At 36.0% G+C, this 72,089-nt stretch overlaps 2 protein-coding genes and 7 non-coding genes across 9 annotated transcripts; all 9 read left to right on the top strand.

Annotated features, from left to right (window-relative positions):
• Positions 1–18,943: 18,943 nt before the first annotated feature.
• Positions 18,944–19,017, top strand: TRNAI-AAU. Its single transcript has one exon. It is a non-coding gene; the product is annotated as a tRNA-Ile (tRNA).
• A 588-nt stretch (positions 19,018–19,605) lies between these two features.
• On the top strand, positions 19,606–19,679 carry TRNAI-AAU. Its single transcript has one exon. It is a non-coding gene; the product is annotated as a tRNA-Ile (tRNA).
• Positions 19,680–27,411: 7,732 nt separating this feature from the next.
• TRNAI-AAU lies at positions 27,412–27,485 on the top strand. The gene has a single exon. It is a non-coding gene; the product is annotated as a tRNA-Ile (tRNA).
• A 1,121-nt stretch (positions 27,486–28,606) lies between these two features.
• Positions 28,607–28,680, top strand: TRNAI-AAU. The gene has a single exon. It is a non-coding gene; the product is annotated as a tRNA-Ile (tRNA).
• A 597-nt stretch (positions 28,681–29,277) lies between these two features.
• Positions 29,278–29,351, top strand: TRNAI-AAU. The gene has a single exon. It is a non-coding gene; the product is annotated as a tRNA-Ile (tRNA).
• Positions 29,352–32,645: 3,294 nt separating this feature from the next.
• On the top strand, positions 32,646–32,719 carry TRNAI-AAU. Its single transcript has one exon. It is a non-coding gene; the product is annotated as a tRNA-Ile (tRNA).
• A 536-nt stretch (positions 32,720–33,255) lies between these two features.
• Positions 33,256–33,329, top strand: TRNAI-AAU. Its single transcript has one exon. It is a non-coding gene; the product is annotated as a tRNA-Ile (tRNA).
• A 17,881-nt stretch (positions 33,330–51,210) lies between these two features.
• On the top strand, positions 51,211–55,592 carry LOC113300372 (phosphate transporter PHO1 homolog 3-like). The gene is made up of 10 exons (XM_026549592.1): positions 51,211–52,562; positions 52,674–52,794; positions 53,145–53,274; positions 53,377–53,497; positions 53,889–54,147; positions 54,234–54,338; positions 54,447–54,641; positions 54,740–55,018; positions 55,099–55,235; positions 55,354–55,592. The coding sequence occupies exons 1-10, from the start codon at positions 51,427–51,429 to the stop codon at positions 55,454–55,456; spliced, it is 2,586 nt and encodes an 861-aa protein (XP_026405377.1). The 5' UTR covers positions 51,211–51,426; the 3' UTR covers positions 55,457–55,592.
• A 3,347-nt stretch (positions 55,593–58,939) lies between these two features.
• On the top strand, positions 58,940–61,030 carry LOC113296573. The gene is made up of 3 exons (XM_026544875.1): positions 58,940–60,003; positions 60,207–60,467; positions 60,589–61,030. The coding sequence occupies exons 1-3, from the start codon at positions 58,940–58,942 to the stop codon at positions 61,028–61,030; spliced, it is 1,767 nt and encodes a 588-aa protein (XP_026400660.1).
• The last annotated feature ends 11,059 nt before the right edge of the window (positions 61,031–72,089 follow it).

Here is a 72,089-nt window from a genome sequence, read left to right as displayed (position 1 = left end):
AAAGCGGACCATTAAAGTGACTGATGGGTCTGGTGAATGTTTTGACATTTTGTACTAGTTATAGTTCCCAAGAAATTTGCGTTTGAAAACTCCTAGCACATATTACACAATTAAAAGTGCAAAGACTAACCACCCTTGTTAATGCTAGAGAATTTACATCAAAAGGACCTGATGAATATTGCATGTTTAATAGGATCAATATAGAGCATCTTATACCCAATGGTCTCGCAGAGGCTACCATCAAAGGTTACAGATGGTGTCTAAGGAATAGGTTATGCGTACCAACCTACCTTTTATTGTTTTGGGAATATGCAATATTACGCACATCTTTACTTAATTCGTTTTATAACCCAATATTAGTCAACCTTTTCTGCGTACCAGTTGGTAACTGAATTTAAGCCTGACATTTGTGTTCTTACGCATTTTAAGTTGCACTATATATGTGCCATTACGAGTCCACATCGTACTATGATGGGTCACAAAATGATTAAGTAATTTTGTTGGATATTTACTCTCAACAATTATCCACGTTTTAAAAACTTTGGCAGGAGATCTCTTACTGCTAGATTTGCAGCTTATCACTTTAATGAGACAGTCTTCCCGTCGTTAGGGGGAGATAAGAAATAAAAAGTATTTTCTAAGGGAACGACATGAACTTTCGTGGTGTGTTCCCACTATTCTCATATTGATTATTGTACTCCACAAATGTAAATGTGAAGTGACAAAGAATAATCAATTTTCATAGTGGAAACTGATGTCGTTAAAGTGACAAGATCACACATACCAGCTGCAGATATTCTTGTAAGGTTAGAAATCCTCAGTATGGGGTACACCATAGACTAAGGTGTTGCAACTACACTTGGTGGAAGTGTAGTTGAGGCCGTGGATCCATAAAGAAAGATGGAGAGACCACTAGATTCGACCAATGCTCACCTAGAAAGGATGTAGATGAGTAAGGCACAACCTAATTTGTATCATTAATGAAATCATCTCATTTGATTGTCTCTGACTATGTCCATGAATCAATACTGGAGGACGCTCCGAAGTTTTAAATGATTCCAGAGAACAATGAAATCCTGGCGGATTATGAGAATACACATGAGTCAATGGAAGGATCATGCGTGCACAGTGATGATATAATCCATAAATAGTTGTTCCAGAAATAGAGCACAATGAGATCGACCCATGTTTTATTTTGATTAATTTCAAATAAATAGCATATTTGGCCTACACAATCCAGGTAGAACTTAGTTCTTTGGCAAATATACGGGTATTTGGTGTGGTAGTGTTAACCAACCAAGTGTAAAGCCTATTGGACATACATACTTAATTTTTCATAAAGTATAATGAGAATAAAGTAGTCTTAAAGTAAAAAGACTCTCCTTGTGGCGCGAGGTTTCTCACAAATCCCTGGAATTGTTCACTTGTAATGAACGTTATAGAGTTCCGCTAATTAGTTAGCTTGGTAATTTCAATAGAACTTGAAATGCAGCATATGTATGTGGTTGTTACGTATCTCTGAAAGAATCAAGAGATAAAAGATATTTACAAAAGTACTTGATAGACTTTTGTTTCCCAAATCAAATGACTCTAAACCACAGAGTAGGTTTACAGTTAGATAGAACACTCACTTATAGATTCAAGCAATCATGCGGATGTGGTATGCCCGTCTAAGTGACTATTTGATTTGGAGGGGATACACAAGTAAGTTATTTTTCCTTGCGTATTTATAAGAAAGTTCCTGATTTGGAATTGTAACTATTCATGTTGATGGTACAGACATGAAGTGTACTCTTGATGTAAAAAGAGACCTTAAAAGCTATTTGAAATCCGAATTTAAGATGAAAAATCTGGGGAAAGCTCGACCGAATACTGAGCTTGTGGTATATTATTCCACCAGTTTGTTTATGTCTAAAGTTCTCAGGAAATTTAACAAAGACATGCATCCTGATAGCACTCCCACGATTAGTCGAGGTTCAAATGTAAGTAAGTGACCATTTCTTCTAAAGGAAGATGACGAAGATTTATTGGGAGATGAAATTCCCATATCTAAGTACAATATACGCATTGTTGTACTTAGTATAATTAATAATATACTCGATTTAATTTTACACCCTCATGGAACTTGTTAGCTAGATATAGCTCAGCGCCAAGGCAATGTCATTGGAATGGTACAGTAAATGTAATCATGTACTTAAAAGTAACCATTGACTTGAGTTTTTTTTTTATCCCTGCAAAGACATAAAAAGGAATTCTAATGAAAGTGCAATCCAAGAGTTGTTGATTATGAAGTAAAAATAATCTCTTCTCCAATGAAAGTAATTATGGAGGAGATACGGTATACTATTTTCTAGGTCATTACCGATATTCAGTTTCGAAAAGTACATGACCGAAGGAACTGTCTGGTACAACTCTGAAAGTAATCAGGGGGAGATGCCGACATCAGGGGGGGATCCAAGGATATGATGTCGACATATTTTACTTCGAAATTGAAGCTGTGTTGTACGCTTTTTTCCTTCGATCGAGAATAGTTTTTCCCAAAGGGTTTTGTTTCTCGACAAGGTTTCTAGCGAGGCAACACTATAAACATCAAGTATGTTGAACGTTGAAGACATAAACATCGTCGTTGATATTATTGAAAATATCTGAATCAAAGAAATGAAACGCGATAGTCTGTTAACAACGTAACTTCCAGAATCAACAACATGGTCTTATAAACATTCAAGTCACAAAAGTTAAGTGTGATAAACTCCTTTTTCCTGCATTAGACTAATGAAAATTGTCTGACATCAGGGGGAGCATCTAATGGTGTGTTGAACTCTTTTCATTCACCGAGGTTACTTTTTCCCACATGATTTTGTTGCTCGGCAAGGTTTTTAATGAGACAACAACAAACACCGGGAAGTAATTTCCAACTAAGGCTATTGTCTTTCCCACAAGGATTTTCTGCCTTGGAAGTTGTGAAGAAACTAGTCAACTTCAACGGAACAAAGTGATCATCTGCAACAGATCACCTTTACTTGTATCCGTCACGTTGTACTTTCTTCCCTTCATCAAGGTTTATCCCACTGGGTTTTCCTTGTCAAGGTTTTAATGAGGCAACATATTCGAGTCCAACTATGTTCTAGGTTTGCTTAATATTGTACTCTTTTTATTTAGTTCAGGTTTTGTCCCTCTGGGTTTCCCTGGCGAAGTTTTAACGAGGCAATTAACTTAGACTCATCGATCTGTGAAGATCGCATTGCATGTGATGAACTACATGTGAAGTACTACATGTGAAGAGTTGTACCAAGGTTTTATCCCACTGGGTTTTTCCTTGTCAAAGTTTTAGTAAGACAATTGATTTCGGCACAAGTCATCAAGGAGTGAACGACATTTGAAGAACTACATTTAAAGCACTATATGTGAAACACTATGTATAAAGCTTTGTTATTGAACCTCACAAGGGAGAGTGTTATAGGGCCTGTGGCCCATGGATGTGCGGTGCATTAGATGAATATGTCTTCGCTTTCCTATATATAAGAGAACATTATATGTATGTAATAATTTTGATGCCTCTTTATCAATACCAAGTTCTTCTCCTTCAATATCTCTTGCTTTAACCTAATTGTTACTCCAAAAAGTATTAAGTAGTATCCACCAATGATCCACTACCACCACGATTTTGATATACACGTGTTCAGGCTTTAGGCTTTAGCAAACAAAACAAAAAAGAAAAAAAAAAGATACATACGGTAGTTGGTACTTGGTACATCACATAAGATTAGTGCTACTTGGACTCTTGGAGGTTACTATGTTTTTAACCCACCAACCCACTGGTTAAATCACTGGTTGAACCAGTGACCCTTGACCCAATAATTCTATTGGTTTGATGTCCGGGCTGGGTTTTAAAACATTGCTTATCATATTCATTTTTCAACACCGTTTGGTTCCATAGGAAGTATTAATGGCGTCTAGGTATCAAACGCTACTTAAATAAGCGTCCACGTGCACACACCATTTATAATAGCGTCCACCCGCACATGTATTTATTAACTGTGTCTCACCATATTTGGAAATTGCCAAATTGTTGATGCAATGCGGGTCTAGACTTTGGCGTGCTTTATGTCTTGCTCTTGCGGATATAATAAAGGGACGCAGAGACTACTTGTACAAACTATGCTTGGACTGTATAATTTAACCGTGTTTATCAAAGAAAAAACCACCCCTAGATGTCTTGAGTTCATTATAATGTGATTAACACCAAATTGTTCAAGTTGGATGCCAAACGGCAAATATGCCATTCCGTTTCCTTTTATATTCATCTTTGCAACAATATCAATCTTTGTAATATCAAAAATAAAAGAAAAAATTAAACAAAAAATGAGTGAAGGTGGTGATCAGTGGGAGAGATGGAGCAGAAGAAGACGCCGATGAGAGATTAATTTGTAACTTAGGGTTTTTTAAAAATTTAGTTATTGGGGTTGCTTTATCATTGGGTATAAATAAAAAGTCTAGAAGTAATATTTAGGATATATGAAGAAATATATGGGTGGAAAATAGGATAAGTGAGCGTAATAATTAATGAGGATGGCAAATATGAAAAGTGTAGGTGGTAAATAGGTGGAACCATTTATTTGGTCCATGAGCAAGATTATTCTAAACATTTGTTGCTCTAAACAGCCTACGTTTTAAGAAAATTGGAAATTTGGCTACTACAAACTTACAAACTAAATTAGATAAAAATTATAGTTCATTAAATACGAAATGATTCTTTGCTATAAATTGATATTTTCCGAATTTTCTTAATCTTAATTGTTGAAATTGTGTATGTCGCTGCAAAATAGGGTCGTCGAATTCCCATGAGTTGTGATAAGTGTGTAATTTATCTTATCTTAATATTGAATCTATATGTTTGCTTATTGGTTTTTTTCCGTGAATTGCATTGTAATACGTTTGTTTTTCTATTTTGTTAGTTTTTGTTCTTGAATTGAATTAGAACAAGGCCTTTGGTTTCAGTGTTGAGAGTTTGTAATTTGATTATCTGTTTGTGTATTCCTGTAGTTTGATTGCATAATATAAATGTAATCCTCGCCTTTAATTTTTTTGAAAGTAGTCATTATCTTGGGATGTTTTATGTTATCAACTTCCAAAACGATAATAACTCGTGACAATGTAAGGGATTTATACATTAAAAATGACACTTACAATTGTCAGCAAGAGTACCTGTGATAGTAATGGTGGTTATATAGGTTTCTTTCAAGTAAGAAGAGGGCTCAGACAAGGAGACTCGCTCTCCCCTATTCTTTTTTTAATTACAAAGAATGTACTAATATTACTAGGTGGTGGATGTTGGTATGTTAATTCCAAGGATAAGTAGATTTGGTATCCAACTTGCACACATTTTCTCAGCAAATGATGTGTTCATAATTTTGCAACGGACACAGGAAAAATTTGGATAATTAGAAACCTTTGTTGATGAATTAACAGTACTTATATTTTGCTCAGGTAGTATATAAACATAAGAGCAATGTTTTTGTTGGTGGGGTAACTTAACTTAGAACAAACTAAATTGTTATCTCTTTTCAAATGTTATTATCTAATTTCCGTGATAAGAACTTGGTGGTGATATTAAAGCCATGTTGGGTTAAGTATTGTCATGTTAGGGGAGTAGTTGAAATATTTCAGGACATGCTTTGATATGACGAGGGTACTGAGTACACCACAGTCTATTCGATATCAACCTACACAGACACAGTAACTGCTAAAAGTCATTTCAACAAGATGTAACTTGGTAAATAGTCAGATATCCAATCCGAACTAAATATGAGATTGTTACCAAGTGGATTAAAGTACAAAAGTAATTACTTTAATAATAAAGATGAAGAATATAATGCGAAACTAAAGTAAATCACACAACACACAATATTTTGTTAACGAGGAAAACTATATATCTACCAGAATAACCTCGAGATCCAGTTTAGTTTTGAATACTCTCTGAATAAAACATTTATACAAATTGACTACCACAATTTTGTATAGTTTAGACCAAGTAAACACCCATTTCTATAATCCTTCAGAATTTGTAAAGACCCTCGAGCTTGTCAACGCATTTTGACTGGTCTGGCAATGATCAAGAAACGTTTTAGCAGCTAATTGACTTGATTAGTTAATATAGACTTTAATTAATATAAATTAATCTAACAACTATTTAGATACGAATCTAGTTTCTCTAGATAGATCTCGAAAAGTTATGCGAAATGGACTACTCGAACATGTCAATCGGATATCGGATGAAGAATATATCATCAGTTTTGTATGGAGGGCAAAATAGTCCTCTTACTTTAGACCGCCTTGGATGCCCTTATCCTTTTGCGTTGGTTCCTTAGAAATTTAGTTGGTATTATCACCAAAACCGATCGAGAAGAATAATTCATTCTTATCTTCTTTCTTCTCTGTTCTTCTTCTTCCTGTTCTTTTTCTTTCTCTTCTCTGTCGATCTCAATCAAGGGGGTTGAGTTTAAATATTGTGAGAAGCTCATAGAAACTCGTTAGTACGTTGAATCGAAGGTGAAGATGTTGATTTCGTGGTTGAATTTGATCGGGAAGAGAAGAACTGGTTGTTGTAATTTGAAGTTAGGGTTTGAGAAGTAAATGAGCTAGGGTTTCATTTGAGGTTCAAAGAAGAATTAGAAGATGAAGATGATGGTTTAGGGGAATGAATTAAGTTGGGTTAATCACGAATTAGAATATAAGGTTTAAGAGTGGTTTGAATTTGATAATTAGGGTTTTCTGTGAGTTGATGAAGGTTTGATTTGAGGTGTCAATTGAGATGGGTTTTAATAAGATGATTTGAAGAAGAAGATTATTATACTAATTGAAGGTTTCGGTTACAGAAAGTAAGATTAATCGAGAAACTGAAGCAGTTAGGGTTTTCGAAGAAGAATCCAAAGCAGAATTGATGATGGTGTTGAAGTTGATGAGCTCAGGGAACCCATAGAAGGTAAACCAATTAGCTTTAATTCAGATTTTATTATTATGAATTTGAATTAGATGATTTGATTTCTGAATTTGAGGTTCGATAGAAATTGCCATGTAAATAGAGATTGGATGTGAATAAATAGAATTGTTATGTTTGTGGTGTTATAAATTATTTATGGTTGAGTTGAATTGTGTTTGCGAAGATGAATTTAAAATTGTAATGAAGAAGTTAATGGATGTTATGTATGTTGGTGGTTTAGATGAGTTGAGGTGCAAGCTGAGATGATGTTGAGTCATGAGATCTTCCTGCAGGTGGTTGTATATGAGTATGTTGGTGTTTGTTATTGATTTGTAGCTGAGTTTTGCTCAGACTTGCAGAGGAGTTAGATGAATGGGTTAGGTATTGTATGTAGTAGATTAGAGTAATGAAGGATAATTGCAGGTTGGTTGAAGTTGTATCATTTCAATTAAAGTTGCAATTGCAGGTAAGCTGTGTTATCTTTGTAAATCAATTTTGAATTATAATTTGAATGAAATGAATTGTTGAAGTTACATGTATAATAACTAAAGTTGTGATGCATTAGAAACCATGGCTGAAGCATGTTAGTCATCCCAGTTAGTTTAGCTGACTCAATTTGTTTAGTTGACTTAGTCAATCTGACTGAGTCGAATCAGTTTGACTCATTGAGTCATTGACCACTTGACCATTGACTAGACCTTTGAATGGACTTAGACGTTGACTGTTAGTTGACCTGTGACCGTTAGTTTGACCTACAGTTGAACCAGATGGACTGGACCTTAGTTTAATGCGCATGTTTAGTGGACTTGGGCTTAGAGCCAGATTTCCTACTGAACATGAATTGGACCTTTGTGGTATGAATTAGACTTTAGTTTCTTCTACAAAGTTGTAGATATTCATGAGACTTAGCTAATGGATTATAAAACTAATCTAATTGAATTAGTAAACCTCAGTTATGCTAAAGATGGTGAATGAAAAGGTGTAAAGTCATAAATGGGCTTAGAACCATTAAATAGACTTGTATGATTCTTGTGTGAGCCATTTTGGATATATTCTTAGAGTTCTTGTGTGATTAAAAGTTAGTCTATATTAACAACGATCGATTCAAAGGATGAACCAGTGGATCGTGGATCTCGGATGAACCAGTGGATCGTGGATCTCGAGGTAGGCGTGGCTTGTCATCAAAAGAGGTGGGAATTTATATTTAACTCTTTGTAACTCTTTGTAACCGTTGATGTTTTCTTTTACAAAGATCTATGTTTTACAAACTCATGCATTGTCTGGTTATGCTTTTCATGCATTGTTTAATTTAAATTTCGATAGTTATGTTGATTCTTATAATCTTTCCATTGCTTGGAAATGAGTGCATTGTTTAGCTTTGAATTACTAAAGTTCTGTTATTTCTTTTAATCTTTCCATTGTTTGAAAAGGAATTGAATGATTGGTTTGTCTTTATGTAATATTGGGAAATAAGAATTTCCATCTGTGGTATATAGGATATGAAAAAGCGGGGGTCTAACAAAACCACCCAATATTTCGATTAGCAATCTGTATGGCCTAACTACGAAACACTTTGCTAGAGAATCAACTAGACAGTCAGAAGCAATCTAGATAGAAAGTATCTCAAGGAGTTATTATCTCAATCTCTCGATTTGATCTTTACTCAAGCAAATAGAAATCTGCGAGTCTTTATTATCAAAGAGATAACTTGGACGGTACCAAAGACCAATGTCCAAGGATCAATCAACTACAATCAACAACCAAAGGTTGGATTAGAGAAGTTGATGATCACGAGCGCACAAACTGTATTATTTCAATTATATAAAATATAATGCGGAAAAGAAATAACACAAACACCAGAAATTTTGTTAACGAGGAAACCGCAAATGCAACAAAACCCCGGGACCTAGTCCAGATTGAATACATACTGTATTAAGCCGCTACAGACACTAGCCTACTGCAAACTAACTTCGGACTGGACTATAGTTGAACCCCAATCAGTCTACCACCGATCCAAGTTACAATTGTACTCCTACGCCTCTGATCCCAGCAGGATACTACGCACTTGATTCCCTTAGCTGATCTTACCCACAACCAAGAGTTGTTGTAACCCAAAATCACAAACTTGATAATAAACAGATCTGTCTCACACAGAAAAGTCTATAAAAGGATAAATATGTCTCCCACAGATAAACCCTAGGTTTTGTTCCGTCTTTAGATATAAAATCAAGGTAACAGGAACCAATTGATAATTCAGTCTTATATTCCCGAAGAATAGCCTAGATTAATCAATCACCTCTCTACAATCCTTCCTGACTACACAAGCGGATTGTCGAGGAATCACAAACAGTGAGACGAAGATGTTTGTGACTTCTTTATCTTGCCTATCGGAGAACTATCACGATCTCAAGCCAATCAATCGATTGTACTCGTACGATAGAAGATGCAAGATCAGATCACACAACTACGATAAAGTAGTATCGGTGTGGCTTCACAATCCCAATGAAGTCTTTAAGTCGTTAACCAGATCTTAGAGAATAAAATCAAAGGTTAACGGAGATCGGCTATAGCGGGCGCACTAGTAGCACACAGACGTGTGGGGATTAGTTTTGCACAATGCTAGATGTCTCCTTTATATAGCCTTCAAATCAGGGTTTTGCGTTAGTTACAAAGCAATCCTTATTCGCCGTCAGATAAAAACCTGATTTAGATTCAAGCTAATATTTCTAAACCGTTAGATCGAAAACTTAGCTTGTCACACACACTTGGGTAGACGTTTACTGGGTTCGTGAAAACCATGCCCAAATGTGTACGTATATGTTGGTTCAACATAGTAACCCAAAAGGTTAACCATATGAGCATTTCATATTAACCTTGTTCTTCTTCACCATAACTAGTTCAATTGACTCAAATGAACTAGTTACATAGTTGTTCAATTGCTATGAGATCTTATGTAACTACACATGACACAATTGAATCAAAGATGATTCGATTCGATTGAATCGTATCATGAAAATTATATCCACTGTTTGCAAAAAGCATTCCTTAGTAATTTAATGTTTCATGTTCAGAGCACATCTTTAGATCATAACCTCTTAAGTTCACAAACAAGTTCGCGGATTTAAATTAGTCGGTAGAGTTTTCCAAACTCAGCAGAAATTCTCGGAAAGAGAACTTCCTCCAGTTCGCGGACTGGGTTTGAGGACTGAGTTCGCGGACTAGCACACAAACGAGTTTTGGAAAATCCCAGCAGAAATTCTCGGTCGAGAACTTCCGACAGTTCGCGGACTTGGCAAGCCAATTCCACAATCCTCCCGATTTCTCATGATCAACAAAGTTTGAAAACTTCGGTTCAAGGAATACATGGTTATGTAATTTAAACTCTCATTTCAATCATTGAGACATTCTCATAGGACGCTATGTAGCCGTTATTCACAGACAGATTCACGTCAGAGCAATTCTCAAGGTGATTGAAACTTTTCATGACTTTCTTCACTAGGTGAAGATAAACTTGATCAAAGCGAAACTCTTTACCAATACACGATTTCGAGATAAAAGATAAGCAATGAATGTTCATCTCGAAATGTCAAGTGTGTATGATCTAGTCTATATAGCATACGACTTTTGTCTCATAAGAAGTAGGAGATAGAAGAGATAGATTTCTGAGTGATAGATAAGTTCAAGTCTCCACATACCTTTTTGTTGATGAAGTTCCACGGTTCCTTGTATAGATCTTCATCGTTGTATGATGAATCGCCATGAAGTCCTTGAGCTCAACTACACTTTTCTATCCTAGTCCGAGACTTCTCTATGTAGGCTAGAAATCAAGACTTATAGTTTTGATCAATAACATTGACAAACATGCTTGAGATAGCACCGCATGCGAGGTTGACCGAGCTATTCTCTAACAATCTCCTCCTTTGTCAATTTTAGTGACAAAACTATTAATACATATGGAATACAAAAAAGATAAACTTTAGTGGCTCCTATTCCATAGTCTAATCTTCAACGTTCCTTGAAATCTTCTTCATTCCAAGTACTCCAATGATCCCAAAGGTTGTAAGTTTAGCACCATCGTTGTTGAAGATCCGTAGCTATAACAATGAGAGAAATCGAGATTCTCGATCATTATTATACAGTGTCATAGAATTATTATATAACATCAAAATCCAATTGTATCACGACTTTAACAATAATACTACGGTGATATGTATCACTCCCCCTTAGTCAATACTCCATCTCGATCATGGAAACCACTTCTCCTTACACAATGATCCGAAAACCATATGTATTTCTAGTGTGAACTACAATATTTCTCCCCCTTTTTGTCAATAAAAATTGGCAAAGGTACAAGAATGGGATCATAATGAAATTTCCACAAGAGACATTCCATGACCAAAAGAAAAATACATACCAACTTAATTTACATGCAATCTAATAGCCGAAGCTAACAACATTCATCAAGGAGTTTTAAGATACAAGATAACCCCTATATAATTCCACAGCCGCACTCCCCGCAAGATATTACCATTAAGCACAAGTTCAAAAGAACTCTCCCCCATTTGATGTCATTCGCGAGAGAACAACAAGAGCGACCTTAATTTCGAAAGAATATAAGGATTTTTTATTGGACACCAAAAACCATAGGAATGATTTTCTATATCCAAAGCTCAACCAAATTAATCACAAGTAAACCCATGATTAATTCAATTGGAATACGCAACTAAATCAAACCACAAAAGTGATCAATTTAATTGAAAGTACTCAACATAAGTAAACTCACGGAGCTACGACTAGGTCAATCACACGGAGATGACTAACTTAACCGTTCAAATACTCAACATAAGGAAAACCTTACGGAATATATGACTACATTAACCAAAGAGCATGATAGTGTAGCCTTTCATATACTCAACACAAGAATTTGTGGAATATATGAAAACTCAACTAGATTAATTACAAGAGAACCTATAATTAATCTAATTGGAATACAAATAACCAAACTAATCACCGAAGTAACCAATTTAATTATTTTGGGCTCAACATAAGAGAACTTATGGAACCCCGACTAAGTTCATCAAAGAATATGACAACCTTAACCGTACATGTACTCCACATAAGAAAGAAAACTTATGGACTACTAACTAAATAACCAAACTAGTTGATTAATTTAGTTCATAATGCTCGACATATAACATCTTATGGAACAACCAACAAAGCCAATCGACTTAGTTGTAAGGTGCTCAACATAATACACACAATGGAGCCTTCATGGTAAAACATAATAAAATGGATCAATGAAGATCAATATCATGGATAGCATACAAGGATCTATTCTATTTTCTACCATATCGACATAATAGACTTATCATTGTTGAACAAAAGATTTTATCCTATTTTACATCAAATTAATGATTACATAGGCTTAACTTTTATATATGTCAAAAGTCCATTCGTCCTTTCATCCATACGAATATCGATTCATGAACGACTTTACTTTTGACTGCAATATGGGTTCCTTCAAGTTCATGGACGTAAACAATACATATCCCATAAAAATATTTCAATATCACAAACCATTAAAATACTGCAATAAACATCATCCTCCAAATATTTTTAGAATTTAATAACCAATAAACCTAAAAAAATAAACATAAGAAGATGAAAACAAAATAGCTATGTGTAGTCACAATCATCGCTATTCAAAGCACTAGTTATTCTTCCAATTAAACTAAAAAGAAGACATCATAGGCATCTAAAAAGACAAGCTAGAGAGAATTGTTTCCCTGACAGCGAATAGGGATAAGGGCAAAACAAGATCCTCACAAGACAAGGAGTCTCCCGGCTTGTGAATGACAGCCTTCTCTGCATTATCAGAGAGATGATTCTCTTTACGAAGATCATTGATTTGAGATTTTATGAGACCAAGGTCAGACACAACCTTTTCCAACTCAGATTTTACCTTATCAAGAACTTTTAGAGTATCAACAAGCTGTTGTTTTGCTTCCCCAAAGTACTTAAGAAAGTCATGAACAACTTCAGCAGAGATCATATCATCCTTCTCAACATCTTCATGAGAATAAGCAAAGAAGCATGAAGCATTGGGATGACCTTCATCTACAAGTGTTATCTTCCTCTTGGAATCAACCTCAACACCTTTGTCAAGAAATCCTTTTGCAAAACCACCATAGCAAGAAGAGGAGGAAGACATTCTTGAAAATCCAAAAACCACCAGGAGTACACGTACGTGACTTGTAACCCTAAGAGGTTGATATTTTATTCTTGGGGACAACAATTTAGGGTTTCAAACAGAAACTGTTGACTCGGGCCAGAACGGAATCCGTTCGAGTACAACAAATACCCAAGAAGGAAAGTCCTTCAAACATTTTGAAAACATGACCTAAAAACAAAATTTAAGACAGTATGCAACATCTTCTTTTGACTTAACCAATACTTGATCTTAGTGAATCTGTCAACACAAGTTTAGCTATGGACGATAAGAAAATAGCTTAACTTAACAGATGCAAGCAACAAGTATACCTGTTTTTAACACAACTTACTCAACAGGATTTTATATGAGTAAGTTCTCGAATCTTGTGATTAATTAGCACAAGTACGAGCCACAGGCTCATTACGAGGTTTATGTCTTTAGTTAAGTTTGTTTTTCCTCTTAGTCTTAGAGAGAGATCATGTTTGACATGAGAAATTGTCATAAAATTTACTGTCATCAAAATAAGAGACATGGTTAGAGTTCTTACCAGAAGTTCCTTGACATGAGGAAGAAGATAATCTGTTGACAAGCTCTTTGTACCTTACAATTACCTCTTTAATCTCTTTTCTTATCTTATCAATCTTCCTTTCTTCTGGAATGACTTTCTCAACATGAACAATGTTGCATTTAGAGACAAGGCGTCGAACTTTCTTAGGACGATGATTATTAAGACGTCTATTCTGCCCTTGAACATTGGAGGAACTCACTGTACTGACTTTCCCTGTAGCATACACATGATACATACGAAAACCAATTGGATAAATCCTACGGATATCAGTCACACCTTTGAGAATCAAATCTAGGGTGTGTTGAAGTTGAACTAAGGAGTATTTATTCAACTTGGAGTTTCTCTTTTGTCTAACAGAACACTTGGTCTCACAAACAAGATATACCTTTTGATCATAGGAATGATTGGAGGAAGCAGTCTTAATACCATCATCAGAAGTGTTGTCTCTTTTACAGAATGTCCCAAGTTCAAGATTGGAGGAAACATTAGGAACATTTGTATTTACTTCTGAATGTAAAGCATCAGAAGTTATTGGCACATTATATTGCTTTGAACATCCTTGAATGGAGAGTTTATTCAAGCGACGTTCAATATCCAAGGCATCCTCTTCGAGGATGGCCTCAAGAGTCAAGCATGAAGACTGATCTTCAGCGTTGTCATGGACTTTGCAATCTCTTACAATACCAAGAAGAACATTGACATGGTGTTTTAACTGATTCATTCTAACAGCTTGAATTCTAACAAGATTTAGAATCAATTTACTCTATTCAGCTGTATCCCATTCATTAGAAGAGAATGTCTCTTTCGAAGGGTAATCATGAACACACATGTCATTGTTTGTCTGTCTCGTCGAACCACAAGGTTTCACTATATTCGAGATTGAACTTTTCTCTTTAATAGATTTAGACGAGAGAGAATTTTTATTACTGGTGACGCGTTTATCAGAGATAGTACTCTTGTCCATAGAGTCAGATCGCTACAAACACAGACTTGTTAGGTCTTAAACATGTTTGTCTGCTCTGATACCAATTAAAAAAGCGGGGGTCTAACAACACCACCCAATATTTCGATTAGCAATCTGTATGGACTAACTCCGAAACGCTTTGCTAGAGAATCAACTAGACAGTCAGACTCAATCTAGATAGAAAGTATCTCAAGGAGTTATTATCTCAATCTCTCGATTTGATCTTTACTCAAGCAAATAGAAATCTGCGAGTCTTTATCAAAGAAAGATAACTTGGACGGTACCAAAGACCAATGTCGAGGGATCAATCAACTACAATCAACAACCAAAGGTTGGATTCGAGAAGTTGATGATCACGAGCGCACAACCTGTATTATTTCAATTATATAAAATATAATGCGGAAAAGAAATAACACAAACACCATAAATTTTGTTAACGAGGAAACCGCAAATGCAGAAAAACCCCGGAACCTAGTCCAGATTGAATACACACTTTATTAAGCCGCTACAGACACTAGCCTACTGCAAACTAACTTCGGACTGGACTATAGTTGAACCCCAATCAGTCTTCCACCGATCCAAGGTACAGTTGTACTCCTACGCCTCTGATCCCAGCAGGATACTATGCACTTGATTCCCTTAGCTGATCTTACCCACAACCAAGAGTTGTTGTAACCCAAAATCACAAACTTGATAATAAACAGATCTGTCTCACACAGAAAAGTCTATAAAAGGATAAATATGTCTCCCACAGATAAACCCTAGGTTTTGTTCCGTCTTTAGATATAAAATCAAGGTAACAGGAACCAATTGATAATTCAGTCTTATATTCCCGAAGAATAGCCTAGATTAATCAATCACCTCTCTACAATCCTTCCTGACTACACAAGCGGATTGTCGAGGAATCACAAACAGTGAGACGAAGATGTTTGTGACTTCTTTATCTTGCCTATCGAAGAACTCTCACGAACTCAAGCCAATCAATCGGTTGTACTCGTACGATAGAAGATGCAAGATCAGATCACACAACTACGATAAAGTAGTATCGGTGTGGCTTCACAATCCCAATGAAGTCTTTAAGTCGTTAACCAGATCTTAGAGAAGAAAATCAAAGGTTAATGGAGATCGTCTCTAGCGGGCGCACTAGTAGCACACAGACGTGTGGGGATTAGTTTTGCACAATGATAGATGTCTCCTTTATATAGCCTTCAAATCAGGGTTTTGCCTTAGTTACAAAGCAATCCTTATTCGTCGTTAGATAAAAACCTGATTTAGATTCAAGCTAATATTTCTCAACCGTTAGATCGAAAACTTAGCTTGTCACACACACTTGGGTAGACGTTTACTGGGTTCGTGAAAAACATGCCCAAACGTGTACGTATATGTTGGTTCAACATAGTAACCCAAAAGGTTAACCATATGAGCATTTCATATTAATCTTGTTCTTCTTCACCATAACTAGTTCAATTGACTCAAATGAACTAGTTACATAGTTGTTCAATTGCTATGAGATCTTACGTAAATACACATGACACAATTGAAACAAAAATGATTCGATTCGATTGAATCGGCTCATGAAAATTATATCCACTGTTTGCATAAAGCATTTCTTAGTAATTTAATATTTCATGTTCAGAGCACATATTTATATCATAACCTCTTAAGTTCACAAACAAGTTCGCGGATTTAAATTAGTCGGTAGAGTTTTCCAAACTCAGCAGAAATTCTCGAAAAGAAAACTTCCTCCAGTTCGCGGACTGGGTTTGAGGACTGAGTTCGCGGAATTAGCACACAAACGAGTTTTGGAAAATCCCAGTTGAAATTATCGGTCTAGAACTTCCGACAGTTCGCGGACTTGGCAAGCCAATTCCACAATCCTCCCGATTTCTCATGATCAACAAAGTTTGTAAACTTCAGTTCAAGGATTACATGGTTATGTAATGTAAACTCTCATTTCAATCATTGAGACATTCTCATAGGACGCTATGTAGCCGTTATTCACAGACCGACTCACGTCAGAGCAATTCTCAAAGTGACTGAAACTTTTCATGACTTTCATCACTAGGTGAAGATAAACTTGATCAAAGCGAAACGCTTTACCAATACACGATTTCGAGATAAAAGATAAGCAATGAATGCTCAGCTCGAAATGTCAAGTGTGTATGATCTAGTCTATATAGCATATGACTTTTGTCTCATAAGAAGTAGGAGATAGAAGAGATAGACTTTTGAGTAATAGATAGGTTCAAGTCTCCACATACCTTTTTGTTGATGAAGTTCCACGGTTCCTTGTATAGATCTTCGTTGTTGTATGATGAATCGCCATGAAGTCCTTGAGCTCAACTACACTTTTTTATCCTAGTCCGAGACTTAGCTATGTAGGCTAGAAATCAAGACTTATAGTTTTGATCACTAACATTGACAAACATGCTTGAGATAGAAACGCATGCGAGGTTGACCGAGCTATGTTCTAACAGGATACACTCCTTCATTTATACTTTTATGCACATCTGTGTGTGTAATTGTCACCTAAATTATGTAGGTGTGTAATTGTCACCAACATTACGTGTGTGTATAGTCACCACAGACTATCTAGGTGTGTAATTGTCATCAATATTACGGTGTGTAAATATCACTACAGAAATAATTAATCGAAGAAGGAGTTAGTTCTATATACATGTTTTTTATTTCAGTGTGTTGGTTGTCATTTAGTGTTTGGGAAAACATGTATTGTTTTCCAAATCATGCCGATGTTTACTTAAAAGTTAAATGTTATTCCTACTGGGCACCCCTTTTAGGGATGATGTGCTCACCCATTCCCACTTTCAGTTTCAGAGACAGATCAGAGTTGCGCAGCGGAAGCTTCGAGGAGTTGAGTCCGTTAGTTTTTTAAGAGGGTGTTAGTATGAAGAATAACATTGTTGCTTTTATTGTTTCATTTTAAGAAGGAAAAACCAATAAGAGGGTGTTAGTACTGTTAACAGGGAAGAGAGAACCTGAATTCTAGTGCCCAATTTCTAGTTTATCTGATTTTAAAGGGGGTATTTAATAATTTTATATTTAAGAAATCCAAACCAAGCAAATAACCAGAGAAACAAAAGCCAATAAACAAGGGAGGAATGTGCACCCTTAACCAAGGGTGGTGCACAAAGTCACACTCATTTCAGAGCGGAGCCAGTTTTTGGGTTAAGTTTTGTAGCAGATTTCTTAATTGAATGCTTAAGTATATGATTTAGATTCCTTAGTGTCTCTTTATTTAGTTAATCTCTTGGATTAGTCAGCTGCTAGCTTTGGGCGCGCTATAGAATCCTTGCGCCTAGATGCAATTCTGTCCATATACGTGAACCCCAAGATATAGGCCATTATCTTGAGTTGCTTCACCGCTCAACAAATTACTAAATATGCTTTATTAACCACCTCACTTATCTTTCCCATATCAATCCTTAGATTAAAGATAAAGTAGAGTGAAGGATCTTTCGTTTATTCATTATAAACTCCTTTGGTCAAAAAGCAACACAATGATTATTAAGATAATCAATCTCCATGAACAAGCTCTATCTAAGAAATTTAACAAGAATAAGTAACTAGACAGTTTGTTGGATCTTTCCACAAGTCTTATCTATAAAAATAAAATGTTTGTTAAATCCCAGAGAATCGAGTGTGCAAGAAGTAACACAAATATCAGAAACCAAAATGAAAAAGAATCTTCTAGCTAGTCTTGAATCTATAATAAAAGAGTTTACACAGTCATGTTGAATCCAAGGATATGTTCACCCATTTTTATGACTGATAAATCAAGCTTAATGAGAAAGAAGAAGAAGAAAATAATTGTTAATGTTTGAACGCTTATATTTTTTTTATTGCCTACATTATGCAGATAAGGAAACTGTTGTAGTCTTCACATATTTTTTTTTTAATTTTTATTACAGTTTGAGAAACTGTTCACCCACCAGCAACACATTGATGAAGGTCGGAGAGTCGAGACCTGGATGAGCCAATCAATTAATTAGCATTTTGTTCTTTTTATAGTTTGCAATCCATCACTAACTATTTTCTTTCTAAGTTTTCAATAACCAAGAAAAATTATATTGATAAAGAAAAGGGATACGATAGATCTAAACCACCAAAATGCCAGAGAATTCTGGGACGCAAAGTTGTACCACACCATTCATTAGTTGTTATATTTTGAGAACTTACTCACCCCCATTTATGAATCAAAGTGGCCCATTAGCTCAGTTGGTTAGAGCGTCGTGCTAATAACGCGAAGGTCGCAGGTTCGAGACCTGCATGGGCCAATAATTAACATTTTTGTTCCCTTTTTTTAATCATTAATTATTATTTATAAATACAACAAAAAAATATGCCTAACTATTTAATTTATTTTATATTTTGACTGACAAAAGAATTATATGGATCAACATCTTTCTTATACAAGATATATAATTCATACATTGGCGATTATGATGGAGTACATTTATTCATTCTTAGTGTGATGCATCAAGGTGTAAGGTTCAAGACCCACATGAGCCGATCAATTAGTTATTAACATTTTTCCTTTTTATTCGTTTTTAAAATTAGCAATAATTATTTTTAATTTGTGATCGATAAAAAAAATCATGTCAATCAAAAGAAGGGATACATATGATCTAAACCAAAAAGAAAGGAAAAGAAGAAGCGCAACCCAGTGATGTTTTAGGAATAAATATCTTGAGATCATATGTACCGAATAAGAATAATATGCCTGGACAGTCTATTTATCTCGTTTTTAGATTGATAAAGAAAAACTACATGGATCAAAAGCTTACTTACACAAGGTGGATATATCTTACATTATCGGTTATGACGGAGTATGTTTTTTCATTTTTATTGTGATACAACAAAGTGGCCCATTAGCTCAGTTGGTTAGAGCGTCGTGCTAATAACGCGAAGGTCGTAGGTTCGAGACCTGCATGGGCCAATAATTAACATTTTTGTTCCCTTTTTTTAATCATTAATTATTATTTATAAGTACAACAAAAAAATATGCCTAACAATTTAATTTATTTTATATTTCTACATATATTTTTATGTAAAATTTACTGATTGTGTATTTTTTTTTTAAAAAAAAAAGAAATAAAATATAAATCTAATAATAATAATAATGAAAGTTAAACTCAAATAACATAACCTTTAGTTGGTAGCCGAGCAACAAGCTGAGCACCAACCCCTTTCTGAATAACAACACCCAGCCTATGGAAGATAAAACTGCATAAAACACTACCAGCGTCATTATTAACTAAACAATTCTTCAGACGCTTGAAAAAACAAATAAAATCCTCACTTAGATCCCCTAATATAGTAAAAGCTAAGACACCTAAACCATAACCATGAGAACCACATTCAGACAAATATTTAATACGTTTGCACGAAATTTCTCTCGAGATAGCCTGGCCTGGAATGAAGGTACGAACTCCATCACCAGTAAAGGGTGAGACACCTGTGACATCCATACACACATCTTGTCCGTTCTCCCAATTGAGCACAAGGATATCTGCAGGACGTAAATCCTTGTTATCGTCTGATAAAATACCCAAGGCCGCTTCTTTGCGCGCAGGTACATTCGCTTTGTAACATATGTCAGTAACTACATCACGAACTATGTCATGGCGAAACTTGATTCCAACATCCTTAGCACATTGAAGCGCATGATCCCCATAAATGTCCATTGGTTTATTGAAACAAGAGTATAACCCGGCTTCGACGAACAAAGGAATACCAAGACGATAGCATACTACATCTCTGAATTGACGGGGGCCAAGACATTGGTCTAGACCACTGATAGGAACAACCAAAGGTAATCTTGAGCATGTTTGATCTGGTTACACTGCCACAACATTGAATCTCTTGCATATAATGTAAACTGGATAGGGATTTGCTTCTTGACTGCATCAAAATAAGTGACTGCCTTGGAATGCATAGGGGGGGAGTATCATCGACGCAATAAGCAGAAGGTAAACCACATAACTGAATAAAATTCTGAAGAGCCAACTGATATGCAACACCATTATCTGTTGGGAACAAACTACCAAGTATCACCTTTTGTGTCGAGGCAGTCTGACTCTGGGAGGCGAGATAACAGTAGGTGTGAGTGTCTGTCATAGTGTATACACCAAGGCCACCATCTTTGATAGGTAATGTATCCAGTCTCTGTTGCAAAGGGCCGAAACCAGCTCCATCTCCTGTGATCAGAAGTCTCAAATACCTGAGTAAGTGATCGTCAAAGAGGTCAGTGGCTTGTTGTATAGCAGCAGGGTTGGTGGTGCATATCAAAATACAATCTGGAAACACCAACACAGTTACGAAGCAGTAACATCTCACTCTGAGGGTCCCTGAGTTTCTTGATAGCCGACATTAACTGAATAGTCTTGTTCACCCTGCCCAAAACCATATCACTCATGAAATCCATATCCAAACTCACAGGTCCCCCCCCCAAAAGCTTGACACCTTTGTCAGGCCTCCCAATGTCTTTGGGGAAAACACCCTCCTCAAGGCTGCGTGGATCAAGTGTAGGCCAAAAGACCTCAGTTTTCTTGATGTTAAGATGCAAGACCCTACTCGGTCCTTCAGATTCTATAATACTCAAGGCCTTGGAAACCTCCATCGTGTCACCGACTATAGTTCCATCATCAAGATACCATGCATGTAAATCGATCTTACAACGAGACGCAATGGACTTCACAAGAGGGTGAAGTGTCAGAGCAAACAGAAGGGGACCTAGAGGATCACCTTGCTGAACACCAAGCGCAGAAGACAAGATGTACTGATCATAGAAAAGTTTAGCTTGACTGGCATAACATAATTCAACCCAACGAGAAATACCTGGACAATGAAGACGAACCTCTCTAATGAGATGAGACCTGCACACCATATTGAAAGCATTCGAAAAGTCAATAAGCAACATTGACATCTTATCCGAGTGCTCTCTCAACTCCAGCAAACCATTTACCGCGTGAAGTATACTTTCTCCCCTACTGGCACACCAACCCCGAACTGATGATCCCCTAAATAGGATGACACATCCTTACCGACAGAGAATGCAGCAACCTTAGAGACCAATCGACGCCAGACAATGCCTACCACAATGGGCCTCAGTACACCTCCAGGTTTGAGCAAAGGCGTAAGAGGTGCACTAGCGATGAGCTCTCCCAAAACCTTAGGGCACCTGCCCGCCAACCAAAGGTTGACCACTCCCGTAATCGAAGCCAACAAATCCTCTGCACTGCTGCTGCTGCACCACTCAAAGCGTCGAGCAGATGTTGTGCGCGCAACCCATCACGACCACAAGAAGTTCCTCTAGGGAAACTCTTGATAGCACCACGGACATCTCTTGAATCAACCGTGACTGGAACACAACTAAAGTCTTCATCTAGAATGGAAGGAGGTGGAGCTGCAGGATGCTTGGATTGTAATTCAGTTAACATGTTCTCACAGCGGGGAGCAACACCGTTCGAAGACAATACACGAATCGCCGCAACGTAATGCCCATATTTAATCTTCTTCCGGCAAGCACTTAAGTTGGCCACTTCCGGTTTATTCTCCCTGTCCTGTTTGGTATTGTGTTGTTGGCTCGGCAGGTGAAGCAATTTAGTAATCAACTTATAAAAGCCATGTAGATGGTGTATTTTCGACAAAGGCTAAATTCCTAAACTCATAATTATACGAAGCTCTGATTCAGCAATCAGACACGAGTATCGAGACACGGGTCTCTCATCGAATTCTCAACAGAGAGTACCTTCTCTCAGAGTACACGTGGATATGTAGTCTCACGACTGGACAACGGCATATCTCATGAATACTGAAAACTTTCAGTGATTATTTCTATATAGCATCACGTGATGGACGGCTCCAAGACAGCTTGCCCTGCTAGTATAGAGTGATAACGTCTTCAGGAACAAACAGCGAGTTTACCCTGACTATATAAAGAATATGACTTACCGACAAGCTCATATCGGGATAATTAATGCTCCTAGACAGCTTGCTCTGCTAGTATAGAGACACAAAGTTAATTATTCCTAATTACAATTGCTCTTATTCCATGGTCGAATCCACGACTGGTCCCATGGAATAGCAATAACAATTGTTATGATTATATGATCGAATCCACGGCTTGATCTCATAGAATAGCAATAACTATATTATCTCATTACTCCGATTTCATGATCGAATCCACAACTGGTCTCATAAATGGTAATAGATAAATCTTAATTACTCTGATTCTATGGTCGAATCTACGATCCCATGGAATGGTAATGCTCACTTTATTATTCTGAATTCGTAGTCGAATCCTCAGTTGATCCTATGAATTAATAATAAACATCTTATTACTCAGTTTTGTGAATTATTCTCCACTGGATTCCACAATTAGTAATAAATAATCAACACCCGGGCGTCTGAGCTACCTCTAAGTAAGCCCCGATTCAAATGGTGAAGGTGTATTCAACGACGATACACTAACAGTCACCGCACGAACGAGTATTTCAAAAAATACAACGAAACGATGAACCTATGCAAAATAGGGAAGAAAATAATAAATAATTAAAAATATTGACCAGGTGCTGGGAGCACGGACACACGACCGACCGACCGTGTCTTGGTCAATCCCACGCCAGTTCTATATTTTTAATGCATTTTTATTATTTTCCATGATTTGATGAAAATTCTCTCATTTTATCAAATCTCCTTCGTCTCGAGGAAACTCATCGGTTTCATGGTACTTCCATAAATCCATAAAAAATAATATAAAATTAAGGAAAGGAGTGTGGGGTATGACCATTGGCTAACCAGCCATGCCTTGGTCCCAACCGGCCCCACACCCCACGGTTTCTTAATATTTTATTATTTTTATTATTATTTCTCTAATTTCATGAAAAACTCCTTGATTTCATGGTATTTTGCACAAATCATCAAATAATAATAATAAAATAAAATATATTATGAAAACTTGTGGGACCGGGCCTTGGCCGGCCGACCATGCCCTAGGCGGTCCCACACGCCCCTTTGTTTTATTATTTTATTATTAGTTTTCCTTGAATTCATCAAATTCCTTGATTTCATGGTATTTCTCTAAAATTAGGAAAAATTCTCTCAAATCATCAAAATACCTAAAAATATTAAAAAAATTAGGGGAACTCGTGGGACCGGGCCCAAGCCGGCCGGCCATGCCTCCATGGTCCCACACGCCCTTGTTTTATTATTTAAATTTTTTTTTTTGCTTCCCTGAACTCATGAAAACTCCTTCAATTCATGGAAACTCCCTAAATTCATCAAATTTCTCAAAATTCATGAATTTTTCGTAAAATCATCAAAATATTATAAAATTAAGAAAAAGGCACCACGAGACCGTGGTCACGACCGGCAGACTATGCCTTGACCACGGCGGTCCCACGCCTCCTCATTCCTTATTTTATAATTATTTTTCATCATCTCATGGTGTTTTCCTCAGTTTTGTCGAAACCCTAATTTTGGCATATTTTCTCGAATGGATGCTCAATTGCACGCCAGAAAATATCAAAATTCTCAGGACTGAGACGCGGACGCCTTGGGGACACGAGCACGCTATCTTGACCGACCAAGGTTGGCTCTTTGGCTCACGGAAGCCGGTCCCATCAATTTTCACAGTTTTGACCTAATTTGCACAATTGCTCGTATTAGGTCCAAAACTCTTCCAAACACTTTGGATTTTCATGAAGTGATCGTCAGGAGATCACGTAAAAACCTAGGGATGGTTTCATGACTCCATGGTCGGTCCCTCGCCTCGTCATAATTAATTAGGTTTTCTCACCTAAGGCTCAGACAAGCATTTTTGAATAAATGATTAAGCCAGCATTTAATCATTCTTCCACCAACAAATCGTCAACTCTTCAGGAGTTCTTCGTATTTGCTCACGTGAGCATATGGACACTACATGGTTGATCCACGGTCCCATGTAGTCTCTCCCTCCTTCGTCCCATGGTTGAAATTCTGACGAACCATGAATTTGTCATCAATTGATCAAATTAGGGTTTCTGAATCCAAGGATCATCATTCCAGATTCTAACCTTAATAATTTTACGACGACCTAATGGTCATTAAGTTTTATTAATTATGCTCGGTTCAACGGCCAATATTCTAATTAATATTTTTGGTACGCTACCAATAATCCATCAGACGAGCAACACATGCTCAGACGATCAAATATTCAACAATTCATCACATGAGCAACACTTGCTCCGATGATAAATATTTGTTCAAACCAACGAATATTGGTTCAATAATCAATATCCAACGATCCACCGAATGAGCAATGCTTGCTCACTTCATCGTAAGAACTATACCTCTGTCTCATGACATGTTCAATTCATGAGTTTCAGAACATCATATTCGACAGTCAGCAACTACATGGACTCATTTTCCCATCAAACCATGAAGTCATCAATTGACAAACAAAACACGAGACGTCAATCATGTCACTTGGGGGGATATCACTTAGGGTTTTGGTCTGGCGGTCTACGGCACGTGTGTTAAAACACACGATGGAATGTGAGAAAGTCGTGCAATCAGTTGAAGGAATTCACGAGGTAGTGGGTGGAAAATCGACCAAGTCTCCACACGTTGAGCAACTGTTTTCAAACACGATCTCCACTTCCCCACTCCTTGATTCCATCAACTGTCACACTTCATGGAATCATGGTGTCTACAATTCCAGCAATATAAATAAGTCTCTGAATCATGATTGAAGGATCAACATCATCAGTATCATCAATCTCACGTCAAACTGACAACACAAGATCATCAACTCATCAGTTGAGCAACTGCTCTCAATTGAGAAATTTCAATCACTCAGAGCTTATCGTATTCATAATTCACACACCCACAATCTTTGATTACCATTGATTCCACATATTTCTCAGCTTCCCTCCTACAGATCAACCCATCCTCTCTTGTGACCGAATTTACTCTGGAACGGTCATTTTCTTGATTTAGGCCGGAGTATACAGATGGATCTCTCGAATCTAAAGCACCCCCTTTGCATCGGTGCATCTGTGTGAGGTTTACCATTTCGCTCGGTTCGAGGAGTCTCCTCCGTACATTCGTCTCCTCAATTCCTTAAAAACCAGCAAATCTTTTTTCCCCATCTACAAGCCCCCTGTCTCTTTCCAAGCCAACAAGGCCTGCTGAATAGTAGAAACTTGGAGTCTCTTTCGGTTACACGACTTCTCGTCGGCTTTGGTCCTGTAGTGTGCCAAAGTGCGGATGGGGAGGAGAAGTAAACGAATCCAGGCAGTCTCATGAAGAGGTTTACTCAGTACACTATCTAAACAAACCTTCAAAGTACGTGAAAAGTTAAGCCCGCACTTGTGTGGAATACTAGAAACCGTGGAAAATGATCGCTGGAAAAAAGCGCAAAGCAAACCAGGGGTGAGAGAAAAAACCTCATCAACCAACGCCATATCGTCGCAATTATCAGGGACCATGACTTTTGAAGCAACCATACGTTCGATCACCACAGGAGAGGTTGTAGGTCTGTCTATTCCATGAAGAAGAAAATCTGCAGAAGTGTCGTTAAGAGGACCTGCAACAGTGTCGCAATGAATACCCAATCCTTTGCAGGGAGACTTCCAGGCATGAAGAGTCATACAGCGGATGTAAAGCCACATTTGCAGTTGCTGCAACATAGTCTCCCAAGCACTGAAAACTTCAGCGTCGTTGGTGATGATATCTCTGCACCGTGCTCCATTGTATTTTGTGAACGAATGTGTATCCCGCAGATGACACAAGATAGAACCCCGAACATAACCTCTTCCATTTATACCATTCTGGCAGCCGTCGAATTTTCTGAAAGGGCAGTTTACATGGCCGTTCTGTGAAGTCGACTCAGCTGAGGGAGAAAGTGTTGTCTGAGGTGATGGAGGGGGTTTAAGGGCAGAGCGATGGGAAGAACATTTTGATGCAGACATAGCCGAAGATTAAACGAATAAAACCTAGCAAGAAAATAAACCCTAGGACGAAAATACAAAAACGAAAGAAGGGGAAAACCGCGAAAACAAAAACGATGAAGAAACGAAAAGGAAGAGGAAGAATCGATTAAAACCAACAAGAAAAATGGATGAGACCAATCCGTAGAAGATCCCTGGCTTTCAGTCACCATGGTTCATCGCCGGAGCTCATCGCCGGAGGAGAGAGATATTTTTAAGGGATCAACATCTTTCTTATACAAGATATATAACCCATACATTGGCGATTATGATGGAGTACATTTCTTCATTCTTAGTGTGATGCATCAAGGTGGCAGGTTCAAGACCCACATCAGCCGATCAATTAGTTATTAACATTTTTCCTTTTTATTCGTTTTTAAAATTAGCAATAATTATTTTTAATTTGTGATCGATAAAAAAAAATCATGTCAATCAAAAGAATGGATACATATGATTTAAACCAAAAAGAAAGGAACAGAAGAAGCGCAATCCAGTGATGTTTTAGGAATAAATATATTGAGATCATATGTACCGAATAAGAATGGTATGCCTGAACAATTTATTTATCTCGTTTTAAGATCGATAAAGAAAAACTATATGGATCAAAATCTTACTTACACAGAGTGGATAACTCTTACATCATCGGTTATGACGGAGTATATATGTTTCTTCATTTTTATTGTGATGCATCAAAGTGGCCCATTAGCTCAGTTGGTTAGAGCGTCGTGCTAATAACGCGAAGACCGCAGGTTTGAGACCTGCATGGGCCAATAATTAACATTTTTGTTCCGTTTTTGTTTTAATCATTAATTATTATTTTTTAGTTTGTAATTAATACTATAAAAATAGGGTTTACATCATGACTCGTACCTAGCTTTGGTTGGTAGCCTAGCAACAAGCTGATCTCCAACACCTTTTTGAATAGCAATACCTAATCTACAAAAAATAAAACTTCCCAAACAACTACTAGCGTCATTAGTAACAAGACAGTTTTTCAGACGTTATTATTAGGGTTTACATCATAACTAGCATTATTATTTGTTTTCAGACAGTTTTTAATCGATAAATAAAAATTGTACTGATAAAAAAAAAGAATACACATGATTAAACCACCAAAAAGGGTAATAAGAATTGCACATATCACTTAAAAAGTCATTGATGTTTTAGGAGCAAATGACTTAAAATTATAAGTGCAACAAAAAAATATGCCTAAGCAATTTATTTTATTTTATTTTTTGATCGACAAAAGAATTATATGGATTAAAATCTTACTTATACAAGATATACATTGGCGATTATGATGGAATACATTTCTTCATTCTTAGTGTGATGCATCAAGGTAGCAGGTTCAAGACCTGCATGAGCCGATCAATTACTTATTAGCAATTTCCTTTTTATTCGTTTTTAAAATTCACAATAATTATTTTTAATTTGTGATCGATAAAAAAAATCATGTCAATCAAAAGAATGGATACACATGATTTAAACCAAAAAGAAAGTTTATATTGTTTTTAGAATTATTAATATCAGATTACTAGTTTCCTTCCTCATTTTGTTGTTTTTGTTTTATAGCAGTACATGCCAAATTGGCTTTGTCATGTATTTTAGATTCATTTTTAGTAATAAAATTTCATGATTTAGCAAAAAAAAAAAAAAAAACCAAAAAGAAAGGAACAAAAACAACGCAATCCAGTGATGTTTTAGGAATAAATATCTTGAGATCATACGTACCGCATAAGAATAGTATGCCTGGACAGTCTATTTATCTCGTTCTTAGATCGATAAAGAAAAACTACATGGATCAAAAGCTTACTTACACAAGGTGGATATCTCTTACATTGTCGGTTATGACGGAGTATGTTTTTTCATTTTTATTGCGATACATCAAAGTGGCCCATTAGCTCAGTTGGTTAGAGCGTCGTGCTAATAACGCGAAGGTCGCAGGTTTGAGACCTGCATGGGCCAATAATTAACATTTTTGTTCCCTTTGTTTTTTTAATCATTAATTATTATTTATAAGTACAACAAAAAAAATATGCCTAGCAATTTAATTTATTTTATATTTTGATCGACAAAAGAATTATATGGATCAACATCTTTCTTATACAAGATATATAACTCATACATTGGCGATTATGATGGAGTACATTTCTTCATTCTTAATGTGATGCATCAAGGTGGCAGGTTCAAGACCCACATGAGCCGATCAATTAGTTATTAACATTTTTCCTTTTTATTCATTTTTAAAATTAGCAATAATTATTTTTAATTTGTGATCGATAAAAAAAATCATGTCAATCAAAAGAAGGGATACATATGATTTAAACCAAAAAGAAAGGAACAGAAGAAGCGTAATCCAGTGATGTTTTAGGAATAAGTATCTTGAGATCTTATGTACCGAATAAGAATAGTATGCCTGAACAATTTATTTATCTCGTTTTTAGATCGAAAAAGGAAAACTATATGGATCAAAATCTTACTTACAAAGGGTGGATAGTTCTTACATTGTCGGTAATGACGGAGTATATATGTTTCTTCATTTTTATTGTGATGCATCAAAGTGGCCCATTAGCTCAGTTGGTTAGAGCGTCGTGCTAATAACGCGAAGGTCCCAGGTTTGAGACCTGCATGGGCCAATAATTAACATTTTTGTTCCGTTTTTGTTTTTGTTTTAATCATTAATTATTATTTTTTAGTTATTAATTAATACTATAAAAATAGGGTTTACATCATGACTCGTACCTAGCTTTGGTTGGTAGCCTAGCAACAAGCTGAGCTCCAACATCTTTTTGAATAGCAATACCTAATCTACAAAAAATAAAAATGCCCAAACAACTACTAGCGTCATTAGTAACAAGACAGTTTTTCAGACGTTATTATTAGGGTTTACATCATAACTAGCATTATTATTTGTTTTTCAGACAGTTTTTAATCGATAAATAAAAATTGTACTGATAAAAAAAAAGAATACACATGATTTAAACCACCAAAAAGGGAAATAAGAATTGCACATATCACTTAAAAATTCATTGATGTTTTAGGAGCAAATGGCTTAAAATTATAAGTGCAACAAAAAAATATGCCTAAACAATTTATTTTATTTTATTTTTCGATCGACAAAAAAATTATATGGATCAAAATCTTACTTATACAAGATATACATTGGCGATTATGATGGAATACATTTCTTTATTCTTAGTGTGATGCATCAAGGTGGCAGTTTCAAGACCTGCATGAGCCGATCAATTACTTATTAGCATTTTCCTTTTTATTCTTTTTTAAAATTCACAATAATTATTTTTAATTTGTGATCGATAAAAAAAATCATGTCAATCAAAAGAATGGATACACATGATTTAAATCAAAAAGAAAGTTTATATTGTTTTTAGAATTATTAATTTTAGATTAGTAGTTTCCTTCCTCATTTTGTTGTTTTTGTTTTATAGCAGTACATGCCAAATTGGCTTTGTCATGTATTTTGGATTCATTTTTAGTAATAAAATTTCATGATTTAGCAAAAAAAAAAACCAAAAAGAAAAGAACAAAAACAGGGCAATCCAGTGATGTTTTAGGAATAAATATCTTGAGATCATACGTACCGCATAAGAATAGTATGCCTGGACAGTCTATTTATCTGGTTTTTAGATCGATAAAGAAAAACTACATGGAACAAAAGCTTACTTACACGAGGTGGATATCTCTTACATTGTCGGTTATGACGGAGTATGTTTTTTCATTTTTATTGTGATACATCAATGTGGCCCATTAGCTCAGTTGGTTAAAATGTTGTGCTAATAACGCGAAGGTCCCAGGTTCGAGGTCTGCATGGGCCAATAATTAACATTTTTATTCCTTTTTTTTAATCATTAATTATTATTCATAAGTACAACAAAAAAATATGTCTAACAATTTAATTTAATTTATTTTATATTTTGATCGATAAAAGAATTATATGGATCAACATCTTTCTTATACAAGATTTATAACTCATACATTGGTGATTATGATGGAGTACATTTCTTCATTCTTAGTTTGATGCCTCAAGGTGGCAGGTTCAAGACCCACATTCAGAGTTTGCCTCGATTTGGTACCGCTCTCGCGGCCTGCACCGAAACAGTGCTTTACCCCTAGATGTCTAGTCAACTGCTGCGCCTCAACGCATTTCGGGGAGAACCAGCTAGCTCTGGGTTCGAGTGGCATTTCACCCCTAACCACAACTCATCCGCTGATTCTTCAACATCAGTCGGTTCGGACCTCCACTTAATTTCACCCAAGCTTCATCCTGGTCATGGATAGATCACCCAGGTTCGGGTCCATAAGCAGTGACAATTGCCCTATGAAGACTCGCTTTCGCTACGGCTCCGGTGGGTTCCCTTAACCAAGCCACTGCCTATGAGTCGCCATTTTATTAACATTTTTCCATTTTATTCGTTTTTAAAATTAGCAATAATTATTTTTAATTTGTGATCGATAAAAAAAATCATGTCAATCAAAAGAAGGGATACATATGATTTAAACCAAAAAGAAAGGAACAGAAGAAGCGTAATCCAGTGATGTTTTAGGAATAAATATCGTGATATCATATGTACCGAATAAGAATAGTATGCCTGAACAATTTATTTATCTCGGTTTTAGATCGATAAAGAAAAACTATATGGATCAAAATCTTACTTACACAATGTGGATAGTTCTTACATTGTCGGTTATGACAGAGTATATATGTTTCTTCATTTTTATTGTGATACACCAAAGTGGACCATACTCAGTTGGTTAGAGCGTCGTGTTAATAACGCGAAGGTCGCAGGTTTGAGACCTGCATGGGCCAATAATTAACATTTTTGTTCCGTTTCTGGTTTAATCATTAATTATTAGTTTTTAATTAATACTATAAAAATAGGGTTTACATCATGACTCGTACCTAGCTTTGGTTGGTAGCCTAGCAACAAGCTGAGCTCCAACATCTTTTTGAATAGCAATACCTAATCTACAAAAAATAAAACTACACAAACAACTACTAGCATCATTAGTAACAAGACAGTTTTTCAGACGCTATTATTAGGGTTTACATCATAACTATCATTATTATTTGTTTTTCAAACAGTTTTTAATCGATAAATAAAAATTGTACTGCTACAAAAAAAAAGAATACACATGATTTAAACCACCAAAAAGGGAAATAAGAATTGCACATATCACTTAAAAAGTCATTGATGTTTTAGGAGCAAATGGCTTAAAATTATAAGTGCAACAAAAAAATATGCCTAAACAATTTATTTTATTTTATTTTTTGATCGACAAAAGAATTATATGGATCAAAATCTTACTTATACAAGATATACATTGGCGATTAAGATGGAATACATTTCTTTATTCTCAGTGTGATGCATCAAGGTGGCAGGTTCAAGACCTGCATGAGCCGATCAATTACTTATTAGCATTTTCCTTTTTATTCGTTTTTGAAATTCACAATAATTATTTTTAATTTGTGATCGATAAAAAAAATCATGTCAATCAAAAGAAGGGATACACATGATTTAAACCAAAAAGAAAGTTTATATTGTTTTTCGAATTATTAATTTTAAATTAGTAGTTTCCTTCCTCTTTTTGTTGTTTTTGTTTTATAGCAGTACATGCCAAATTGGCTTTGTCATGTATTTTGGATTCATTTTTAGTAATAAAATTTCATGATTTAGCAAAAAAAAAAAAAAAGGAACAAAAACAGTGCAATCCAGTGATGTTTTATGAATAAATATCTTGAGATCATACGGACAACATAAGAATAGTATGCCTGGACAGTTTATTTATCTCGTTTTTAGATCGATAAAGAAAAACTACATGGGTCAAAATCTTACTTACACAAGGTGGATATCTCTTACATTGTCGGTTATGACGGAGTATGTTTTTTCATTTTTATTGTGATACATCAAGGTGGCCTATTAGCTCAGTTGGTTAGAGTGTCATGCTAATAACGCGAAGGTCGCAGGTTCGAGACCTGCATGGGTCAATAATTAACATTTTTGTTCCGTTTTTAATTTATTTTATTTTTTAATCGACAAAAGAATTATATGGATCAACATCTTTCTTATACAAGATATATAACTCATACATTTGGCGATTGTGATGGAGTACTTTTCTTCATTCTTAGTGTGATGCATCAAGGTGGCAGGTTCAAGACTTACATGAGCCGGTCAATTAGCTATTAGCATTTTTTCTTTTTATTCGTTTTTAAAATTAGCAATAGTTATTTTTAATTTGTGATCGATAAAAAAAAATCATGTCAATCAAAAGAAGGGATACACATGATTTAAACCTAAAAGAAAGGAACGGAAGAAGCGCAATCCTGTGAGTTTTAGGAATAAATATCTTGAGATCATAGGTAACGTATAAGAATAGTATGCTTGAACAATTTATTTATCTCATTTTTAGATGGATAAAGAAAAACTATATGGATCAAAATCTTACTTACACAAGGTGGATAGTTCTTACCTTGTCGGTTATGATGAAATATGTTTTTTCATTTTTATTGTGATGCACCAAAGTGGCCCATTAACTCAGTTGGTTAGAGCGTCGTGTTAATAACGCGAAGGTCGCAGGTTCGACACCTGCATGGGCCAACCAGTTAGAGCATCGTGCTAATAATGCGAAGGTTGCAGTTTCGAGACCTGCATGGACCAATAAATTACTATTCTAGTTTTTTAGTTTTCGATTTATGGAGTTTTAATGGTGCATCTCCGGTCAATGCACCTTCAAACAACTACCCCTTCCTATATACGTGTTATCGATATTTTTAAATTTAGAATGGGGGAGCACTTTGCCTGTTTGCCATGCCAAGTTTAGCTGCTTTTGCGACAACGACTTTTAAGTATTGCGCCACGATTTTCGAGTAATGCACTATTGTAGGTTTAATGGTGATCTTTGAATCTTTAATGATACATCTCCGCTCAATACAACTTCAACCAACCACTCCTTTCAATACATGTCTTATTGACATTTTTGAATTCGAAATGGGGGAGCGCTTTTCCTGTTTACCATAAGCTAAGTTCGGCTGTTTTTGCGACAACGACTTTCAAGTAATCCAGTATGTTGGTGTGCTATACAGTACTGGCCCGATGGCCAACTTGTGTATTGGCACCATAATGGTGCCATCTCTCTCGACCAGACTCATACTAGCGTGATGCACCACAATGGTGTAATTTCAGTCTTGGACCAATTTACCCTAAACACGCAACAAAAATTTGAGATGAAGCTTCAACTCATCCAAGTGAGGCATTTTTAAACATGCAAAAAATACAGGTGTTACGGATATATTATCTACATAGGTATCTAAAGGCCCAAGAACATATAAAATCAGCGCCAAGCCCTAATTATCTTTTGGAATAGTCTAAAATGCATGTAAGTTTGCTTTTTATACCCACGAGTAGCACTTTGTTCCCCTAATCTCAATAAATATAGATCCTTAACCTCCCGGTTAATGGTCGAACACATATGAATGTAGCTATTTCTCTCTTTCTCTTTATCTCTTGTGTTTAGTATATTTTGGGTGTGCTTTTTAGATTATATCAACTAAAATTAGTTTCTGGCACATCTAGCTCTTGGTCCAGTACAAAGAAGGAATGAGCTCTTTCATTCCGTTCTTCCCGTAACTGTCATATAACACCAATTTCCCCTTCATCCCAGCTAAGAATATTCATTCCCTCTAATCTCTGTCAACCATTCTCCCTTTGTGCGTTAATTATAGCTCCATGGTAAAAAAAAATTGTATTAAGAAAGATCATTTAGCTTCCAGAACAGGAATTCAAAGAAGAATTTTGTCCAACTTATAAGGCAGAAGTTGGACTACTTGTTCTCGATTGGACTACTTATGGAGACGTATATTTTCTAAATAAAGCAAAAGAACAATTCTCTGTTGAAAAGAACCTTAGGAAATCTTACTGATTATTAATTGTTTTTTACAATTAATAATTTTTTTCTCTCTACATTTATTTTGTTGGACTTTAACAGTATTTGATTTGATAACAATAGTCGAAGACTACTTAGAAAGGCTATGAAAAACTTAGTAGAATCTTTGATTAAATGAAGGCGAATCTTATAAGACGTTCTTTGGTTGTTTTTTCTATGATTCAACTGTGAGCAGTTAGTGTCTTTACGACTGAAGAAGCCGTATATGGAGCCAACCATTTTCGCACGTCTAGATATTATTATCATTTGTTTATTCTACTTCAGTCGTTACGCACACTTTATTAAGAGAACGTTCGTTAGGTTTAGTTTAGTTTCAGGCGACCAGTTTGTTCAATTTAGTTTGGATCTTTTGACGATTCTTCATTAATTACTTGTTTTACTTTTGAAGTCTGCCTAAGCGCGTAATTAAAAAATTACCACGAAACAGTCAATTGCAACGGGAAATGAAAGCTTCCAGAGATAAAAGACTTACAACCGCATACTTTCAACCCTCTGTTAACCAACCATAATGAAGCTTGACCCATTCCGTTGAGTCATCATGCATTAGCACTGACATAGTAAAAATAAGAGTTATGTTAGTGAAGTCCAGTATATTGTTTCGATACATTTTTAAAAATTATTTTCCCGTACATTTAATTTACCCACAAAATTTTAAAGTGACTATTAAAAATTAAAAAAAGTAAACTCTTAACGAACAAAAACCTATTTGCTTTATTCGAACGTGTATTCAGATAAGGAAATTTTACATATCATATAAGAATTAAGATATAATTTTTCGATTAAATTTAGTTAGAATACCAAAAGTTACTTTAAGAATTCATTAAATTTCGAAATAATTTTTAGAAATAAAAAATTGATTTCTAGAAATTAAAAAATTTATGAAAATGATTTCGACTTTTGATCGCCAGACATGTCGCTAGGAACAATGGCAGATTAGAAGACCATCTATTAGCGGCTCTCATAAGTGATAGGATGTGGATTGCTGTTTTCAAACAAACGAGTTGAAAATGCTATAGTTTTGTTTTGGCAACATGGCGACTGGTGAGATTGAAGGGACATATCCTGACACAATTTTTGAAATGAAGCTGATTTAAGTTGAAAAATACAATGTCCTACGTACATACGTCAGCTTGTTGTCTTACTCTTGTTTGCATGACGGAAGCACATAGAACCCTCCAAAACAAGGTCTCGTCTTACGGCGTGGGTCCGGTATTGACTACGGAGTCAACCTTTCGCCACAACTTTCATCGGTTTGCACTTCAACGTGTATCAAGATCAGGACATTCAGTGTTGAGAAAACATGGAAATGAAACCAAATGCGAAGGCCATGCGAGCCATGCTTTCTCGAATGTATTTTAGGCTTTTGGTTAACACTCAAAACATTCGGCATCCTCGGGTCACATTACCACGTATTTTGGAATTTGTTTATTATTTATTTTATTTATAAGAGGGTCGAAATCAAGTTCTTCCCATTAGAATTTTATTATTGGGGTTGCATTAGTATCGGGTTTTTGAACAAAATGTGATTATGGTGGGCCTAATCTATAAAAAAGTTCAAAAATACCCTCAATACATTTAATTTGTTATCCTTTTACCCTTTCATTAACTATTTAATATAATCAAAAGAAGAAAAAAAAACTGAAAAATCATTAAAAAAAAAGTCGATTTCTTTTCTTTTTCTTCTTATCTTTTTCTCTTCTATTTCTTTTCTTCGTTTTCCCCTCTTCTTCGTTTGAGACAATTAATCATCGATTCAAAAAAATTCATCGTCGATTAAATTCATTGTATAAAACCATTATGAAGACAAAGGAAAAAGCAGGATCGTCGAAACAACCTCCTCCTGAACCAGATAAATCAAGTTCTGAAAATGAAGATGAAACTTAAAATCAAGAAGAAGTAAATGAAGGAGAGGAACTAGCCGCCGAAACTCATATGACTGCAATAAGGCATGAATTGAAAAACCCACTCTTTATTTAAGAGTTTGAATGATTATTCAATTGGTTTCGAAAAAATTAGCCGCAGAAACTTCTGAAACTGTTTACCGCTGGGAGTTCTTGTTTTCCCAACCGTAAGTACTGGTAACGGTTGGGAATACTAAAAACTCCCCGCCGTAATTTTGGTGATACACAAGGGAAATGAAAAATCTTAACCGTAACAAATTGTTTACGACTAGGAATATATGTATTCGAAATTTAATTCAACGGTAATGTTTACGTCTAGGTTGTTCCTATCCGGAATTTGATTTCCTATCCGTATATATGATTTCCTATCCGCTATAGATTTTACGGCTTGGTCGATTGCCCTGAGTCCCAACCGTAGTGCTTACGGATAGGTTATTCCTAGCCGTATCTTCTTCTATATTTAATAATTTATCCAGAGATAGTGTTTACGACTAGGTTGTTCCTATCCATAATGTGAGAAATCAAGCCGTAAATATTATTTCCTAGCCGCTTTTAGTGATGCGTCTCGGTCGATTGCTCAAGGTCCCATCCGTAAACTAGGTTGTGTCTGTGACTGTCTATTTTTCCTAGCCATTTTTTTTTTTGTCACGGCTTGGTTATGTATATATTTCCCAACCGTGGCTTTTGTTTTTTGGTCTTGCTTGTATTGATATGCAATCAAATTTGAACAGAGAAAAATGAAAAGTGGAAGAAGAAATCACAAGAAGTAACACCTTGTAATGTCCCAACTCCGCAACCTCGTCACACAAAATCATTAGGGTGCAAATGCAAGCAATGCCATTTGTGAAGGAAGTGAAAGTGGAGGAATGAAAGGTGTGGGAAATGAAGGTGGAGGAAATGAAGGTGGAGAAAATGCAAATATGGTTGTTGAACAACGAAATTTAGAGATTGAAGAAGAAAACTTGGCTGAAACAAATGTTGTTGATAAGGGTAAAGGCGCGACGGAGGAGGAGAAGATGAAGTATCAACCAAAGACTCAGTAAGACAAATCATTGATGTTATGCAGTTTTTACCTTTCAGGAAGAATGGGAGACCTTGGGGTGACTCAAAAGATCGATCCGTCTTGTTTGGTTACCCATCATCATGGGTTGCTAGGATTTGTGCCGCAAAGGTAATAAATAAATTTTAATGTATGTTATTTTAATTTTATTATGGATTGTTAATTGTAACAACCCAATTTTTTTTATTGGTTATAGTTTCCCGATAAAGTGGTCCCTAAACTAAAGCACCAGCAAGAAAAGTTTTGGCTGTTGGATAGAGAGCATCCTGTTGTAGTGTAACATCCTGTGTTTTTAGCATGACGCGTGCTCAAAGATGCGACATGGCATGAGATGAAGCTTCATCTCAAACTTCGTTGCGTGTTAAGAGGAACATTGGCTAGAGCCAATAGGGCGCCAAGTAAGACGCATTGCGAAGATATATTGGCCAAGGGCCAATATCACACCAAGAGGGTACAAGTTGTAAGTTGTATTCTCCAAGAGCAAATCTCGCACCAAAGGTGCTTCAGACCAGTTGGGTGGCTGGCCTAGGAAAAAGTAGCGCCACAATGACGCATTACGTAGGTCATTGGCATATGTCCAATATCGCAACATGCCAGAGCAGGCTGGCCTTGGCAATGTACAACCATCACGGCTGGATATTGGAGTGGCCTATGGGCCAAAGCCGGAAATACAGCCATCACGACCCATTTACTGGACCTGGCTCAGGAAATGTTAAGTCATCTTAGCTGGAAATTGGAATTGGTTAATTTGTGGGCCAAAACTGAATGTACAGCCATCTTTGACGGTTATTCAAAAATATATGGCAATGGCCATGAATAGTAAAAATGGGACTTGATGAATGATTTTTCCTCCCCCAATTTAAGTTGTAAAAATGTCTTTAAATCATATATAGGGAGGGTTAGTTGGTTAAGGGTGTATATACGGACCATGCACCAGGTAAGCTTCATAGCTTAGCCGAAAGAGTATAAATGATGCGTAAGCCTAATTTATAGTTGTATAGCCTTGTAAAAAGGAATTTTACGTTTAGGCATCACTACGCCATTTTGCGGACTCGATAATGCGTAACCTTTGTGCATTTTGACATGACGGCCTATACGGACTCAGCCATTACCATTATTGCTTGGCCATGGCCTTGCAAACGAGTTGGCTTAAGTTGCTGTCCCTTTGAGGATGAACTACGTTCAGTGCTTGATCCCTTTAGAGTAGGAAAGGGTACGTAGGCAGCCGCAATGAGTTGCAGCGCCGGTCCAACACTTTGTCACTCATATCATCTAATTTTGAGATGATTGTGGCATACTAGCCTCTCATATCATCTGGCTCGGTAGCTTGACGCAAGAGATGATTATGGCCAAACTTGATGAGGCAAGTTGCATTCCATTCCTTGGATGCTCATACTTCCTATGAAGACGTTCAACTTAGGCATGTACCTGAAAAAGCGGGGTCTAACAACCTCACCCAATATATCTATTAGTAATCTGTATGGACTAACTCCAATATACTTTTAAGAGAATAAACTAGACAGTCAGACTCAATCTTAATAAAAAGTATATCAAAGAGTTATATCTCAATTATCAATACTTACTCAAGCAAATAGAAATCTGCGAGTCTAATTGAATACAAAAGAAATTAACTTGAACGGTACCAAATACAATTGTTCAAGTATCAATCAATTTCAATCAATAACCAAAGGTTGGATTTACCAATTGATCAATTCAACACACAATCTGTGATATTTCAATCATATAACAAAATATAATGCGGGAAAGAAACCAGAAGTTTTGTTAACGAGGAAACCGCAAATGCAGAAAAACCTCGGGACCTAGTCCAGATTGAACACATTGTATTAAGCCGCTACATACACTAGCCTACTACAAACTAACTTCGGTATGTACTCTAGTTGAACCCCAATCAATCTCACACTGATCCAAGGTACAGTTGCGCTCCTTACGTCTCTGATCCCAGCAGGATACTACGCACTTGATTCCCTTAGCTGATCTCACCTACAACTAAGAGTTGCTACGACCCAAAGTCGAAGACTTTAATAAACAAATTTGTATCACACAGAAAAGTCTACATGAATAGATAAATCTGTCTCCCACAAAAATACCTAAGAGTTTTGTTCCGTCTTATGATAAATCAAGGTGAACAAGAACCAATTGATATACCGGACTTATATTCCAGAAGAACAACCTATAAATATCAATCACCTCACAATAATCTTAATCAACTAGCGAAACAAGATATTGTGGAATCACAACGATTGATGAGACGAAGATGTTTGTGACTACGTTTCTATCTTGCCTATCGGAGAAATTAATCTCGAGCCAATTTTACAATTGTACTCAATACGATATAAACAACAAGATCATATCACACAACTACAAAGAAAATAGTTGGGTCTGGATGCACAATCCCAAATGAAATCTTTAAGTCGTTAACCTACAGGGTCTCGGTAGAAACCTAAGGTTAAAGGAGAATCGACTCTATCTTATACAACTAGTATCACACAGAAGGTGTGGGGATCATCTTCCCCAGTTGCTAGAGTTCTCCTTTATATAGTCTCCAAATCAGAGTTTGCAATCTAAGTTACCTTGGTAAAAAAGCATTCAATATTCACCGTTAGATGAAAAGTTGATTAGATGCAAGTTAATATCTTTCAACCGTTAGATCGAACTAGCTTGTTATACACAAATGAAATGCACGTTCATTTAGGTTTGTGTAACCGTACCTAAACGTGTACACCTAGTTGGTTCAACAGTAGTTAACCAAATGGTTAGCCATATGAGCACTTTCATATCAAGCTTATTCATCTTTCACTATAACTAGTTCAACTGACTCAAAAGAACTTGTTAGATAGTTGTTCAATTGCTTAGATCTCGTAGAAGTATATAAGACACAATTGAAACAAAAACGATTTTGATTCACTCGAATGAATTCATGAACTTTATATCCACGGTTTGCAAATATGCATTCCTTAGTTTATATAAGTTTAAGTTCACGAATAAACCTTTTTTAGAAAATAACCCACTCAAGTATGCATACCGGTACGCATACTTAAGTACCCGGTTTAAGTTTGTTTCTAGTTCACAAACTCCAGCAGAAATTCACGGGACGTGAACTTCTGGCAGTACGCATACGGGTACACTGACTTTAGTTCCGGTTATCCTGAGTAGCAAAGTACGCATACTTTGGTTCAAGGATTTTGGACTTATATACATATGAGTTCACATACAATGTTTATATCCATTCAAGGTTATATATTCTAAATTCTCATTTCAATCATTGAAACACTCTTAGAGGATGTTAAATAGAAGTTATTCACACATTATTCTTCATCAAAGCAATTTTCAAGATATGAAAATAACCAATATGACTTTCATCACTTGTAAAGATGAACTTGGCCAAAGCGAAAGCTTACCGACACATATTTCGAGAAATAGATAAGCGAGATAAACTCGGCTTGAAATAACAAATGTGTATAATCGAAGTTTATATAGCAATATGACTTTTGTCTCAAGATAGGAGATAGAGTAGATAGAATTTTGAATGATAGATAAGTTCAAGTCTCTACATACCTTTTAGTCGATGAAGATCCACCAGTTCCTTGAGTAGTTCTTCGTCTTTGCATGATGAACATCGTGGAGTCTAGATCTCAACTACACTTTATATCCTAGTCCGAGACTTAGCTATAAGTAGACTAGAAATCAAGACTTATAGTTTTGGCAACTAAACTTGACAAACAAGTTTGAGATAGCAACGCTTGCGAGTTCGACCGAGCAATGCTCTAACAATCTCCCCCTTTGTCAATTTTAGTGACAAAACTATCAATACATTTGGAATACAAAATAAATAAACTTTGCAGCTTCTCTTCCACATGCATGATCTCCTTGGTTCTTCAACATTACTCGAAATCTTCGTCACTTCCAAGTACTCCAATGATTCCAAAGGTTGTAAGTTCAGCATCATCGTTGTTGAAGTTACTTAGCCATAACAATGAGAAAAAAAAAGCTCTCAATCATTGTTACATAGTGTCATAGTATTATTACACAACATCAAAGTTCAATTGTATCACAACTTCGACAACAATACTATGGTGATATGTATCACTCCCTCTTAGTCAATACTTCATCTCACATGAAAACCACTCCCCCTTACATAATGATCCGAAAACCATATGTATTTGTAGTGTGAACTACACATTAATTCTCCCCTTTTTTGTCAATAAAATTGGCAAAGGTACGAAAACTAGTGGGATCCTAATGAAATTTCCATAGAGACACTTCATGACCAAAACAAAGCACATATCAATTTTTTTTAGATGCAATCATATATCCAAAACTAAATGCATTCATCAAGGAGTTTATAAAGATACAAGACAACCCCTATAATATTCCACAGCTGCACCCCCCACAAAGATTTGGCAATTAAGCACAAGTTCAATTAAGAACTCTCCCCCATAAAATGACATTCCCGAAAGAACAACAAGAGCGACCTTACTTTCACAAGAAAAGAAGGATTTCTTTGGACATTATAAATCACATGAAACATGAATTTGTATCCAAAATACTCAACTAAATTAACCACAAGTGAACCCATGATTAATCAATCAGAAATGCTCAACATAAGAAAACTTACAGAGCCACACAGTATATACATAAAAATATGGACCAGGGAAGATCAATATTGCGGAATAAACAAATTTTCATTCTATCTTTCATCACTATTTTCATAATGACATATAATAGAGTTAATCTTTGTAAACAAAAGTTCATCCTTTCTTCTATCAATATTTGCATAAAGATATAAAAGGCTTAACTTTTGTTTGTCAAAAGTTTATTCATTCTTTTATCAATACTTGCATATCGACATATGAACGACTTAACTTTTGACCACGTATGGGACAATCATAGTTCACGGACGCAAACACACTTATCCCATAAAAAATTTCAATATATAAAACCATAAAGACTAATAATGGAAAAATCATCTTCCAAATAAACTTTAGAATTTAAATAAATAAATCTAAAAACATTGAAGATGAACATCGTTGTACATAGCTATGTGTGATCACAATAATGGCTATTCCAAACTCTAGTTATTCTTCTTAAAAACATAAGAATAAAATTCTCATAAGAAGCTTTCCTAGACATCAAGACAAACTCGTAATGCACATATAAGATGGTTTGTCCTTAGAGGGTAGAATCAATCTTTTTCGCACGGATTTACACCAAGAATAGCTACCAAAGGCGTATAAAAATATTTTCTTAACAAATAAGAACATAGAAAGTCCTTAATGACCATGCACCATAGTTCACATAAGATGATTGTGAACATTCAAGAATCACATAGCAACGCGTACTACTGCCCATTCTTGAACTTCCTTCTTTGTGATTCACCAACAACATTCTTTTAAAAGCTATAAATAATCTTAGAAGAGTGGTACTCCAAGAATCCAAGTTCCCAAGCCAAGAGAAGTGGAGCAAGTGCGACGAAACAGAGCAAAACACTCAAAAACAAGAGACGGGACAAAGACCAATCTTTACTCATCCAAATTCAATAATTCCCATCTCCATTTTTAAGAGAATTCAAAGAGGAAGAGAATGCAAAAAGAATGAGGTCATTTCGAGTTCGGACGAAGAAGATACGGCAAAAACAGGTTTACCGAATATCGACGTCTACAGGCAAGTATGCATACGGGTATGAAAACGAATTTTCAGTATGCAAACTGGTATGCAAACGAATTTCCCTGGATTTTATTACAAAAATTCATTTGTAAATGCAACCTGGTATGCATACTTGAAGTGTACCATGAAGGCCAAAACATCCCGAACAACTATTGTCAAACCGGAACGTTTAAGAACCTTAAACACAAATCAAGTTAGGTAGACATGAACGATACACAAGGTACATTGATCATCATAAAACTTTCTCAAGTTTAGAGACATACCTTTTTAGAAGAATCCGATCGAATTCTACAACATTACCAAACATTCAAAATCACAACGAACATAATATGTGTGCCCCAGTTCTTGTGCTTCCCTTACCGTATACATAACATGGCATTTCTTGGTGAGGATGCACTTTCAACACAATCAAGTTTTGTTGAGGTGAACAATGTCTTGCTCACCATGGAACCAAGAAAGAGTTTCTTTCCAGCATCTCTTACATCTTATAGTGTTGAGAAACACCCAAGGAACTGTTTTTATAAGTCTATCAAAGAACTTGATTTTGAATGTTTACTAAATCAATATCAATATCAACCTCATTGATTACTAAATCAACGGTGGATTACGCAGAGGAGGAGTATTGCTCTCATTGATTACTAAATCAATATCAATATCAACCTCAACATAAATATTATTCATCATAACTTGATTAAGCCTGTCAAGAGACTCTTGTTCTTTCTGGAGAAATACATCAACATCAGAAAGATAACTTTCAAGTTTCTTTTCAAGCCGTGAAAAAACTTCAAGGGATTTTAAACCTGGTGGAGGTTTAGATAGAATTTCTTCTACTGATTTTATTAAATCAGTCATGGAAGAGAATTCTGGAATCCCTGGATATGGTGGTGCATTTATAGAGATAGTACTTTTGTCCATATCAGATCGTTACAAACACATACTTATAAGGTCTTTAAACGTGTTTGCCAGATCTGATACCAATTGAAAAAGCAGGGGTCTAAAAACCTCACCCAATATTTCGCTTAGCAATCTGTATGGACTAACTCCAATATACTTTTAAGAGAATCAACTAGACAGTCAGACTCAATCTTAATAAAAAGTATATCAAAGAGTTATATCTCAATTTCTCGATTCAATACTTACTCAAGCAAATAGAAATCTGCGAGTTTAATTGAATACAAGAGAAATTAACTTGAATGGTACCAAAGACCAATGTTCAAGTATCAATTAATTTAAATCAACAACCAAAGGTTGGAATTACCAATTGATCGATTCAACGCACAACCTGTGATATTTCAATTATATAAAAAAATATAATGCGAAAAAGAAATAACACAAACATTAGAAGTTTTGTTAACGAGAAAATCGCAAATGCAAAAAAACCCCGGAACCTATTCCAGATTGAACACACTGTATTAAGCCGCTACAGACACTATCCTACAACAAGCTAACTTCGTTCTGGACTATAGTTGAACCCCAATCAATCTCACACTGATCCAAGGTATAGTTGCGCTCCTTAGGTCTCTGATACCAGCAGGATACTACGCACTTGATTCCCTTATCTGATCTCCCTTAAAACTAAGAGTTGCTACGTCCCAAAGTCGAAGACTTTAATAAACAAATCTGTATCACACATAAAAGGATACATGAATAGATAAATCTGTCTCCCACCGAAATACCCACGAGTTTTGTTCCGTCTTTTGATAAATCAAGGTGAACAGGAACCAATTGATATACCGGACTTATATTCCCGAAGAACAGCCTACAAATATCAATCACCTCACAATAATCTTAATCCACTAGCGAAACAAGATGTTGTGGAATCACAAACGATGAGACAAAGATGTTTGTGACTACTTTTCTATCTTGCCTATCGGAGAAATTAATTTCGAGCCAATTTTACAATTGTACTCAATACGATAGAAACAAGAAGATCAGATCACACAACTACAGAGAAGATAGTTGGGTCTGGCTTCACTATCCCAATGAAGTGTTTAAATCGTTAACCTACAGGGTCTCGATAGAAACCTAATGTTAAAGGAGAATCGACTCTAGCTTATACAACTAGTATCACACAGAAGGTGTGGGGACTAGCTTTCCCAGTTGCCAGAGTTCTCCTTTATATAGTCTCCAAATCAGGGTTTCCAATCTAACTTACCTTGGTAACAAAGCATTCAATATTCACCGTTAGATGAAAACCTGATTAGATTCAAGCTAATATCTTTCAACCGTTAGATCGAACTTAGCTTGTGCATGTTCATTTAGGTTTGTGTAACCGTACCTAAACGTGTACACCTAGTTGGTTCAACAGTAGTTAACCAAATGGTTAGCCATATGAGCACTTTCATATCAACCTTATTCATCTTCATTATAACTAGTTCAAATTACTCAAAAGAACTAGTTAGAGAGTTATTAAATTGCTTAGATCTCACAGAAGTATATAAGACACAATCAAAACAAAAACAATTTTGATTCACTCGAATCGATTCATGAACTTTATAGCCACGGTTTTCAAATATGCATTCGTTAGTTTACATAAGTTTAAGTTCACAAATAAACCGTTTTTAGAAAATAACCCACTCAAGTATGCATACCGGTACACATACTTAAGTCGCCTGTTTAAGTTTGTTTTCAGTTCACAAACTCCAGCAGAAATTCACGGGACGTGAACTTCCGGTAGTACGCGTACGGGTACGCGGACTTTAGTTTCGGTTATCCTGAGTAGCAAATTACGCACACTTTGGTTCAAGGATTTTTGGACTTATACACGTATGAGTTCACATACAATGTTTATATCCATTCAAGGTTATATATTCTAAACTCTCATTTCAATCATTGAAACATTCTTAGAGGATGTTAAATAGTGGTTATTCACACACTATTATTCATCAAAGCAATTTTCAAGATATTGAAATAACCAACACGACTTTCGTCACTTGTAAAGATGGACTTGGCCAAAGAGAAAGCTTACCAACACATATTATGAAAAATAGATAAGCGAGATAAACTCGGCTCGAAATAACAAATGTGTATAATCAAAGTCTGTATGGCAATACGACTTTTGTATCAAGATTGGAGATAGAGTAGATAGACTTTTGAGTGACAAATAAGTTCAAGTCTGCACATACCTTTTAGTTTATGAAGATCCACCAGTTCCTTGAGTAGTTCTTCGTATTTGCATGATGAACGTCGTGGAGTCTAGAGCTCAACTGCACTTTCTATCCTAGTCCGAGACTTAGCTATTAGTAGACTAGAAATCAAGACTTATAGTGTTGGCAACTAAACTTGACAAACAAGCTTGAGATAGCAACGCTTGCGAGTTCGACCGAGCAGTGCTCTAACAGTACCAATGGTGCATGGCCTCGAAAGTAAGCTACATCGATAGCAAGTTAGCAGATCTTGCATAAGACTAAGGAAAGTATGGCATAAGCCTGATTGATGCACCCTTGGCATGTGCAAGACAAGTGCATTCTCTCAGCAATGCCTAAGCTAAGTGAAGAAGGGGTATTAGGCTTGCAATGGCCTATGCGTAAGTTCAAGGAATGTTCAATGGCTACAATGGACTCTGAGTGATGCATATAAGTTGCATAGGCCATAGCCTTCAAGGCTTTAAAACCCTTCACATTACAAGGGTAAGTTGGAAAGGTGTGGAAACTAAGTTAGTTGCATCATGCTCGACGAGCATGCTTGCAAGGGGAGATGGACTTGCATTTTCCTAGCTTTAAAGCTCGGTAAGCATCATCGTCATGGCGCATCGGGGGAGGTATGGCCTACGTGCCCAGGCGCGCCAGGCGTAATTTTCTGGTCCGTCACAGGTGGCCTTGGTAAAAGCTTCGGGTTTATGGTCTGGAATCGAAGCTTTGCAAAAAACCTATGATGTTGTAACAGTTTGTCGGTTTAGAGAAAGATTATGACTATCACTCCAGATGATGCAAATAAAATTACCGGTATTGCTTTGGAAGGAAAACCTGTGTTTGAGGGTTTCAACAATTCTATTCCTTTTGAAGAGGTTTATGTCTTGGCGAAAGAGTGTGTTGGGTGGTCCAAAATTGAAGTGGAAGAAGAGTTTGAGATAGGTGCCAGAGAGTTTCCTAGAGATAAAAGGGAATACAGAGCACCAAGTGAACATAAAAAATCAGTTAAGATTGCAAGGAAGATTAACCTGGTTCGTCTGAGGGAGAAGTTTGAGGATTCTGCCTCCAAGACTGCTAGTGGAGTTGTGGTGATGGATGAAGCAAGAGCTAGACATACAACTATAACTTACTTGTTGCACTCTCTTGGCACCGTCTTTTCCCCCGATTTCTCGAGAAATAAGGTAAATGCGTGTTATTTTCAGTGGTTAAAGTCTCTCATTCTCGATCCTAGGACAAACGAGGTACCAAGGTACTCGTGGGGCACCTCTCTCCTTTCTAATGTGATGGACAATCTTTGCAAAGCTTCTAGGTGGAATGAAACACAAATTACAGGATGCGTTGCTCTTATCCAGTTATCTTTTTATTTCCATATAACAAATGTTTTTGTTTCCTTCTCTATTTTGTGGGTAATATCTTATTTATAATTCTTTTTTTTTCCGTAGGCATGGTCTTGTAACCATTTTAAATGGTTAAGGCCTTCTCGGGATAAGAATTAATCTCTAGAGAAATCTACACTGCTTTCAGACATTTTTCTTTTATGCGGTAATTGTCCTTCCATGCTAATTTTTAGATCACTAGAAATAACCCGTGTGGTAACGGCACGGCATGAGGTTAACAGAGAGTTCTAATAGATATCTAAAAATAGCTCGTGACGTAACGACACTGATTTAAATTGATATCTAATTGGTGTAATTTTTTTTTTTAGGACTCTCAATCGTGTTCCTTTCCAAGATAGTTTCCTATTTTGTTTTAAGCGAAAATAATGTCTATAAACACATTGTGAAACTATTCATACACATTATCCAAAAAGGAACACAAAATCATTTAAGTAAGTGTGTATGCATATCTCACTTATGAGTTGTGAATAAAAATAAACAAATCTCATTTCCCATTAGGTTCATAATGCCACCAGTATATCCAATTAATGCATATATGATATATTATGATTTCATTTAATGTTTTTTTGAATATCTTGAGTTAAGAAGTGATGCGATAATTAAAGATTAATAAATTTGGATTCATAATGAGAAGGGTTACAAAAGCGACGACCGTCGGATGTCTTTTGTTGGGATGAGATTGGGATGGTCGGATACAACGTTTGTCTCTCAAAATATTATCCGATCATCCAAACTCAAAAATCCATTCTGTTTTGTATTATAGATTATGACAAAAAAACTTATTAACTTCCAGAAAGAGAAATCGAAGAAGAATTTATCTTAGTCAATGGAGGTTGGATTACTTTTTTTCGATTAATTTCTTAGACCATCTCCAATGAGAGTAGGGGGAATTCCCCTTAAACTCGAAGTGCAAGCGCAAAAATGGACGTATAAAACAGTAAAGGATCGCCATGTCTTATGGTGTTAAACCTAAAGAGTTCATGGATCGGTTGAATGTTGCACTATCGGGTTAGTGGTCCGCGATCAAGGATTTGTTCACCGAGAAATCTTTAATTACCAATATTTAATGTCAATCTTATTTAACATTTTCCTTTAATTTTAACCTCTTTTTTTGGTTTCTAACGTTTTTTAAAGGTACCTTTTTCTTAGCTTTTTTTTTTCTTGGTTTCTCACGAATTTTTCTCCTTTTTATTGCGTTTTTTTCCTATAGTATTCCATTGATCGTGAAATGTTAACCAATTGGTTAATGCCAGGTGCAGGTGCTGGTCGATTCAAAGTTAATCGGTGATCTTTATACCGATCGACGGATAATTCACACATCGATGAACACTTTACCTATTCCCCAATTCCCTCACCAAATTCCCTATATGGAGGATAGGGAATACATGGTTAGAGGAATTCTCAACCTATAAGAGATGACATTTCCCCTAAATAAGGGTATAAGTCCCTCATTGGAGATGGTCTTAGTCGTATTTTCTAAAGCAAGTAATGAGCAATTCTCTGTTGAAGAACCTTAGGAAAATCTTACTAATTACTAAAAATAAATAAATTACTATTTCATTTCTCTTTGCATTTATTTTGTTGGATTTTAACAGTATTTGATAGCAACGGTGGAAGACGACTTAGAATGGCTAAATAATAGATAAATAAAAAGCTTAGTAATGTAATAGAATCTTGATTAAACCAAGGTGAATCTTGTAAGACGTTCTTTGAAATTGAAAAGCAATTTTATTTTTTTCAGTGATTCAACTGTGAGCAGTTAGTGTCTTTAAAACTGACTGAGGTTATTATGGAGCCAACCATTTTCGCACGTCTAGATATTTTTTTATTAGTTCTTTAGTCTGGTTTAGTACTTAGTTTAGAAATTTTTACGTGACTTGTTTGTTCAATGATTTAGTTTAAATCTTTTGACGATTCTGCGATCCTCTTCTTTAACTTTTTTACTAATATCTGTGTTAATAAAAAGATTACCACCAAACGGTCAATTATACTTTCAACTGATGCCTCTATAAACACAAACTGACCGAGTCCATCACAACGGGAAATGAAGCTTCCAGAGACAAAAGACCCACGACCACATACTTTCAAACCCGCCCGTAGCAATTGATCTCCAAATAAATGAAGTTTGCCCGTTGTATTTAGGTATTGGCATTAAGTTGGAAAACCAAGAAAATTGTTTGGAAATTAGCGTTTTTGGACGCTAGAATTAGAAATCGGAAGCAAAAGTATTTTACTTCATAAAAATTTGATTTTTCTACTTCTAGAAGTTGTTCTGAAATTTTATATCCAAATTAATTTCTGGTTCTTTTACTTTTAGAAGTTATTTCTAAATATGTATCCAAACATGCTATAGTAAAAATAATTCCAATTTGCATCCAAAGTATTTCTTTTTCTAGTTAGCTAATATGTTAGAAGAGTCATGTGTAAAGGCCGTCTCGTAGTCGGTCTCGTAATAAGTGTGATAGTTGTTTTCACACAAATAAGTTGTAATTACAGTTCTTTGTTTTGCCCATTAATCCCTGATGATCGTGTCAAAACCAAAAAAAAGAAAAAAAAAACATCTGCAGGATTAATTGAAGGGACGAACCCTGAGCCAATATTTGAAATGGGGTTACCTGCTTGCCTAAGTTGAATAATACATTCAAACGTCAGTCTGTTGCGCTACTCTTGTTTGGATTACCGAAGCACAAAATCTACGTTAATCTTACCACCTACAAGGTTTGGCTGGCCTTACGATGTGGGTCCTGCACTGACTACGGAGTCAACCTTTGGAAACAATTTTCACGACACTTCAGCGTACGTACGTATATCAAGATGGATGATTCTGCACAGACCGCGATTTCAAATTAGGACATTTCTACGTCGAGACAACATGGAAACTCAAACAAAATTTTAAAGCCATGAGATAAGCCATGCCTTTCCGAATATGATTTCGGCTCCTGGATGATCGTCAAACTCTTCGGCATCCGCAGTTCACATAACTACCATTAACCTGTTCAGGATACCATCATGGCGTGCATTTTGGTCACTGTCGCTCTAAATGACAGGAAAATGCAACCACTATGAGGTGGGAACATGCCCATAAATGTAAAACGAGATGACCATAAATGAACACCCATTGTACACGTGTGCAACTCATCCACGTACAGCATGAAAATCAAGTTTTGTTGGTACCTCAGGTTTTGCCGTTCTTATTATGGTCCAAATTCCAAAAGTACGTACTAGGCTGGTGATATCAGCAACAACGCCACTTTATCCTATTTCTCAAACAAAAACAAAAAGCAGAGGAAGAAAAAGGAATCTCAGTCTAATTTATGGTTCTCATCAACATTGAAAAGGAATCAAGGGGTTTGAAAGTGAAATGGTCTTGTTTATTTCTCTCATGTCTCTAGTCTCTCAACTAACACCGTGTATATATATAGCTATATATATATGTCCATTTTCTACTTCAAGATCATATAAGTTCTGGTTCGCCAAGAGTTCTGGTTTTGATCAGCAGAAATTATCTCCTGAATCCTGATCTCATTCCCTGAGACCGAGACACGTTAAAACTGTTTTGTTTTTGGTATTGATCGAAGATGAAGTTCGGGAAGGAGTTGAAGTCACAAATGGTACCAGAATGGCAAGAAGCTTACATGAACTACGACTCGTTAAAATCAGTTCTCAAAGATATCCATGTATTCAAACACCGAAAAAATTCATCATCGTCAGTCATTCCTAGTATGGACAGACAAATGTCGAGGTACAGAGCGTTTAGTGGTCTATTACATCGGAACCCGTCAACATCGACATCTTCTCAAGCAGTCTTAGGAGTCGAACCCTCTCAGCTTCACCACCGTCATCATAATTATCATCATGGTCATGAAAGTGAAGATGATGAAGAACAACAAGTAATACTAGTGAAGAATCCGACAAACTTACGTGAAGGAACGAGAGATGAAGGTCAGTACCAGACAAAGTTCTTGATGACAGCTGAAGCTGGCGGTGAATATGAACTTGTTTTCTTCCGTCGACTCGATGATGAATTCAACAAAGTTAATAAGTTTTATAAAGACAAGGTAGATGAAGTTATGAAAGAAGCTGATTCTTTGAATAAACAAATGGATGCGCTGATTGCTTTTCGTGTTAAAGTTGATAACCCTGAAGGATTATTAGTTGACGATGAAAGTTGGTCGATCGAAATGGATCAGTTTTCGTCTGAAGTTGCTGCTTCCGCACCCATGGCCGTCACTACACCGAACGGTACTACTAGAAAACACAACAAGTCGTCCTCGAGGAAACTGCACAAAAATTCCGCAATAGAACAGATAGATGAGGGCAGTAGGGAAGGATCTCTGTCAGATAAGTATGCATCATCCGGCGGTAGCGGCGGCGCTGATAGTACTGATCCCAGTACAAGTACTAATACTGTTCAGAACGGTGTTACAAATTCTCCAGAGCATCAACCACTTAATCAAAATGCTAAAAAGAAACCATCCAGGCCACCTCCGCTGCACATCCTCAACCGTGTGCAAATCAATAATACGTTGGAAACTCCTAGATCTACTATCAAAGGACTCATGAATAATGTCAATAGTAACAGTAACAGTGTCAACAACAGGCTCAGCACTGATGGTTCCAATTTCAAGAAAGAAAATCTCAAGAAAATCGAGGGACAACTTCGACGAGCATTTATCGAGTTTTATCAGAAACTTCGTCTTCTGAAGAGTTACAAGTAACTATATTTAATCCTTTAACTAAGTGTTTCTTCAATATTCATGCATCCAGAGTTCTAGTTGTCACATGAGTCTAATCTGATATTTTGTTCTTTCTGTTTTACGTGCAGTTTTCTCAATTTGTTGGCTTTCTCCAAGATCATGAAGAAATATGACAAGGTCGCGTCAAGAAGTGCATCGAAGTCTTACTTGAACATGGTGGATAGATCCTACCTAGGCAGTTATGATGGGGTAAAATAACTTTTCTATGTGCATGAACTTATTATACCGCTATTGACTGATTTTTGTATATATATCTAAAGCTACTTTATGATGCGACACCACTCAAACATTTTGTTCCAATTTCCTTTTACGTGTGGATTTTATGTCCGTCAAAAGTATTAGATGCATAGCTTTATTTGACTGAAAGGAAAAGCAAAAAGGTGGAGTACATATACTATGAACAACCCTGTCCTCCTGGGGTTGGAAAAGCAGCCAATTCAATTAGACATCATCACCATATCAAGTCATATATTCTCACAAATAGTACTTGCAATTCGTTTTCTACCTGTCGTTTAAATGTTTATCTATATGAATTTCAGGTTACTAGGCTCATGGATCGGGTGGAGGCAACATTCATTAAACATTTTGCAAACTCGAACCGTAGTAAAGGCATCAGAATCTTGAGACCCCAAGCCAAGAAAGAAAGGCACACTATTTCATTTTTCCTGGGTAATTTCGCTTTTGCAACCTTTACTAATTAAATGTGGTTTCTTTTATAATGCTGTCTAAAAGGACTAGATAAAAGTACTAAGCTGCTTATTCTTTATTCAGGTGTGTTCAGTGGTTGCACAGCGGCTCTAATTGTAGCACTAATATTAATTATACGGGCTCGAAACATTATAGGAAAAGAAGGCAGCACTCAGTACATGGAAAACATGTTTCCACTTTACAGGTAGGTACTCACTCCCGATATATCTACTAAATCTCTCGTTATAAATGTAACAGTAGTAGCATGTTTGGATATCAGAAAAGTTTGATTTTCTTTAAGAAGTTTGATTATAAATTTCCTAATCTTTTTGAGAAGTTGATTTTCGACTTCTGGAAGCAGAAAAATCAGAAATTAGTTTGGATACACAATTTCAAAATGATTTTTAAACGCAAAATAATTAACTTTTTATGAAGCAAAAATATTTTGCTTCTGGAGAAGCAGCAACTCTTCTGCTATTATTATCTAAACGGGCTATAAGTATTTTGAAGTAGGTGCCTATTCAGTTTTCTATAGGAAAATCTTCTTGAAATTATTGGCTTCCTGTTTAACATGAGACTTCAAAATTTGCTTGCAGCTTATTCGGGTTCATCGTATTACATATGCTAATGTATGGTGTAAACATATATTTTTGGAAACGTTACAAAGTAAACTACCCATTCATATTTGGATTCAAACAAGGGACTGAATTAGGATATAGAGAAGTTTTCCTACTCGGTGCAGCTGTAGCAACACTTGCATTGTCTAGTGTACTTGCGAATCTGGATATGGAAATGGACGTGAAAACGAAAGATTATAAAGCATTCACCGAAATTCTTCCTCTTGGATTAGTCACGGTATGATTACTAAAACAATCTTGCTCAGGATCATGTTGTAAAGAATATAATGTTTCTGAATCATCCTAGTTTCCTTTTATTCACAGCTTGTACTTCTTATAACGATTTGTCCCTTCAATATCATTTACCGCTCAAGTCGTTATTTCTTGCTTCGGTGTTTCTTTCACTGCCTTCTTGCTCCACTTTACAAGGTAACGCACGCTACATTATAATTTGTACATGAGATACTAGAAGAAGAAACAAATTTAAACTGGATTACCATTTATAATCCCATTATTTCTTCCCATTTTCCCGGACAGGTCACTCTACCAGACTTTTTCCTGGCTGATCAACTAACTAGTCAGGTTCAAGCTATTCGAAGTCTTGAGTTCTATATTTGCTACTATGGTTGGGGAGACTTCAAGCGGAGGAACAACACTTGTAAAGATAATGATATTTACAATATTTTTTACTTCATCCTCGCCCTTGCCCCATATTGGAGCCGATTGCTTCAGGTTTTTTTCTTAAAACTCCATCGGGATAAATTAGAAATACTACTATAACTTTAACTCAGTACTGATTATACCTCGATGTGTACATTCATTAATTGCAGTGCCTCCGACGCTTATATGACGAGCATGATGCAATGCAAGGCTATAACGCGTTTAAATACTTTTCGACAATGGTGGCAGTTCTTATGAGAACTGCATATACTAGGCGACCATTGACTAGATGGCTTGTATTGGCATGGATCAGTTCAGTTGTTGCTACAACGGTAAGTACATACTGGGACATTGTCATCGACTGGGGTCTTCTACAAAGGAACTCGAGAAATCGTTGGCTTAGAGAAAAACTTCTTGTCTCAAGAAAAAATGTATACTTTGGAGCCATGGTAAGTAACTGAAGATGCTAGTATATTACTACATCCCATTTTCTTGTATGGGAATCTAACAAAATTTCATTGGGTTGCAGGTATTGAATGTTCTGTTGAGATTTGCTTGGTTGCAAACAATGTTGAATTTTCATGTATCATTTCTACATAAAGAAGCTTTGACAACAATTGTTGCCAGTCTCGAAATTATTCGTCGTGGCGTCTGGAATTTCTTTAGGTAATTTTTTTTTTTTTGATTTTTTTTTAAAAATAAATTAAATCAAAGTGAAAGAAAATTATTCAAAATTTTGTTCGACTCATGATGAGACTTGTTGTGTTGTTTTGTATATGACCAGGTTGGAGAATGAGCATTTGAACAATGTTGGAAAATTTAGAGCTTTCAAGACAGTGCCACTGCCTTTCAACTATGATGAGGATGATGAAGATAAAGATGACTAATAAAAATGGTACCTGAGATTCTAATGATGTATTAACAGTTTTGTAGCAGCTAGTCTCTAATGTAATTAAATAAAGCTTTTTTTTTTCTTTTTTCTTTATATATAATTTAAGCTATTTGACAAAGATATTTGACGAAGATACGTATAACATTTGTCGGGATTATTTTGAGAAATAATTTCACAAGACACTAATTTTTTGGATCTATGTAGAAATAAAAAACAAAAAAGTAGATGCACGTCTAAAAGAAACAATAAAACAAGAACAAGAACACACAAATTTAACATGCACTACAAAAAAGAAGGCTTCTAGGGACGGCCACTTCTAAGAAAACCGTCCCTAAAGGTTAGTTGTTGGGACACTAGGCTGTAGCCGTCCCAAGAACTGTCTATTTGGGACGTCCCTGTCTGGCCGTCACTATTGGTCAACTAATGGGGACGTTTTATTTTCAGCCGTCCCAATAGATAGGATTTCAACGGTTGTGATTGGGTCATCAGTAATTTTTTTATCTTATGCCTAAAAGCACAGTATAACTTTCCTTCTCTTTTTTTCTTGGTTATATCGGCCTTCTTTCGATCAGTTTCTCTTCACATTCTTCCTCCCCTGCTGAAAAATCTCGTTCGTGATTTTCTCTGGGAGAGCTCAAATTCGTTCGGAGTGAAGCGATTCTTACAGGACAGTAAAATCAGTTAAGCGATTTTAGGTTTGATTTTAGGGTTTGCATTCTTCCTCCTTCTCTTTCAGTCTTCCGTTGATTTGATTTTAGGTTTTTCGAATTCTTTTTTAAAACCTCACGTTGTTGTTTTTTGATTTTAAGGTTTGCAAATTACAAGAGCACACTTTCCGCATCTCCATCGATTTTGGGAATTCAGGTAGTTTTATATCAAATTTCAGTTACTGATTTCTTCAACAAATTAGTGATGTGTGTTACTTTATTTTGCTTGATATGTGACATATGTTTAGGTTTATGCTTTGTCATATCATGTAATTGATTCGAAATTAGGGATTTAAATACTGGCAGAGTTAGGTTTAAGGGATCCAATTTCACTTGGATTGTGATTCCAATTAGCTGGAATGTTGCTTCATGCCCCTTTCTCATTTTTATTACGGAATCTAGGATTTTCTTTAATAACGAGAATGAATCAGGGATTGAATCCCACTTGAAATTGAGTTAGTTGTGTGCTTGGTAGTTGTACCAAAAGGTGTACTGTGGGGGTTCCAACTAATTGAGAAACGCCAATCTCAACTGATTTAGGTTATCTGGCATCCCCCAAGCTCTTCTTTTAGGGGTCATGTTTTCTATAACTATTATCCAACAGCTGCCTCCAAACTCATAAAAGTCGGCGAGGTCTTGGATGCAGTGGTTTGGAATTTAAATAAAGTGTGAGTATAAGGTTACTTGTTACTGGATGCAATTATTCAGTAGAAACTGTCAGTGGAAATTGGATACAAAACCAGTATAATCTCAGTATGTCATTAATTTGTGTGTTTGTCATGTTATCCACAAATGTAATTGTGATTATTCCATGCCAATAGAATAGATTGTTTAATCGAGCATGTGTGTCTGAAAGGTCCAATTCAATGATCTTGGTCTTACTTTAATTGATTGATTATATTAACTGGTGCAATATATGCAAACTCCTCTCTATAAAAGAGGTGGTAATTGATAGGGAAATTGACATTTGTTCCAGTATACTAGAAGACAACGTAGACTTAAAGGTTGGTGGTCATGATCATTTCATCTATGTACAGTACTCATTGACTTAAGGTGTGTTGCGCCAGGTGCATATTGCTGGTGTTGGCGATTGGGTTCATTTCATCGCATGATCATTCTATGGCTTGCATGCTCATAATCATCCCTCGCTATTAACTTATAAAGGTAATGGAATTGTTAAATTTGTAAAGTTTAGTGTAACTATCACCAAGTAATTCTTACTAATTCATGTCTGTCCTGCGTTCTTTTCCTCTTTCTGTTGGGTTTGTGGCATATGTGTGCGTGTGTGACTAGTGGTTTCCGTTAATCATAAGTTTGTTCCTTAGTCAGTTTGTGTAAAACCATGGATAAGAGCTGGGTTCACAAAGCTCGGTGGGGTAAAGAGTATGAAGATGGCGTGAGGCTATTCTTGGACCATGCATTCGAGAAAGGGGTTGTTACTGAAGATAGTAAAATGAAATGTCCTTGCAGAAAGTGCAATAATGTTAATTACAAAGTTAGAAGTGAAATTTTCAGTGACTTGATATTGCACGGTATGATGAGAAATTATACTACATGGTTTCATCATGGTGAGAGTTTAATCTCAACGGTCTCATCAAGTATCGCACCACAAGATACATGTTTTGAGGTCAGAAATAACAACGATGAACGACCAGGGGATGACCTTTTTGGCATGTTGCGAGCTGTGTGTGGAATACCAATGCGTGATGATGAAGGTATGGATGATAGGGGTGACGGTGAAGGTATGGATGATATGGATGACGATGAAGATATGGATAGTGGGGATGGAGGAGTGAGTGGTTTACCAAGTAATTGTACAGCTTCTAGGTTTTATAAATTTCTCGAGGAGTCAAAGATACCATTGTATCCTGGCTGCGACAAAATGTCAGTGATGTCTTTTCTTATCCGATTTTGGAACTATAAATGTGTTGGAGGGATGTCTGAGAAGTCAGCCAAGGATATGCTTCAACTTATGAGGGATTCATTTCCTGATAATTGTAATTTGCCAGAAAATTTCACACAGTGCAAGAAAATACTTTCATAGTTAGGATTGACTTACAATAAGATTAATGCGTGTCCGAATGACTGCATTCTTTATTATAAGGAGTACGCCGATAGGGAAACATGCCCTGTTTGTAAAGCATCTCGTTACAAAGATGGAACCAAAACACCAGCTAAGATTCTTCGCCACTTTCCTTTGAGACCTCGGCTACAGCGGCTGTACATGGAATCTAAGACTGCAGGATATATGAGATGGCATGCTGAAGGGCGTCCGAGGGATGGTAAAATGAGACATCCAGCTGATTCTGAAGCTTGGAAGCATTTCGATGAGATGAATCCGACGTTTTCTGCTGAACCGAGGAATATCAGACTAGGTTTAGCAACATATGGTTTTAGTCCATACCATTCAACCAGAAATCCGCATAGCACATGGCCTGTGGTCCTTTTACCATACAATCTGCCCCCATGGTTGTGCATGAAGCAACCTAACATGATCTTGTCTTTGCTTATACCAGGCCCCTATAGTCCAGGTATGCCATTTTCTCTATCTCTGACTTGTCATTTTTTTAAAATCTGTGTATGATATTCCTTATATTGATGTTGAAAGTATATAAAAAAGTCAGGTCAATAGCCAACTTATAATTATTTTAAATCATTATTCCCCAGGTAACGATATTGATGTATACCTGAGGCCCTTAATCGACGAGCTTAAGGAGTTGTGGGAAGAAGGGGCAAATACATATGATTCTTCACGAAATGAAATGTTTAATATGCGTGTGGGGTTATTATGGACTATAAGTGATTATCCTGGACTAGCGATGCTATCAGGATGGAGTACCAAAGGCAAGTTGGCATGTCCAACGTGTCAGGAAGATACACGGCATCAGAGGTTGAAGCATGGAAGAAAAACCTGCTACATGGGACACCGACGCTTCTTGCCAATGGGTCACAGGTTTCGCTCTCTAACGAAGGAATTCAATGGTAATGTGGAATACGGTTCACCACCAAACCCATTGTTAGGGCCAGATATCTTGCAGAAGCTAAAACACATTCCACATGTATTTGGCAAACAGTTTGAGGATAGTCTGATGGGTGATCGTCCACGCAAGAGAAAAGAACGAGCATCAAATACAGCTACGAGTAACATGCCGGGCAATTGGAAGAAATTTAGTATTTTTTATGAACTGCCGTACTGGGCAGATAATGTACTCAAACACAATTTAGATGTCACGCACACTGAGAAGAATGTGTGCGATAGCGTTATTGGTACTCTGCTGGATATGGATAAGAAAGCCAAGGATGGTCTAAAGGCAAGGTTAGATCTTCAGCTCCTAAATCTCAGACCTGAGCTTCACCCAATTATGACTGCAAATGGGAAGAAATTCTTCTTACCAAATGCATGTTACTTTATGGATAATGCTAAAAAGGAGATGTTCCTTAGTGTCTTGAAGAACTTGAAGACCCTAGATGGTTACTCTTCACTCATTGCAAGATGTGTGAATATGAAACAACGTAAGATTTTTGGATTAAAGAGTCATGATTCACATGTGATAATGCAACAGCTATTGCTTTTGGCAATTCGAAAGACGTTGCCAGATAGAGTTAGTTCTGTGTTAATTGAGTTAAGTTCATTCTTCCAAGAACTATGCTCCAAGAATTCACGGCCTAAAGACTTCAAAGAATTGGAAAAGCGCATCGCACTCATTCTCTGTAACTTGGAGAAGATATTTCCTCCTGCCTTCTTTGACATTATGGTACACTTGCTTATCCATTTGCCAACAGAGGCGCGTATTGGTGGACCTGTTCAGTATCGATGGATGTACCCGATTAAAAGGTATATGGTCTCATTATTCTCTTTCTCTTTTGGCATTCAAATTTGGTTCTTTGTTACCTTTTAGATTGAATGTTGTACATCTTCATTTTTTTCTCTTTTTGCATAAGTTCTTAGTCATCATTCATCGGTGAATTTCGTTTCCTGCATCAATGAATTCATCATAGAATTGGAATAAGGATTATTCGATTTGCATTCTTCAACAGGTATTTGTACACTCTCAAGAAATATGTCAGGAATAAAGCTCATCCGGAGGGATCCATTGCTGAAGGATATTTGGCTGATGAATGTGTGACATTTTTGTCGAGGTACCTCAAAGATGTAGAGTCACGAATAAACAGACAAGTTAGATACGTGGATGATACACACATTATGAAGGCTGCGCGGATTGTTCTAAGTGGCAATCAAAAAAAGTTATTGCACGACTATATCCTTTTCAATGATGCTAACGTGGATACATACGCAGAGTAAGATTTCTGTTTTCTGTAATTGGATCTCTAATGATATAACTAATTAGGTAGTTGCTGGTCTAATTAAATGTATTATGGACAAGTTATCTCTAATTAATTTCTTGTTTCTTTGATGTAGGCAACACAAGGCCACTCTGGCTATGTTACACCCTAAAATGAATCAACGTCAGCGCCAACGGAAACACAAAAATGAGTTTGCTGATTGGTTCAGGGACCATATCATGTTACTTGGTCAAGCTAAATTACCATTTGCAGAAGGATTGGACGTGCTAGCTGAAGGTCCATTCACAACTGCGAGACGATTCACCGGTTATACTACTCGTGGTTATAGCTTCAGAACAGTCAGTAAGGATTCTAGAGCAAAGACACAGAACAGTGGTATTGTAGTAGAGTCAACAGCACCTTTCTATAGAAATGCAGCGGATCAGAACCCGAACAATGATACTGAGCTCACATATTATGGACAAGTTAAAGACATAATTGAGCTGACTTATAGACAAGGCCGTAAATTTGTATTATTCGAGTGTGACTGGTTTGATGTTGTTAGTGGATCAGGCTAGAGAGTAGTTTAGGGTTCTTAAAAGTAAATGTTTGTAACACACGCATATATGGCACATACACAGATAACTGGTGGTAACGAAAGTTATAACAGATAGGATGTTTCACCAATTATCAATTAGTAAAGGGGTAGTGCAAATTAGATATTTTATTTGAGGGGGAAAAACAAAATCCCCCTTTTATTAATTAGTGCAACCGATCCTAAATAATCACCATGAGATGGTATGATCGATATTTGCAATTGGTGTGACCGATCCCAGTAATTTGTGTGACCGATCACAGAGTGTTGTGTAATCGATCCTTAGAAGTATTAGTGACGGTGGATCTGGGGACGCAGCAACAAACGCCCCTAATAGCTTTTTGGGACGGCTTTCAGGTTCTTGGGATGTTTTTATGACCGTCCCTAGAGGCCTTCCGTTTTGTAGTGATGGTTGGTTATGTGCATGCGTCAACAAGTGACTACGGTCAACTTTTTACCATAAAAACTTCTTATAGAGAGTTAAACACCCAAATGATTTGTGAAATCAATTACACAAACTTATGATCCGCAAGTTGTTGAGCATAAGCACTCAAAATAGCTCCCTAAGAACAGAGCGTTATATCTCTACCAAATCGCCTTCATGACCTAAACCCTCTTGTGAGATTGGATATGAAAATAAGTTTCTCCAAACAGGTCACATACTTAGCCTCCAAGTATCTCAAACATGAAATACCCTTGGTCTCCAAGTATCTTAAGCATGGAAACCAAAAAAAGTTTTCTGAATCGAAAATAATTTAGTTTGGAGACCGTTTAAGTACTAAAACATGCAATATATAAGTAGGTTTTTGAACCAAACAAGTTAGCCCCTGAAAAGAAGAGGTACTAAACTTTTCCACCTATAAGTCATTGCTCCGAAAGTGATTGTCTATGGACCTAGTCGATACAATACAACTAATCGGTTTACACTTCGTGTAATCGTCTATGGATACGAGATCGAGAAATACAACAACAAAGTATGTTTACTTGATAAAAGGTTCAGACTTTACCAAACACAATAAGATTGCTATCAAGTAAAATAGGAATTAATGTTTGTGTAATTTAATTTAAATTATAATAACAACAATTATAATTGCGGAAAATAAAAGTAAATGACACAGCAAGATTTTGTTAACGAGGAAACCGCAAATGCTGAAAAACCCCGGGACCTTGTCCAGAATTTAATACTCTCGGGATTAAGCCGCTATAAAAAATCAAACCAACTTCGTGTAGTTGAGACCAAGCAACTAAACCTATAGTTCACCTAGTTCCGTCTGTATCCCTGCGCCTCCAACTTGCAGTAAGTCACGCACTTGGAACAATTCCTTTGGTTCGTATTCCAAACAGTAAAGGAACAACAAATCTGTTTGGTAACAACTCTTTTCAACCAAGTGATGTGATTTCGACAAAAGGCTCTCCCGTTTATCCCAATAAACTCCTTTGTCAGATTCTTAGATCTATCTAACAACAACTTCTAAAGTAATTTTCAAGATTTTGCAATCAATACTTTGAATCACAAAGAATTGTATTGATGCCGATCTACTCAACTAATCAATCCAATCTACCACAAGGATAAACCGATTATAGTTGGATCTTATTTAACCGAAACAAGTATTGTGCACACCAAAGATTATGAACCCAAATTATAAATCTTCAAAGTCTTCTTTGTCTTCAAATCTTCTTAGATCTTCAATAAACACCTGCGCACAATTAACTTGAATCTCTTGTGATCAATCACACACAGAACGGAGTCTGTAATGGATTATCATAAGACGCCTTTAGATCTACAAACAGTATAAAGATCCCCGTCGAAACTTCGATCTAGTTTGAGTGAATCTTATATTAGAAGAGAAGATTCTCAAGCATAAACAAACTAGGTCCGATCAAAGTTCAACAACCGTTATTCAATCAAATCAATCGAAAACAAAAGATAAACTGCAATTATCTAGTTTTCCACCGACGGTACTAATAGAGACTCTCAATCCCAAAGAAGTCTTGAAACTGCGTGGCCGTAAGAGATTTCGCCTAATTAGGTTACTTTCGTCTCCGAATAGGCGGCTCCACCAATAACAACACAACTAGGTAGTTTTGCTATCTCTGAGGATTAGTTTGCTCGAAATGCAAACTTCAATATTTATAGACCAAGGAAGTTTGGACATCAAGGAATTTCCAAAACTAAAAATATTCTCAAGATATGCAATATATTACCAAATTCGGTTTCTATAATTCCTGGAAATGCTTTGTCCAAATATTGACCGAAATCTCTTAGAAAATCTCCAACTAGTAAATGCACATTACTAATTTTTATTTTCCAAATATAAAATTAAAAACCTTAATTAAAAGATTCTCAATTTATTTTTGATCTGGGATTCTCCTTTAGCTAGTAAGGAATATCTTTGAACAATAAAAGATAAGTGTTACTGCACATGTTCAAAGTATGCCGACATCTTTACTTTGAAAGTCCTTTTTCATACTTACAATCTTGGAACCGATTTGCCACACTTCCAAACAAGTTTAGAATTGGTTCATCTGACTTCCAAGAACTACGTGATTGATTATCCTATCAAATCACCAAACATGGGTTCACGGTTCTACCAAAACAAGTTTCGGTTCTACCTCCATGTGGGTACTAGAATTAGTCACGCTAGTTACCAAAACTTGGTTGACTAGGTACTAGGATCGGTTCCCACATATATATGATATCTAACTTGTATTTGGTGCACATGTCCATAGGATCGGTTCCCAATGTCTAAAAACTTGTTGCACATGTTCATAGGATCGGTTCCCAATAATTAAAAACTTGTTGCACCTATTACAAGGATCGATTCCCCTATTGTGATCGGTTGCACCTCTTACTAGGATCGGTTCCCCTTTGCCTAGAGTTGGTCATATATACCAATTATAACAAATCAATCGATCATATCATCTCAGGTGATTACTTAAGATCGGTTTCACTAATAAAAGTCATACCAATACAAAAGTCAGGCCTTGTGAATAGTTTTACTAAGAAGATAAGCAAGTCATGAGCGGTTATACTAAACACACATATTGGTAATTCAAAAGATTTGCAATGAATAACAATACCAATAAGCCTAGCGATTTCCCTTTCGATTCATAAAACAAGTTTATGAATTGTACTTCCTTTAAACTAATGTAAAAACATTGTTTCCAAGGACGAAATCTTCACCTCATACCCATACATAATCATAATAGCATTCATACGATTATGTCGATGTCTTATATATGAAGTTCAAAAGTTAAGCGTTATACTTCGTATTGTATTCCTTAATACTATGTCTAACTAGAGTATAATCATTCATAGCTTCGCAGTTATGTTTTCAATATGCACGACTTGGAAGATACGTTAAGGAATGAAACAGTTCAAGTCAAATATTACTAACCTCAAGTGGAAGGATGATGTCGTCGTTGTAGCTCCTTACTTCTTCACATATTTCAAGTCTTCACGTAATACTTGTAATTAGGGGTGTCAACGGGTCCGGGTCCTCCCGGGTATCACTAGACCCGGACCCATACCCTACTTATAATGGTCGGGTCCGGTTCCTAACGGTTCCGGGTCCGGTTCCTAAACTTGTGGACCCAGAACCGGACCCGTTTAAATACCCGGGTACCCGTCGGTTCCGGGTGCCCATTGGGTCTTAATAAAACTATTTAAAATACCTCAAAAACTTAATATATTTCTCTTTTTGGCTTTGATTTAAGTAATTTTTATAAAAATTTATTATTATTTCTTATTAATGTACTAAATAAAGGTTAAATGTAAGAGAAAAAAATTAAATGAGTAAAATATCAAAGCTAAAACTAGCAAAAATACTTGTAATTTTGCTAAAAACATGAATAAAAGAATGAATAAACGGGTACCCGATACCCGCGGGTACCCAACGGGTATTACCCGTTTGGACCCGTTTAAATTCGGGTCCAATCGGGTAATTACCCGCCGGGTCCTAAGTAGCTAATGGGTCCAACTTTAGGACCCGGAACCGGACCCAAATATACCGGGTCCGGTTCCGGGTCCGGGTAATGGGTGCCCATTGACAGCCCTACTTGTAATGTCTCATATCCTAATACTTTCAAGCTAACTTATACGAAGTTAACTCTAGTAAATAATCAAGCGACTCTTTAAATGAGTTTTGTGTCACTAAAATATGACAACCAAACTTGACATACCAATGCTTAGTGGGTTCAACCAAGCTATGCTCTAACAATCTCCCCCTTTGTCAATTTTTGTGACAAAACTCTTACATCATATGGATAAACAAATTACAAGAATTCATTACACATATGCTTGATTCCCAAATTCAACATCACAATAACCTGTATACATTTAATCCATAAATGCCGATGTTATAATAACAAAGCTAATACTCCCCCTAAAGGTAAGATACGTAGATTTTCAATCTGCACGTCTTTGTTATTCTCATCATATGATATGTTACTCCCCCTTAGTCTATGATTTACTCTTTCGTTAGATATAACGTTTAAGCACCATTGTCCTTTCCCTTAGTGATACCAAATCAATATAAGTATCACTTGTTTACTCCATATATTTCTCCCCCTTTTTATCACAAAATGACAAAGTACGAGCAAATAAAAAGCAAACCGAAAGGATCTTACAAATATCACAAGACTTGCAAAACCTATAAGAGTTAAGCACGAGGGTTCCACACACCATTTTTGATAACCAATATCAAAACCGAAACTACAGAGTAATTTTTGTTTTGATATGTTACCAAGGAAACAATTGCCTGAAGAAATTTTCCCTAATAGTTTAGCAAACCAAAAATCGACTAAGCACCTTAGTTCTTTTGCTAAACCGATTGTACAAATACAACCGCTTGTTTGATAAGACCAAAATTAAGATCAGAATTAACTCTATTTTTCTCATCAGGCTCTAGTTATTCTCATCAATAACTTAATTAGACCATTCACTTTTAAACAAGACAAGTACTAGGTTATCTAACTAGCATTTCTTGTTAAGGCATTCGATTAGACTTGAATAACCGAAACCTCCGCTTTGATAAGTCTAACTAAGATCAGAACTAACTTAGTTTCTCTTATCCGGAATCGAATTGGACTAAACAATTCATCCCGAAAACTCTTTTGTTAATACATAAACAATTCATACAAACCAAGTAAATCAACTTGCATAATTATTTACCTCAACCGGAAGCAATTGAAACAACATAGACATTAAATTACCGCAATTGCACTGAAATTTTGTAAGCCTAAACAATTGACACCAAATAATAAAGCAAGATAACAATAGTTTTTCTTAACCGGAAACAATTGAATCACACACACATCCATACACAAATAATGGAATAAAACATCAATTGCACCAAAATTTTGTTAAGCAAAAGCAATAAATATATGCAATAAAATCAGGCTTTGTTTAAACAGGAAAACGATCAACTAACAAAGTCGTTACCTCAAATTCTGCATCTTCTTCTCAATTAATGTTTGCATCTTCCTAGGGAGAATTGATACCAAAATATCACTATGTTATCATCCTCTTGCAAGACAAAAGAACAACAACAACCAACCTTTACCAGAGAAAGGTTGAAAATCGGTTTTAACTTATGCATAGCGAAAGTTGAAACCCTGAAATACACATGCTTTTATGCTAAACCAAACGATTCAACATATTGTGGCTTTTTCACATATTGTTTCAATCAGAACCCCTCATGATCCTTTGATAAAGCCTATCAACATGGGCTAGAACTTAAATCAAAAAGTCACCCAAACCATAAGGGTTCACACAATATGAGATCGAATAATAAGGTCATGAAAACCGAAATCAGACATCCCATAAACATACATAACAATAATATAAAGCATTCAAGCGCATGCTATGTAAACGAAAAACTATCACAAGAAAAATTATAAACTAATAATTTTATTCATAATAGACCTTATATAATTATTTAAAGAAATCAAAAACTAATGTATATTTTCATTGCAACTCAATCCTTCATATCAGTACTAAACGAAGGTAGATTATTACTTTCAGTCTTCAGCTTGTGAATTTCTTCAAGTAGATAACCTTGTTGCTTGACCATAATTTCTTGCAGTTGAGAAATTTTCGTGAAGGATTCTGCAAGAGCATGTAATTCTGTATTTGATTGAACACAGAAGTGTGTCAATGCTTCAATACACTGATCTTTCTTCAGCATATTCTCTCTTTTCTTCTTGCTAAGTCAATCTCTCTTTTTGATTTTACTCTTAATATCAAGAGAAGATGCAGACTTATTCTTAAGTTGATCTTTCTGATCTAGCGCCTTACCAAGAGAAGATGTTGGATCCAGACTCATGGTTCGGACAAGGAATGACCAAAGAAGGAGACTGATCTTTTTATATTTTTCATACTTCCGAAAATATAATATTCCTACAAATACGAATATCTTAAATATTTTTAAATACTAGATTTTATTTCCATAATCTACACATAAGTGCCTTGATTTTTCTTCTTGCTCACACAAAATTTGGCACACATGGTGAGGAAAGAATTCTAATACCGATCAGGTGGTATTAGTATGAGATTTTCTCTCATTATGGAATTTTGAACAACCAAATTGTCCTTGATCTAGTATCGTATGAGAAATTCTCCTAACGTTACCTCGAACTAGCGAAGTATCTTGAGATTGACTTGAGTTTCCTATGCACCTTTTAGCAATTCTGTTTGTGAGACAATTTTTGCATCTTGTCTTATTTTTCCCTTTACCATTATATGATTTAATAACATCGGAAGACATGTCCATTTTTAAAATGGGTAAATCACTAATGGAGGAGGAAGAAATAAGATTGACAACTAATACAATATTAGTTGTTTCCTCTTCTTCAGAAATCAGAGCTCTCATCTAGAGTTACAGCCAGAGCCTTGCTTCCAGTGTATTTCTTAATATTGGGACAATCTTTAGCAATATGACCAAACTCTTTACACTTAAAGAACTGCGGATGATATTCATCATATTCTTCATGATCCTTTTTGACAGGACCTCGATCATGTGGGCGAGAAGATCGATGAGTATCCTTTATGAATCTCTTATTTCGTTTCTTTAAGAGATCTCGAAACTGTCCAGTAATCAATGATAACGATTGTTCAATTTCATTATCAGAATTTTCTGCAATCTGTTCATCTGAATCATATATCTGTCTATTCCTTTCCATTGGAGCTTTCGGAATTTTTGCAGCTTTAAAAGTGCTTCCTTTACTTTGAATAGATTGTGATTCATGATCAAAGATCTTTAACTTTCCAACGAGTGTGCTTCGTGAGAGAGTTGAGAGATCATTTGCTTCTATGATTGCATGCTTCTTAGAATCATATCTGGGTGGCAACGATCTGAGAATTCTGCACACTATATCTTTTCAGAAATAGTCTTTCCAAGAGAGAAAGAAGCATTAATTATCTCAGAGAGTTTAAGATGAAACTCTTCAAAAGTGTCGTTGTCATACATTCGAAGGTTTTCCCTATCGGATGTAAGAGTTTGAAGTCTAGCTTCTTTTTCTGAAGTGTTTCCTTCGAATACGATCTGAAGATTATCCCAAGCTTCTCTCGAAGTTTGACATGTTGATACATGATGTTGTATATCACGACTTACAACATGTACTATAGCATTCAAACCATATGAATTCTGCTTTGCAAGAGCCTTTTCTTCGTTTGAAAAATTTACTAAGCGTTTAAACTCAGTTTCCGAATTTTCTATCTTTGGACGAATATAACCATCAACGACTAATAGCCATGTATTAAAGTCTCGTGATTGAAGAAAATATTTCATAGCATATTTCCACCATAGATAGTTTGTTCCATCAAATCTTGGTGGTACATTAATTGAAGTTGATTCATGAGAACTCGAATTCATTGCTTATAGGTTGGATCGCACCAAACACAGATTGTTAGATCTTTTCGTGTTTGCCTGCTCTGATACTAATTAAAAAGATGAGGGTACCCAAATATACCTCAATCTAAAACTTTTTCACCTATAAGTCCTTTCTCAAAAAGTGATTGTCTATGGACCAAGTCGAGACAATATAACTAATCGGTTCATACTTCGTGTGATCGTGTATGGATAATCGAGACAATACAACAACGAAGTATGTTTACTTGATAAAAGGTTCGGACTTAACCAAACACAATAGGATTACTATCAAGTAAAATATGAATTAACTTTTGTGTAATTTACTTTAAATTATAATAACAATAATTATAATTGCAGAAAATAAAAGTAAATGACACAGAGGGATTTTGTTAACGAGGAAACCGCAAATGCAGAAAAATCTCGGGACCTTGTCCAAAATTGAATACTCTCAGGATTAAGCCGCTATAATTTCACCTAGTTCCGTATGTATCCCTGCGCCTCCAACTTGCAGTAAGTCACGCACTTGGAACAAATTCCTTTGGTTCGTATTCCAAACAGTAAAGGAACAACAAATATGTTCGATAACAACTCTTTTCAACCAAGTGATATGAGTTCGACAAAAGGCTCTTCCGTTTATCCCAATAAAATCCTTTGTCAGGTCCTTAGATCTAATTGTTAAGATTTTGCAATCAATACTTTTAATCACAAAGAAACGTATTGATGTCGATCTACTCAACTAATCAATCCAATCTATCATAAAGATAAACCGATTATAGTTTGATCCTCTTTTCCCGAAACAAGTATTGTGCACACCAAAGATTATGATCCAAAATCATAAATCTTCTTCGTCTTCAAATCTTCTTCGATCTTCAATAAACACCTGCACACAATCAACTTGAGTCTCTTGTGATCTGTCACACACAGAACGGAGTCTGTTAACAATGGATATAATAAGACGTCTTTAGATCTACAAACAGTCTAAAGATCCCCGTCGAAACTTCGATATAGTTTGAGTGAATCTTATATCAGAAGAGAAGATTCTTAAGCATAAACAAACTAGGTGCAATCGAAATTCAACCGTTAGTCAATCAAATCAATCGAAAACAAAAGATAAACTGCAACTATCTAGTTTCCCACCGATGGTACTAATAGAGATTTTTTATCCCAAAGAAGTCTATAAACTGCGTGGATGTAAGAGATTTCACCTAATTAGGTTACTTTCCTCTCTGAATTGGAGGCTCCACCATTAACAACACAACTAGCTAGGTATTTTTGCTGGCTCTGAGGATTAGTTTGCTCGAAATGCAAACTTCAATATATATAGACCAAGGAAGTTTGGCCACCAAGGAATTTCCAAAACTCAAAATATTCTCAAGATATGCAATATATTACCAAATTCGGTTCCCATAATTCTTGAAAATGCTTTGTCCAAATATTGACCGAAATCTCTTAGAAAATCTCCAACTAGAAATGCACATTACTAATTTTTATTTTCCAAATATAAAATTAAAAACCTTAACTAAAAGATTCTCAATTTATTTTTGATCAGGGATTCTCCTTTAACTATTAAGGAATATCTTTGAGCAATAAAAGATAAGCGTTACTGCACATGTTCAAAGTATGTCGCCATATTTACTTTGTAAGTCCTTTTTCATACTTACAATCTTGGAACCGATTTTCCACACTTCCAAACAAGTTTAGAATTGGTTCATCTAACTTCCAAGAACTACGCGATTGATTATCCTATCAAATCACCAAACATGGTTTTCACGGTTCTGCCAAAACAAGTTTCGATTCTACCTCCATGTGGGTACTAGAATTAGTCACGCTAGTTACCAAAACTTGGTTGACTAGGTAGTAGGATCGGTTTCCACATATATATGGTATCTAGCTTGTATTTGGTGCACATGTCCATAGGATCAGTTCCCAATGTCTAAAAACGTGTTTCACATGTTCATAGGATCGGTTCCCAATAACTAGAAACTTGTTTCACCTCTTACAAGGATCGATTCCCCTTTTGTGATCATTTGCACCTCTTACTAGGATCGGTTCCCTTTTTCCTAGAGTTGGTCATACCACTTACAACAAATCGATCATACCATCTCAGGTGATTACTTAAGATCGGTTTCACTAATAAAAGTCATTCCAATATAAAAGTCAGGCCTTGTGAATAGTTTTACCAAGAACATAAGCAAGTCATGAGAGGTTATACTAAACACACACATTGGTAATTCAAAAGATTTGCAATGAATAACAATACCAATAAGCCTAGCGATTTTCCTTTCGATTCATAAAACAAGTTTATGAATTGTGCTTACTTTATACTAATGTAAAAACATTGTTTCCTAAGACGAAATCTTCACCTCATACCCATAAATAATCACAATAGCATTCATACGATTATGTCGATGTCTTATATACGAAGTTCAAAAGATAAGCGTTATACTTCGTATTGTATTCCTTAATACTATGTCTAACTGGAGTATAATCATTCATAGATTCGCAGTTATGTTTTCTATATGCACGACTTGAAAGATACGTTAGGGAATGAAACATTTCAAGTCAAATATTACTAACCTCAAGTGGAAGGATGATGTCGTCGTCGTAGCTCCTTACTTCTTCACATACTTCAAGTCTTCAGGTAGTACTTGTAATGTCTCATATCCTAATCACTAGTGGAAAATGGAAGTTAAACCACTGTCAGGAAAAGAAGTTATATCACTAAAAACGATTGTGTCCATCAGTAGGAATATCAAAGTGGTTTTTACCGAAACGACTGTTTCTGGCAGACGTTCAATTCTTCAAAAAAACTACTTTCTTCAACAGTAGATCGAATGTACTGATGGACACGGTAGTTTTACTAGTGATATTTTATTAAAAAAATGATATTGATTCAGCTGAATCCAAAGCTGATTCAACTGAATTACTAAAAGCTGAATCACAATTAAACAAATAATGATTTCAAAACTCTAACAAAATTAAATTGTATTGAAATTCACTTTAAAACTCAACTTGTATTAAAAAGTGTATTCAGTTTACAATTTCAACTTTCTAAAATACTGCAAATTCCAAGTCTGAAAAAGTTGGAAAACCTTGACCAATATCATAAAAATTCAACACTAAGTTTAAGGCAGGACTTCACCATCTATGCCTTCATGTTCTGACAACCTA

Source organism: Papaver somniferum, chromosome 7 (assembly GCF_003573695.1).
Source record: "Papaver somniferum cultivar HN1 chromosome 7, ASM357369v1, whole genome shotgun sequence".
Lineage (NCBI taxonomy): Eukaryota > Viridiplantae > Streptophyta > Magnoliopsida > Ranunculales > Papaveraceae > Papaver > Papaver somniferum.
Note: the sequence above shows the minus strand (reverse complement) of the source record. Positions and strands in the feature narration are given on the sequence as shown.

Excerpts from the sequence above, each read along its gene's own strand:
- LOC113300372 (XM_026549592.1), top strand. The coding sequence starts at position 51,427 with ATGAAGTTCGGGAAGGAGTTGAAGTCACAAATGGTACCAGAATGGCAA. Across the intron at positions 52,563-52,673 it reads CGTCTTCTGAAGAGTTACAA|TTTTCTCAATTTGTTGGCTT; the intron begins GTAACTATATTT and ends TTTTACGTGCAG. Across the intron at positions 54,148-54,233 it reads TTCCTCTTGGATTAGTCACG|CTTGTACTTCTTATAACGAT; the intron begins GTATGATTACTA and ends TTTTATTCACAG.
- LOC113296573 (XM_026544875.1), top strand. The coding sequence starts at position 58,940 with ATGCGTGTGGGGTTATTATGGACTATAAGTGATTATCCTGGACTAGCG. Across the intron at positions 60,004-60,206 it reads TGGATGTACCCGATTAAAAG|GTATTTGTACACTCTCAAGA; the intron begins GTATATGGTCTC and ends ATTCTTCAACAG. Across the intron at positions 60,468-60,588 it reads AACGTGGATACATACGCAGA|GCAACACAAGGCCACTCTGG; the intron begins GTAAGATTTCTG and ends TCTTTGATGTAG.